The sequence below is a fragment of the Talpa occidentalis genome, unplaced genomic scaffold (assembly GCF_014898055.3).
Source record: "Talpa occidentalis isolate TD23 unplaced genomic scaffold, MPIMG_talOcc4v2.1 talOcc4.2, whole genome shotgun sequence".
Taxonomy (NCBI): Eukaryota; Metazoa; Chordata; class Mammalia; order Eulipotyphla; family Talpidae; genus Talpa; species Talpa occidentalis.
In genome coordinates this window covers 43,920,555-43,991,925 of record NW_023602073.1, presented here as the reverse complement: position 1 = coordinate 43,991,925, position 71,371 = coordinate 43,920,555, and the positions used below count along the sequence as shown (strand labels likewise).

Genomic DNA, 71,371 nt, shown 5'->3' with positions numbered 1-71,371 from the left:
CCATGCTCATGGATTGGAAGAATTAACATTATCAAAATGGCCATCCTACCAAAAGCAATCTACAGATTCAATGATATTCCAATAAAAATTTCAATGTCATTCTTCAAAGAAATAAAACAAATGTCAATGAAATTCATATGGAGCCACCAAAAACCCTGAATAGCCAAAACCCTCCTGAAAAAAAAAAGGGGGGAATGGAGGCATCACACTCCCAGATCTTAAACTCTTCTACAAAGCCATAATAACCAAAACTGCATGGTATTGGAATAAGAACAGACACACGGACCAATGGAACCAAATAGAAAACCCAGAAATAAACCCACAGATTTATGGTCAACTAATCTTTGACGATGGAGCAAAGAATATGCACTGGAACAAAGAAAGTTTGTTCAACAAATGGTGCTGGGAAAACTTGGTAGCTACATGCAAAAGAATGAAGCTTGACTACTACCTCACACCATGCACAAAAACCAACTCAAAATGGATTAAAGAACTAGACATAAGACCTGAAACCATAAAATACATAGAAGGAAATATAGGCAAAACACTACATGACATGCACCTCAAAGACAGCTTTACAGACACATCACCCAAAGCAGTGATAGTGAAGGCAAAGATCAACAGCTGGGACTACATCAAATTAAAGAGCTTCTGCACAGCAAAAGAGACAATAACCAAAACAAAGAGAAACCCCACCAACTGGGAGAAAATTTTTGCACACAACACTGATGATAAAGGACTGATCACAAAAATCTGCAAAGAGCTGATGAGACTCAACAAAACAAAGAAAATAATCCAGTCAAAAAATGGGCAGAAGAGCTAAAAAGAAACTTCTCCAAAGAGGAAATGCAAATGGCCAACAGGCATATGAAAAAATGTTCAACATCACTTGTCATCAGGGAAATGCAAATCAAAACTACCATGAGATACCATCTTACACCAGTGAGAATGGCACATATTAAAAAAACTAGCAACAACAAATGTTGGTGAGGATGTGGTGAAAAAGGAACTCTCCTGCATAACTGATGAGAGTGCAAACTGATCCAACCACTATGGAAAGCTGCCTGGAAGATCCTCAGTCTACTAAAAATGGAGCTACCATACAACACAGCAATTCCACTCCTGGGGATCTACCCAAGAGACGTAAAAACACTTGTTCAAAAAAATACCGGTACCCCTATGTTTATTGCAGCACTATTTATAATAGGTAAAACCTGGAAACAACCCAAATGCCCAAAAATAGATGACTGGATCAAGAAGATGTGGTACATATACACAATGGAATACTGTGCAGCAATCAAAAAAGATAAACTCATGCCATTCGCAGCAACGTGGATGGAGCTAAAAGGAACTATGCTCAGTGAAATAAGTGAGAAGGAAAAGAAAAATATCAGATGATATTTTATAGGAGGAATATAGGGGAACCAAATAAGACAGACGTCAGGGGGAAATAATAATAATACAAAACATAACAAAACAAAAACAAACACAATTATAAATCAGAGACATCCTGTAGGGGAGGAGGAGGGAGAGGGATCAGAGGGAGGGAGGGAGGAGCACAGGGGACTGTGGTGATGGTGCACCAGTGCATTGGTGAAGGAAATTGTACGGAGACTACACCTGGGGTTTGGAAGCAAACATTGTTTAAAAATGAACAATGTAAACCACATCTGGAATGCTTTCTATAATTCACCAGTTTGCAGAAAGTAAACATTCTTTGATTTGTTCATAATATACTGAAATTGCCTATAACACTGGTGCAGTAAAACAGCTAGTTCTGTATTGTTGCAGTAGGAAAGATTTTATAATATAAAGTTAACAGGAAATAAAATGCTCACACATTATCTGGTGAAACTTATTTCACAAAGAGAGCATTAAATAAATGGGAAAAGGGAAAATAAACCATGCAGAAGAGACAGCTTCTCTGTCTCCGCCTTTTTCCTATGAGCTCACTCATTGCCATACAAAACTTTGTTTTCTTCAGATTTTGGGGGGGGCTATATTAAAGAAATTAAGACTACACTATTTAAATAAAAATTTCCTGTTTCTGAAAAAAAATGAACAATATATATATATATAGTGATTTTTTAAAAATCACTTCAATCTGCAAGCGGAGGCCTTTGGAATGTAACAATAGGAAACATTCAATGATATTGTTTCAGGCTTGCAGGTAGCATTTGAGAAATTACTACTTGCAGTGTTTTGATTGAGTATCAAAGTTGAGTATTCCTAATTATCTGAAAACATAATTAAATACTACTCCTGCATGTGTGTGTGAGGTTGTATATATGTGTGTGTGTGAGGTTGTATATATTTTTTCATAGACTTCAACCCAAACAATAGGAAAATGCAGAAGAAACTACGAAAATCTGTCTTCTAATGAAACGGGCAAGGAACATACTTGAAAAAATATAAACTATAAAATACCCACTCTTCTCATGCCCTGATTATTTTCAGAAGTAGATATTTTTGTTTTAAAAACACTTTCTGTTTATATCCAATAGGTAATTAACATGAACCTAAATGAAATAATAGCATTTTTAACAACAGTTTTATTCCTAGTGTAGAAAATATTAGTAGCTACAACCCACATAACAATTATACTTGGGGTCCTCACTATTGGTCAGACTACAGGGAACCTGAAACCATCTCCGGGAACTCAGGGGGACAGTGTGACCAGGTCTCCGTGCAGGAGAGGAGCAGGCAAGGCAAAGACCCAAGTTCCAGGATTTGGTTCTGGGGTCTCAGCCCCTAAGGCAGTGTCAGGGGGGTGATCTGCCTCCCAGCAGTTTTATTTCCTCTTCTCACATCTGTGGCGGCCTCCTGCCCCTGCCCTGTGACTCCTCCTCGTTCTCACTCCCACTGCCTGGAGGTTTTCTAGAGAAGCAGAGCAGCATCACCAGCGCCCCAGTTATAAAGTCTGCACCCACCTCAGATGCGCCCCTGACCCCTAAGACTAGGATCATGAAGCCCCCGCCCCTCCTGCTGCTGCTCTTGGCGATCCTGGCGCTGACAGAGACCTGGGCGGGTGAGTGTGGGGTTGGGAGGGAAACAGCTGCTGCTGGAGGGAGGATCAAGAGGACCCCCAGGACCCCAGGAAGGCAGCCTCCTCTGCCAACCCGTTCTGACCCCTGGGCCCCGCTGTTCTCCAGATCCCTTTCTGTCCTTCCCAACCTCCCGTTTTCTTGGTACCCGAGGTCTACCCGCTGCCCGGTATAAATCTTATGAGCCCCTCGCCCCTCATCCTCTCCAGCCCTATCTCCCTGGGACCCCGAACCTGCACAGGGAGGAGGCTCAGCCCGGGTCTCCCCTCCCGCCCCCAGGTTCCCACTCCCTGAGGTTTTTCTTCACCACGATGTCCTGGCCCGGCCCCGGGGAGCCCCGCATGATCTCGGTGGGCTCCGTGGACGACACGCAGTTCGTGCGGTTCGACAGCGACTCCCCGGGCCAGAGGATGGAGCCGCTGGCGCCCTGGGCAGAGCAGGAGGGGCCGGAGTACTGGGAGGGGGAGACGCAGATTTCCAGGAACAACACCGCGTGGTACCGAAGCAGCCTGAACAACCTGCGCGGCTACTACAACCAGAGCGAGGCCGGTGAGCGGGGCGGGCCCGGGGCGCTCACGACCCCCACCCTCACGTGCCGGGTACCCCTCACCTTCCGGATCTGAGCTACACCCCGAGGCTGTAGAATCCGCTCGGACCCTCGACCGAGGGTAGAACCCGCAGGACTTTCATTTTCATTTTAGGTTTTTCCCGCCGGGGGCGGGAGCGGGCGGGGTGACGCGGGGTGACGGGGCGGGGACAGGCTCTCACACCCTCCAGGAGATGTACGGCTGCGACGTGGGGCCCGACGGGCGACTCCTCCGCGGGCACGAGCAGTATGCTTATGATGGCGCCGATTACCTGGCCCTCAACAAGGACCTGCGCTCCTGGACCGCTATGGACACTGCAGCTCAGATCTCCCGGCGCAAATTGGAGGCGGCCGGAGAGGCGGAGCGCGTCAGGAACTACCTGGAGGGCAGGTGCGTGGAGTGGCTGAGCAGGTACCTGGAGCACGGGAAGGAGACGCTGCAGCGCTCAGGTAAGAGGGGCCAGGAGGCTTCCAAGCCTCCAGACCTCTCCCTGTCAGAGGAAAATGGAGCAAGAGTCACACCATGACACCAGCTTTCTGGTGGGGGAGAGGAGGGAGTCTGCCCGGGTTCATATTCTGTACCTGAGAGATACGCGCCCACGGGGCCCCACTTTATCTGGACAGTTAAGGGGTCCAGTTTCTCCAAATGTGAAGAGACCCTTGTCAGGTTTGGGTGTTTGTGGATCTGGGGGTTCCTTGGTCCGACTATGGTGTGGGAAGAATTCACAGCCACCTCTTTAGCCGAAGAACAGCAAAGTTTTTCTAGAGACAAGTAAAAGATTCTCAGGGAAAGGCACCTGGGTGGGTAGAGACCTTTGGAAAAACAACTGCCAGGGAATTGTGGGGAGCTTTTGTCATATATGGGGTACAATAACTGCTCCCTCCATCCCTTCCTGGGGTGCACTGCACAGGTGCTCTTGGGATATTGGTTTATGCCCCAGGAGCAGGCTGGGGCAGGTTGGGCATGAGTTGCCTGGGTGTCAGCCAGCACCCCCTGCTCTTCCCTTGGGGGTGGGAGAGCATTTGGGTTTTTTCCAGGTATTGCTTTTCTTGTAGAGGGAAAATGTCTTATTATCCAGAAACTGTCCAATCTCAAGAAATTCCCCTCTCTGGGTGCTTCTTGCTTTCCTTGTGCTTTGTAGGTTGGGGAGTAAAGAGCGAGAACTACTTTTCCACCCTCTGGGCATGTCTTGGATGTCCATGGGATTGTTCACCTCTGGCAAGAGTCTTCTGGGGTCCTGGGTATAGTTGGGTGTTTAATTTTCTTAGGCATTGCCCTCACTGCCCTAAATATCTAATAAGACCATCCCTGAAATCACTCTTCACCTGGCCCTTTTGACCTGGCAGCCATCTTGGGAACTTCTGTGACTATTTTGGCTTTTTTTTTTTTTTAAAGATTTATTTATTTATTTATACAAGCACTGGGTGCAGTCAGAAGCACAGGAGGGTGAGAGAATTCACCAGAGCCAGAGGGGAGAGCAGAGCAGGCAGACTGACGAAGTACACTGCTGAGGGGAGCAGCGGGCAGCAGGAGAGGTCTGTCTCCATGTGGGACCCTCGCCCGGCGGCCGGGGATCGAACCGGCACTGCAGAGGCGGTGGGCAGCTTCTCAGCCCAGTGCTCAACTGCTGCGCCACCAGGAGAGGCCCGGAACCATCAGTTTCTCTCTCAAGTTCTTGTTTTTGGTCTAAGGTCATTTTTGGATCTGACTCCCGATTTTCATTCACCCTCCACTCAAGTCAGAAGCAAAAGTCTGTGTTCTCCTCCTAAGAGACCTGCATCCTCCTACCCTGGGCTCTCACCTGATTATCCCAGAGTCTCCAGACCAGGCTGGTTTTTGGGTTTTGTGCTTCCTCTCTCCAACCCAGTGTCCTGTCCCTTCTGCAGTTGGTCACATGACACTGCTTTAGTGTCCATGGTGGAAACACAAAGTGTTAATTTTTTGATGCTTCTCCCTCAGATCCCCCAAAGACATACGTGACCCACCACCCCACCTCTGACCAGGTGGTCACCCTGAAGTGCTGGGCCCTGGGCTTCTACCCTGCGGACATCACCCTGACCTGGCAGCAAGATGGGGAGGACCTGACCCCAGAGACAGAGCTGGTGGATACCAGGCCTGGGGGTGACGGAACCTTCCAGAAGTGGGCAGCTGTGGTGGTGCCTTCTGGAGAGGAGCAGAGTTACACATGCCATGTGCAGCATGAGGGGCTGCTGGAACCCCAAGTCCTGAGTTGGGGTGAGGAGAGGGACGTGGGCCTAGAGCCTCTTCTTAGAGGCATTAGGAGTCCTTCTGGAGACCTTCAGAGGCTCAGGTTAGAGGACTAGGGGTCAGTGTCTGACCTTCTTTTCCCTTCCAGTGCCCCCTACTCAGTCCACTGCCTCTACCATGTTCATCATTGGTGGCCTGTTTCTCCTTGGAGCTAAACTCGCTGGATTTACAGTGGCTGTAGCTGTGATGTGGAAGAAGCAGCATTCAGGTAGGGAAGGGAGTAGGGTGTCTTTCCACTGTCATTTTAAAGTTCCAGGTACAAATTACTCTCCAGGTTAGTGAGAAGTAACATCCACACACTAGATTGTATTGCCCAATCTAGAGTTGATTGCTAACCCTCTTTTGTAAAGCACTTATGGAAATGAATTACAAATTCTTCCCTTTGATATTTCTGGCGATGGGGACCTGATTCCCAGCAAATGTCTCTGCTAAGGACAGACTCTATCTAGAAGGCAGTTGGTCCAGTCCCCTCTCAAATCCTTTGCCTATATTTTCTGCTCCTGCCCTGAGTGTTCAGTCACAATTCTGGAAACTTCCCTGTGGTCCAGACTTGGGGATTCCTTTGGACTTCATGGCCTGATCCTCCCTGGTTTACACATGATGTTTCTTCCCACAGGTGGACAAGGAGGAAGTTACACTCAGGCAGCAGGTAAGTGTGAATCAGGGGACAAGTAAGTGTGAGCCCCTGGGGACAGTGTAGATGGAGCCCATGGGGGAGCCCTGTGGTCTTATCTCGTGGCTCTAACGAGGTTCTGTTTTGCTCTCCCCCGGGCATGGTAATGCCCAGGGATCCTAAAGGTGAGACCCTGGAGGCCTGCGGTGGGAGGGGCTGGGGCAGAGAGGATGGGACCAGGTTATGGGGAAGCTGTGAGGGGACATTCTGAGGATGCGGTGGACTATGGAGAATGTCAACACTTACATGATTCTCTGAATTTATTCATGGTTATTTACTTTCACAGTATGAGACAGCTGCCTTGTTGGGACTGAGTGCTGCAGGATTTCTTCTCATCTCCACTACATGACTTCAGTTTCCCCTAGTTTTCACTGCTGGAAAGGGCATCTGAATTTTCTGTTTCTATTAGCATAATGTGAGGAGGTGGGGAGACTGGCCCAGTCCTGCCCACCAGGCCCCTCCCCACACTGACCTGTTCTCTCCCGGATGACTTTCCTGCTCCAGCAGAGGCGAGACTGACTCCATCCCTGCCAGTGCTTTGTGTTTTCCTGAGAAATAATATTTACTTCCCTACTGAAAAAAGTAATAATCCGGATATGAAATTGTTTTTCTTGCCTTGTCATGTGGGAGTGATGGGTTATTTAGGAAAATGCCTAAAAACTGAGAATAAAGAGGGATCATGAGGACCAACCAGAACTATGGGTTTGCTGTGCTGAGTCTGTGCAGGTGGGGGCAGGAGAGGCTGTGAGGAGCCAAGGGGGATGGGGCTTGTGTCCACTCGGTGCTCAGTGCGTCATGGGCTTTGACGTGGTCACTCCTCAGGGGTCATCTCTCTGCTCCTTTGTCCTTGTCCCTCAGTAGCACCTGTCCCAGCAGGGCCTGTGATCACAGGGACTCAGACCCCACCTGGCCCTGTCCTGTCTCTGGGACTCTGGGAAGTGAGGGCTTTGTGTGGCCGGGTCAGCTAGACTTCAGTAAGATTTGGCCTTCAGCCCCTCTTTTGGGTATTCGTGATTTTTTCCTTAGATTCCATAACAAAACATAGTAACCAGAAGCAAAGGATCATTGTTTTTCGAAGAGAGGTATATTTACACTTGTGAGCATGGTGTGCAAGGGGGTAAGTGTAGTAGGGAGAGATGGAGGATGGGGTTGGGGGGGTGAGCAGCATCTGGGAGAAAGGGGGAGGTGACACCAATGTTGAATCACAACGTCCATGTGAGTGGATATTGGACTGTAACTGCCACACGATATCATGTGGCCAGAGGCTACATTAATAAAGATACTATCTCTGAAACAGGGGGAGGTCTTTAGTGGTCATTCTTTCAATGGAAATTGGTTGTGATAGAGATGTAACTTACTTTGAAGCAAAAAAAAAAAAAAAGAATAATTTCGGGCCTTGCGGAACATGTGCTCTGTGGGAAGAGACAGACTATACACTAGAAGCACAGTAATAAGGAAAGTGAGTTAGAGGGGGTGGAAAAATGCAGTGAGGAAGTTGATCCTGAGTGTGGGGGTTGAGATGGAAGGTGGCGGTTTTCGTTTGGGTGGCAAACATGGCCTCCCTGGGAAGGTGACCCATGAGGAAAGATTTAAAGAACTTGAGGAATTATCTACAAGATGTCTGAGGAAGATCTTTCCAGCAGGGGACCCTCAGTATAGGAGTGTGTGTGTGTGTGTGTGTGTGTGTGTGTGTGTGTGTGTGTGTAGAGAAAGGAGGCCTGTGTGGCAGGAGCACAGAGTAATGGAGATGAGATCAAAGCCCGATCTGGAGGATATGGAAACTTTGACCTTTGCTGAGTGAGGTGGGAGCTAAAAGGCAGTTCTGAACAGGGAGGCACATGGTGTGAGTCTTCTCTAAAAGGATCACTGGGGCATCCCTGGTGCCTGAATGGATTAAGCACAGCACTACAAAACTATCCACAGCCTCTGCAGCATGAGTTTGATCCCCGGCCAGCCAGGGAGCTACCCACATGGCGCAGCAGACCTCTCTTGTTTCGCCCACTGCTCCCCTCAGCAGTGTACTTCAGACAATCTGCCTGTTCTGTTCCCTACTCTGTCTCTGGCGAATCCTCTCATCCCCCGCACCTCTGGCCTGTACCCCACTTCTTGTATGAATAAATAAATCTTAAAAAAAAAATAAAAAATAAAAGGATCACTGGGCTCTGTGCTGAGAATAGAAGTGGGCTCGTGGTGAGGAAGGCACCAAAGAGCAGTAGGAAACCAGTGAGTGCGAGCAGAGGGAAGAGTGGACATAATGGGGCTTTGGATACATTCTGAAGATGATCTTTACAGCATTTCCTAACAAATGTACGATATAAGAGAAAGAGGGTTCAGGGAGGACACCCCAAATGTTGGACTATGAAAGTGGAAAGATGCAGTTTCTGTCAGTGGACATGGGACTCTCAAAGAAGCATATTTGAGGGGGAGGCATAACAGACATCAAGTTTAAAGACGGTGAAGCTGGGGGGTCCGTTAGAAATACAAGTGAGATGGCTGGATTGGCAGTTGGATAGATGAGTCTGGAGTTAAGAAGAAATGTCTGGGCCGGATGATGCCGTTGGGAGATGGGATATGATGCCGTTAAATGATATTTAAAACCTTCAGAATGAATGAAGTTGCCACAAGAGTGATGACTGTCAAAAGGACTAGAAGGGGAAGCAACAGGGACTGACCATTGGGCTCCCAATGCTGAGCACTCCCATCAGCCCCCACACCAGGAGCCGACTGCGCTGTTCTGGCTCATCACTGACCGGGAGGCAGGTAGACCAGGGAGTCCAAGACTCTAGTGTGCACAGGAATCACCAGGGATTTTCTTAAATCCCAGAAAGTGTGAAGCCTGAGATTCTGTGTTCATAGCATGCTGCTGGTGTGCGAGACTTGATCACACGTTTGGTAGCAAAGGCAATTCAGGCGTCTGGCGTGGCTGTGCATCAGCTCAGCTACAGACCTTATTAAATAGCTGAGCTCTTGGTTTTGTAGCCGATACTCTCAGCTGATGGTCTGGAGGTGCCTGGGTACTTCAAGAAGTTCTACAAGTCACACTGGTGCTCAGCTAGATTTGGAGCCATGGAGGACAGAGATCAGACAGTGCCCGGATGGGAAGGGATCTACACCTGTGTTGAAAACTGTTTATTTTTCTCCCTCAGAAAAAAAAGGGAAGAAGGGCTTCTATAGTCAGTTATGAGATGTGATGTTGGGACTTAGCTGGGTACAGTCAGGTGGAAGGTTTAGGAAGCGGTTCACAGTTCAGCATAACGAAAATCTCAAATTCCTGCTGTCCAAAATTGTTCCCAGATTGACTTCTTGGAACAAGCAATGGAATCCAAAATTTGTCTACAATATTGGAGTCTGATATTACATTGGGCAAAGTCACAGGATACAGTTGAGGTTACACAGCCAGGAACAGAACCCATAATCCACCACAGTCCAACTGGGTTAGTCCCACAAGGAACAGCTGCCCCAGCTGCTGGACACAGATGTCACCACAGACACCCCTGTGATCATGGTGGGCCCTGCAGCTCAGGCTTGATCACTATTGATATTGACAACTGGACACTGTCATTACCAATCACACTACCCTTGCCCAGGGCCTCCTGTACAGTCCCAGCCTCTCTGTGCCGCCACGTCCAGCAGGTGGTCACTGGCTTGTGGAGCCTTGAGCAGCGTCCACCTGCAAGACTGAGAAAATATGTTTCCTTCTCTTATGGAGGAAACATAACACTCTAACACTCTCTGCCTCCTCCCAAGACTCTTTATGCATAGAATTTTCTAATGTAGAAGAGAGCTCAGGTGCAGGGGATGAGGTTCGGTATAAGAACAACAATTTCAATGTTTGGAGCAAAGATGTGAGACTGGAACTTTCCCTGGTAACGAGTAGGCATGCAAGCTTGTCTGGGAGAACAAGTAATAAATGAATGACATTCTTCCCACTCATTCCCACAAATCATCACTGTGGAATGGTGAGAGGATCACTCAGATGTCATCTCCCTGCCTGTCTCTTACTAGGATCAGAACCCCCAGGTTCATAAAATGTCAACAGGGCTGATCTGTGTGCACACTGGTGTTCTAGGTCAGTATTTGTATTTCCTTGTACGTGGAAAAACACTCCCCGGTTTTTATGTGATTCCCTAAAGGACTAAAGAAACAAGGAAAATCCCACCGCCCTACTCTCCTCATTTAGTTATGGTGTCACTCAAAGTTGGGACCATGAACAGCTGGCAGCAGACCCAAGGATGTGATGTAAACACCTGTATTTTGCTCCTCTTTTGCTTGGGATGAGATGACATAGGGTTTTACTTGCTAACTTTGACCCAGTTTCTCTTTGTGTGATGGCAAGAGTTGTTCCAATCAATTCTCTGATACCCACTTCATGCCTGGAATTCAACTCAGTTCTGAAACCAACTTCCTGGAATTTTCATCAGGTCCCGTAAGTCCAGGGCTCCATCCCACAAGATTGCGCTCACTTCAGAGGTATGTCCTGTGGATCAGGTCCTCATGTCACCTCATGGGAGAAAATAAGCAGAAACCCAGTCTTGAATACAAAAAAACCTACAGAGGCCAAAGTCAGCCTAAACAGGGCAGTCCAGCTGTGACAATGACCCATAGGCAGCCTTGAAGACTCAGCATGCCGTACATTGCTGCTGCTAGAAGGATAAACAATGGGATGTTTGGGGCCTCCTTGGTGGCACAAGGGGTTAAACACAGTACTGTGAAGCTATCCACAGCCTCTGAAGCATGAGTTCGAACCTGGCAGGCCAGGGAGCTACCCACATTGTGCAGCAGAACTCTCCTGACTCGCCTGATGCTCCGCTCAGCAGTGTATTTCAGTCAGTCTGCCTGTTCTGCTCCCTGCTCTGTCTCTGGTGAATCCTCTCACCCCCACCACACACCTCTGGCCTGTACCCCAGTTCTTGTATGCATAAATAAATTTTTAAAAAATGGGATCTTTGACCAGAAGTGCATGTCCACAAAGACATTTTATTTTTTGGATTTATTTATTTTAATTTTGAGGTTACATTTTTGCTCTCCCAGATATGCACATGTTCCTCTCACCCACCGCCAAACCAGCTGTGCCCACACTCCGCCTGCCTCCCTTCCCCACTCCCTCTTCCTTCCTGTTCTCTCTGGGGACCATTGTATTATTTCACTCAGTTCAAGATGTATTCTTACTGTGTTTTGACTGTGTTTGACTTTTGGTTATTTTATATTATTTATACAGATGAATGAAACCATCCGATATCTGCACAAAGAACCTATTTTAAACCTATTTATGACCCAATTCTTGCATTTCTCACAGGTAATTGCATCTGCTCACCGAGATAATCTAAATGTATACAACACACCCACCTAGCTCTTACCTAAGGATGTTAGAAAATTATCAGACACTGGCTACGAAAACAAATACTTTGCTGTAGAACAAGGAAGGTGATGTTTTTATTGTACACGGCCTGGCTCGCAGTGGCTTATAAGTTACACTGGGAACTCAGGAGAGTGGGAGCTGCTGGCCCTGCTCCCGAGGCAGCCTGGCTTTGACACTGAAAATAAGCTCCTTTATGAACCCTTTTTCATAGTGACAATCCTCTCAGTCAACACTTGCACACCATTCAGTTTGTCTACAAATTGAGGGGGCACCCAAGCTTGATAGTTTGCTATTGTAATTCACAGAACGCAGGAAAATGCTTTGCTTGAGTGAACAGGTGGAGGGGGACAGTGGAGGTCTGGAAGGATCCTGGATGCAAGAGCCTCTGTCACCATGGTTAGTGTGCATGTCCCTCCAATTCTGAAGCTCTCTGAGCCCCATGATCTAAAAGTCATTTTTTTGTTTTTTGGGTTTTTTTGTTTTGCAAAGACTGAACATACTTTTTTTTTTATTGAGATGTGATTGACATGTGGCATAGTATTCGATTCACGTGTACAAAATTATGAATTGACATCTATGTATTACAACATGATCACTGCCACAGGTCTGATTAACACCCATCAGCACAAACAGGTACAATTTTTTTCTGGTGATGACAATATTTAAGATTCATTTTCTTAGTATCTTTCAAATACACATTATAGTAACTATAGTCACTCTGCTGTGCATAACATCTCTGAACACTTCTGTGTTTACCTGGGAGTACCTTCTCCCCACCTTTGTCCATTCTACCGCCACTAACCCCTTCCACCTCCCCAACCCCATACCTCTGCCAACTACATGGTTTAAAAGTTTTATTGGAAGTTTTAATATGTGAGCATGCTTAATTGAATCATTGGACATTGGTGACTGAGCTCAACCCCAGCACCTCTCCCAGAGGTTGGGGAATGAATCTGAATGTTCCAGCCCTCTAACCCTGTGTCCTGCAACTTAACTGAATTCATTGATTAGTTCTAACAGTTTGGGGGAAGACACCCTTAGTGTTTCTATACATAGTGTGCCATCTGCAAATAGTGGCAGTTTTACTTCTTCCTTTCTATTTGGATGCCTTTTTTTTTCTTGCCTAATTCCCTGATTAGCACTTTCTAGACTAAGTTGAATAAGGATGGAGTGAGTGGGCATTTTGTATTGTTCTATTGTTCCTGATTTTAGAAGAAAAACTTTTAATTTCTCATCTTTCAGTATTATGCTAGTGGTGGGCTTCTCATGTCTGGCCTTTATTACAGAGGTATGTCCCCTGTGTACCCAGTCAGTTAATAGTTTTGGTCGGAAGTGGATGTTGAATTGTGTCAGATCCCTTTTCTGTATCATTTATGATAACCATATGATTTTCAGCCTTCATGGATTTAATGCTGATTTAATGCCTTTCTAACTCCCCAAATGGCGACATTAAATGCAGAAGCTCTGCTCAATGACCCATACCAATAAATTCAGCCTGACTCATCTTAGTGTCCCTTCCACCATTACCCTCTCTTGTCCCCATTCCCACACATGTTCCCTGGATTGCTGTCTATAAGTGAGAACAGTCAAGTCATTGTCTCAGAGTGTGGCACCCTTCATGTGTCACACTCTCTCTCACTTCAACAGGTCTGAGCCCAGTCCAGTTTTAGAGCAAAGAGGGATGGCAGGGTGAAAAACGATAGAAGCAAGCAGAAAATGACTCAGCAAGCAGAATAATCATTAAGGTCAAATATAAATACTGCAGGAACTTAGCAGGGAAAGTTGCTTTTATTTTGAGGACATTTGACAATTTCAGAAAACCATAGCACTGATTTTCTCAGGCTCAGTCCTGATAAATTTCAAGTTCACTCACCATAGACCACCTTTTGGTCTATGTTTCAGCCAACTGAGTTGTAGTAGATAAGAGGGGATGCCCAGATCTTGATCACGTGGCGGGTCTAATAGGAGATACCCCTGTTTCCTCATAGAAAAGGCTGCAATGTGACTGAAAAAAATTTTGAAAGCAGTTTTACATCCTTTCAGGAAAAATCCCTTGTGATTGGATGTTTCATAGCTGCCAAAAAAAAAAAAAAAAAAAAAAAAACTGTCTTTAAGACGTTGAAGCTGCCTTCTCCCGGTCTTGGTCTGAAGCTTCGCAACTTGAAAGTTTGGCAAGTCCATTCGTCCCTGAGCCCCAGGGTCCCAGGTGAGGTCCTTTTTGCCAGAGAGCTTTGTCCTTGTGCCTTCTCTGGGGCCCCATCCTCCTGATCTGCCAGGAGGATCCTAGCAGAGAGATAAGGTCCCAGGCACAGGAACCTGATACTAAACACATATCCTCCCACTTTGCTCCTTTCTTACACGCTGTCAAATATTAAACCAAATGGTTCCACAGGATTAATTGATGTGTAGGCAGCAGGCATATGTAGATGGGGATCCCCACCCTCCAGTTGCTTATTTTGGAGGGAAAGAGGTCCCATCTGTGCCTCAGGGCAATGATTCTCAGTGCCTTCCACCCCTTAAGAAGACTTGGTTCTGCAGACACACAGTCAGGAGAGGGGGTTGCCTGGTCTCTACCCCCACACCCTCAAACCAGCTTCTTTTTCTGGGGCTTAATGTTTCTAGTTTCTGCAGGCTAGCCCCATGAACCAGTTGTTCACCAATGCTCCCCGGGGCCAGTGTGGCAGCCAGCATCTCTTTCCTCATAGGAACTCCTGGAGGGACCCAACTACAGACGCCATCATGGAGGGGGTGGCAGGCGGGACTCTGCATCCCCAGAGGAGGGAGGATGGGAGCCAAAGTCATGCACCTCATCCACTCCATGATTCTGCTTTAACTATTGCCCTCTCCTGTTAATCACCAGGTGATGGGGACCAACCCCAATGAATGGCTCACAGCTTCCTGAAATATGACCCTACATGTCCCTACAGAGCAGCACTTAAGGACTTTAAGTCTGGGGTCAACTTTGGGCTGTAGAGGATCCTTGGGCTAGGGTGTAGGTGTTAGGCCTGGCCTGCCCGTAATGCTCAGGTGCCAAGACAGAGTGACAAATGTGAACTGTCACTGATGTGACTGATATGGTCACTGTCATTTCCTCACACAGCAAAGCACTGTTGCATGTGGGGAGGACTAGTAATATGCGGGTGGCTCTGGGGAGCTGCCTTCTCTTCCAGCATTTCCCTGATGATGAGGTCTGCCCCCCCACCCCATGACATCGTGCGAGGATGTAGGTATAGGGGTCATTCCCCTCTACCCCAAATCCACATTTAAATGTTATTTTACTGGGAAGAAAAAGGCAGGACATATGCTAGGAAGTTCACTTTGTTTTCTCTCCCATGAGGTACAGTTAGGTGGACACACGGAAGGGGTGACCAGCTCAGCATAAAGAAAATCTGCACAATTATCCCCGGATGGACTTCTCACTTCTTCATAAATACTAGGATCCAAGTTTTTCTAGAAATTTAATAAAGAAATTAATATATTGATACATATGAAATGTGCATGTGTGTATATAATACTATACAATATACTACTGTACGTGTACATGTGATGTGCATGTCTAGGATCCTGTACATGTATATGTATGTGTAGAAAAAGGGTGGGGTGTGGCCATGTGGAGGGGGGTATTTATTTCAGGGAGAGCCACAGAACACACCTGAGTCAGCACACACAGGAACAGAACCCCCTCCCACACCAGGTCAGGGTTCACCCGCCCCTCCTCTGGGCACCCTGTCCCTGCTCACACCACTGCCACCCCCACGGCTGCACACTGGCCCCTGCAGCTCAGAGGCTGTCCCTGTGGCCCCAAGACACGAGGTGTTGTCACTGCTGCCCTTGCCACTTTTGCCACATCTTTCTGCTCTGCTTAGTCTCTGTGTCCCCACATCCTCTGTCAGAGTCCTGCTCGTGGTCACCTGTCTGGGGAGCCTCAGGTCATGTCACCTGAAGAATGTTGGGGAAAGAAAGCAGGTTTTCCTCTGTGTGGAAGGTGGGGTCTCTGCCTCCTGCAAGCATGGAATTCCCCGACTGGGGGCAGAGGTTGGGGGGAGCATATTTTTTAAATGACAAATTTCAAGTTGGTTTCTTGACTTTGAACATTGTGATGACCAGTGACACTTTGCGCCTCCATTTCTCTTATTTAAATGTGCCTACAAGTTACCTCATGCCTGTTCTTCCACTGTATCCACACGGAGGGCTGGTGGGGCAGGAATCCGTCCCTTCACATCACAGCCCTCAGCCCACGAGGATGTATGTGCTCTCAAGGCGCCTCCTCTGCGTGGACCGAATGAGAGGAGAGGCTGCATTCACTCCGATTCTGTGTTGGAAAGAGATGTTTAGGGACCTTGAGTGGGAGATGTTTGTTTTGAGTAATATAATGTGTAAAAGGTCCCTTCCTCTCAACATCCTGAGTATTTTCTGAAAGTTGTTTCTCTTAACATCCCTTTACCCTGCAGTGGGCTATTCGTATGCTAAATGCAACAATAATATCTTTGAAAACAGCTTCATTCCTTCTGTGGTAAATATTGGTAGCTGTAACCCACAGAAACAAAATTATGCCTTCAGCCTGCGCTAATTTATAAGGCTGCAGAGATGCTGAGATGAAAATGTTTGAGACTCCTGACACTCCTGACCCAGCCCCTTGCCTGGACTCAGGGGGACAGTGTGACAAAGGTCTCCGTGCAGGAGAGGAGGGGGCAGGGCGAAGTCCCCTGTCTCCTGGTGGGGTTGTCAGGGTCTCAGCCCCAAGCAAGGTGTGTCTGGCTTGGGCAACATTTTGTTAGGGATTCCCCACCTCCTCTTAGTTTTGCTTCTTCTGACAACCTGTGCAGGGTCCTCAAGCCTGATACAGGTGACACATCCCCAGTCTCACTCCCCATTGCCTGGAGGGCCTCTAGAAAAACCAATCAGCATCACCGCCTCCAGTACAAAAAGCTGAGTCTTCCTGCCAGGACTCAGATTCTCTCCAGACCCCCAGCATGGGAGCCCTGAAGCCCCCAACCCTCTTTATGCTGCTCTGGAGGGCCCTGGCCCTGACCAAGACATGGGCAGGTGAGTGCTGGAGTCTGATCCTTGGAGAAAGGAGCTAGGGGACCACTCAGCTGGGGCACAGGACACCAGGAAAGGCTCCAGTTTCTGCCACTGCAGACCCTATGGTCCCCTCCTCTGCTCTGCTTTTCCTGGCCCCTTTCTGACCCTCCCAGCATCCTGCCCATCTTCCAGTCTCCCTAGGTCTCAGCCCTCCTTGTCCTGCTGCCCCTCTTCAATCTCAAGAGCACCCTAGTCCCTTTCTCCTTTCTTGCTCAATCTCTCTGGAACCTGGAACCTGAGTGGTGAGGAGGGTCAGCCCGGGTCTCCCTCCCGCCCCCAGGCTCCCACTCCCTGAGATATTTCTCCACCGTGATGTCCGGGCCCGGCCCGGGGAGCCCCGCTTCATCGCCGTGGTCTCCGTGGAGGACACGCAGTTCACGCGGTTCCACAGAGACGCGGCGGGGCGGAGGATGGTGCCGCGGGAGCCGTGGGTAGAGGAGGAGGGGCCGGAGCACTGGGCGCCGGAAACCCAGATCACCAGGGACATCCGAGCGTGGTACCGAGACAACCTGCACCCCCTGCGCGGCTACTACCCCAGCGAGGCCCGTGAGCTACTCTGGCCAGGGCCAGGCCAGGAACCCCATCCCCAAAGTCCAGAGTCTCCCCCGAGTCTCCAGGTCCCTGCGTCACCCCAGACTAAGGGACCTGCCGGGCCCCTCGACCCCAAAAGAGCCCGTGGGACAGTCTCCTGCTTTCAGTTTCAGTTTAGGTTTATACCGCGGGAGGTTGGGATTCTCCGGTGACCGCGGGGCTGACTGCTGGGGTGCGGGACAGGCTCTCACACCGTCCAGGGGATGTCTGGCTGCGATGTGGGCCCGACGGGCGCCTCCTCCGGAGGTAAGTCAGTCCGCCTACGAAGGCGCCGAACACCAGACCCTGAATGGGGACCTGCGCTCCTGGACCGCGGCGGACACGGCCTCGCAGATCTCCCGGCGGCGGGAGTGGGAGGCCTTCCGAGAGGCTGTGCGCTTCGGGAACTAGCTGGAGGGCAAGTGCGTGTAGTGGCTGCGCAGAGACCTGGAGAAAGGGAAGGAGGCACAGCTCACAGGTGAGGGGCTGCAAGGCCGCCTGACCTCCCCTCTGCTTGCTGATGATTCGAATGCAGCCAGATTCCACTCTATTTTGTGATGTGCATGTTTTAGAATAATTGGAATGGACCAATAATATTATATCAGAATCTATTAGGTTTTAAAAAGTCATATATTTCAGAAACTCCTATTAATTTATATATACATATATACACATGCTGGAAAGGTATAAGCATTTGTTTCCATGAAGTTTTAAATACCCAAATGACCTGATTTGTTTTAATATCTTAGAATGATGATTATCGGGTAGTTTTGTTACAGGCTTAACAAATACATGCAGTTTGATAAACAATTTATTACCCAGAGTGATGAAGATTTTAAGTATAAAAAATTTCTCTGGCAAGACTCAATATTACTGACTGGGTAAGATCTCTCTCTCTCTCTCTCTCTCTCTCTCTCTCTCTCTCTCTCTCACCTTTAGATTTTTAGATCTTTAGATCATTTAAATAGACTACCAAAAAGCTCATCACAGTCACAGAATGTTTTTTTCCCTTCAGGCACATGGAAGAAATTAAAACTTAGTTTCACAGAAGTATATTACTGATATAAAAAGTTAATCTTAAAGTTCCTATAACATGTTCCTTATTTTTACTCATCACTTATTAGCTTTGAGATGGTGCGAGGGTAGGGGAGCCTAAATGTCTTGGCTGCTGGAATGGCACCTGTGTATTTACAAATGTAATTGCAGGACACAGCTCAGGCTAGGGTTCAACAACAACAGGGTTTGTTTACAAAAGGGAGAGAGAAGTTGGGAGAGAGGAAAGAGTTAGAGACAGAGCCAGAGGCAGTGGCAATTGTTCAGCTTCAATTTGAAGCAGAGATCAAATGCAAAGGTGTCAAAGTCAAAGGTTATGAAATCAAAGATCTCCAAGGTCTCTCAAGAGGTGGCACCACAGCAGTCAACAAGAGCAAATCTGAAGCATGGGCAGAGCAGCACCTCACACCCAACTGGTCAGGATCAAAGGCAACAGCACCAGGGAGTGGTGCCAGATTTGTCAGTCAGGGACCAGGGCAATAGCTCTTAGAGATACTAACAGCAAACAGCCACTGGAGTCATTTAGCAGGTGATGTTGGAGCAGAGGCAGAGGTGAGGTCCGGGAGGAGTTGCCAGAGCACAGGCATCATGGTTCCAGCTCTGTGAAGGTCTTCCCAGGAGAGAGTCCACAGAAATCTGACCTAATGCCATGAAGCTGGCTGAAGCCTAATTTAAATACTCTTCAAGGTGCCTGCCTTTCAATCCTGACTGGTCCATTTTTCAGTTGACTGGCACCTGTGGGAGCTCCAGGTTGGTCCTTTTGCAATCCCACCTATTTGATTTTTACCAGTTGAACTGCACCAGTGTTCAACCTGACCTGTACCAGGCTTGGGCTTTGGCTTTAAAACTGAGCACCAGGCCCCGGGGATGGGGTTGGGGGGCTGGGAATATGGTCAGGTAGGGGAACTCCAAGCCCAGCTGTTTGATTGGTGCTGGTCAAGTTCCAATCAAATTGGTCTACTCTTAAGCCCATGTTCAATCCCACAGTGGTTTCCTGTATTATTTTCTGCCCCACTGTGTTCCCCCAGGCTGGCAAATAATCAACCCAAGGATCAGAGAGATTGACATTAAATATAAAAACTTCTGAAAGCAAGTATTTTCTCTAATGTCTGTTTTCAGAGATGATAATAATTGTCTGATATATTTTGGTGCTCCTTCATTTGGTGAGTATATATTGATGAGTGTTATGTCTTCTTGATGTATTGTCCCCTTAATCATAATGTAGTGACTGTCTAAATCTCCATCTTTTTCAGTTTGAGGTCATTTTTATCTGATACAAGTATAGCTGTTCCTGCCTTCTTTTTTTGGTCCATTTGCTTGTAGGATTGTTTTCCAACCTTTTATTCTCAATCTGTGATTATCTTTGAAGTTAAATATGTTTCCTACAGACAGCAAAAGGTTGGGTTCTGTTTTTTAATCCAGCCTGCTACTCTGTGAAAACAAAAGACACACTTTTAAAACAGAGACACAGAGATCTCTTAATTTTTCATTTAAACTTTTGGTCACATGTACTCACTTCAGTAAATAATTATTAAAACTCTAAAAACTTTTATTAACTAGGTCTCCAAACAGTAACTCTTTTGGAAAAGGCTCTGTTTCTCAAACATGTATTTACTTTTAACTGATCTCCATCAACTGATCTCCATCAGTTCTTTAAATCTGAGGTTCTAGATTTAGCACACAACAAAGCCACACCTCTGTCACAGTTCTCTTCTCCTATCAATTTATTGTAAAACAACATAAAACATGTAGAAAGCGTGGCAAACAACACAGCTTGGAAAACAACAATCCAAAGGAAAGAAGACCGCAGGATTTCACTTTTTTAAAAGAGAAAGGACTCCCAGTTATATAGAATGCGTTCCAAAGGACTCTCCACTGGTACTGAACTTCAGTTCCCCATTGTAGTCTGAGCATAGGGAGAGAAAACAGAACGGAGTGGGCTGAGGTTAAGTAGAATCAGGCAGGCAGAGGGGACTGCCTCTGAGCTTCCCCAGGCCAGAGCCCATCCCTGGTAGAAACTCACCGTATTATGCTTGGCAGTCCCACTTGACTGCCCCAGAAGAGACAATTAAATTAAACCCTTTGGTATCGAAGGTACTTAACTTACCTGGCCAGTCAGACAGACAGACTAGGTTCAAGCTGGTACTACTCCAAAACTCCCCCATGCAAAGGTGGAGGGGATGGTAGAGGGGTGGCCAGTGGAGGCACAGTCAGCCCGTCTCCCAGTCCTCCCAGACAAAGAAGCTGCAGCAGCTGCTAAAAGTGAGTGGCAGCTCTGTCACCCACCAGTCTGGCCCCTGAGCTCCAAGTGAAGGGAATCCTGAATGAGCCCCCACATTTGTAAACATTCAAGCCAAGTGTAGGGTCAGGTAAAAGTATCAGGCTTTTCTGCCCTCCCGCCATTAGGACAGATGATGGATCCTTGCGGTCCTGAATGCATGCCTGATGGCGGGCACCTGGAGGAGGGTGTGGGCATAGGTAGATGGGATTCACCTGAGCTAAGACTGGGCTTTTTAAGGGCGGTGTCACAGGGACGCCAGCAGAAGCAGAGAAAGCAGAGAGCAGAAGCAGAACGAATGGAAGAACCCTGAGAGAAGCAAAGAGAACACCAGAGAATGCCGAAAAACCCAGAAAGAGTGAAGACTTGCTGGGGGCTGGGAGGCTGGCAGGCTGGCAGGCCTGCACCCCTGGCAGCCCCCCAGCCTGCCATGTACTGGGTAAAGCCCGATAAAAGCCTGAAAAGCCACTGAGGGCTCCAGGACTCTCTCCTTTACCCCGGTCTGCTGGATCAGAAAACCTGCTCCGTGTCCCGTCCTGCCATTACACCAGGTCTTTTGTTTGCATCCAGAAAGCCAAACTGAATCAGAATTGTCTTTGCATCAAGGAGTTTTATTCAAGATGGCCATCAAGGGAGTTGGTGTGATAGGCATCCCAAAGTAACTGACTCCCTGAAGTTCAGCGTGCTGGGACTTTCATAAGGGGCAGAGAAATGTGAGGGAAGTCAGGTATAGTGGCAGGAAGGCAAGGTGCAGGATCTCTATGATCTGAGCAGACGGGCAAAGGAGGAGTCCTGGAGCCCTTGGTGACTTCTGCAGGCTTTCATTGGGATTTACCAGGTACATGGCAGGCAGGGGTGCCGGGGGCCTGGAGGCTGGTAGGCCTCTCAGCCCCCAGTGAATCTTCACTCTTTCTGGGTTCTCTGGCGTTCTCGCGTGGCCTCTGCTTCTCTGCTGGTGCTGCTCTCCTTTTAGTGTTCTCTTTTGCTCTGCTGGTGTCCCTGTGACTCCGCCCTTATAAGCCCAGTCGCTTAGCCCAGGTGTAAGGGCAGGAATGGTCACAGTGCAGGTTTTCTGATCCAGCAGACCGGGTAAAGGAGGAGTCAGAGTCCTCAGTGGTTTTTTTGCAGGTCTTTTATGGGGGTTCAGCGGGTACGTGGCAGGCAGGGGTGCTGGGAGGCTGGCAGTCCTCCCAGCCCCCAGCAAATCTTCACTCTATCTGGGCTCTCTGCTTCTCTCTCTGCTTCTCTGCTTCTGCTTCGGGCTTCTTCTCTTTCGGCTTCTACTGGCGTCCCCGTGACACCGCCCTTAAAAGCACAGTCTTAGCCCAGGTATACCCACTTCAGGTGCCCGCCATCAGGCATGCATTCAGGATCACAGGGTTCCCTCACCTATCCTGATGGCGGGAGGGCAGAAAAGCCTGATTTTTTTTACCTTACCCTACACCAGGTATACCCACTTATGTATGCCCACACCCCACTCCAAGTGCCCACCATCAGGCATGCATTCAGGACCGCCAGGTTCCATCGTCAATCCTAATGTCAGGAGGGCAGAAAAGCCTGATGCTTTACTTACCCTACATCAGGACTTCACATTTCCAGGTCCAAGGAGGTGCCTGACATCTCAGTGACAGGAGTCACTGTGTGACTTCCCCGCAGGGGGTTTTCTCAGCAGGTGTTTGTTTCCGATGCCACTGTCATTTGAGACACAGAGAATATTAGGGATGTAACATCTTCAGTTTTCCAAGTTTCCAGGATGCAGGTGAACCAGTTTATGATTACTCGTAAAGAGGGAATAGGAGTGTAATGTAGTGAGTTAGCAGTTAATCCCAGAGAGAGAATGCAATTTCGTAAGTAAACCATTAATCCTGGAGAAGGAAAACAAAAGGGTAGTTAGAGTTTAATTCTACTTATTTCTCATTTTTAACCTAGGGCAACATAGCACCATCCATTTTCTGGTGGGGAGAGAGAGGAGTGCATCAGGGTTTTGACTAGAAAGTGACTTACCCAAAAGGCCCTACTATTTCTGCACAGTTAAGGATCTCAGTCTTTCCTGAGGTAGAGGTGAGACCATCCCTTATAACACCCTTCACTGGATCCCTTCCACCTGGCAGCCAAATTGTTTTTTTTTTTTTTTTTTTTTTAAGATTTATTTCTTTATACAAGAACCAGGGTACAGTCAGAAGCACAGGAGGGTGAGAGAATTTACCAGAGCCAGAGCGGGGAACAGAACAGACAGACCAACAAAATACACTGCTGAGGGGAGCAGTGGGCACGGCAGAGGAGGTCTGTGTGCCATGTGGGACCCTCACAGGTGGCTGGTGATTGAACTGGCGCTGCAGAGGCTGCAGGCAGCTTCACAGCCCAGCGCTCAACCATTGCGCCACCAGGGGAGGCCTCTGGCAGCCAAATTGTGAGCCATGCCTTCTCTCTCAAGGTCTTCCTTCAGTCTGAGAACATTTTGAAGAACTGACTCCTGCTTTTCTGAGTCATTCACCCTCCTCTGAGAAAAAGTTTGAGTTCTCCTTAAAAACCTGCATCCACTGGCTTCCCCGGTAGCGCAACGGTTGAGCGCTGGGTTGCAAAGCTGCCCGCAGCCTCTACAGCGCCGGTTTGATCCCTGGCTGCTCCCGGGCCAACGGAGGAGGGTCCCACCTGGCGCGCAGACCTCTCCTGCTGCCCGCTGCTCACCCCAGCAGTGTACTTCGGTCCTTCTGCCCGCTCTGCTCCCCCTCTGGCTCTGGTGAATTCTCTCACCCTCCCGCGCTTCTGACTGTACCCAGTGCTTGTATAAATAAATAAATAATAAAATCTTTAAAAAAAAAAAGAAGAAGAAACCTGCATCCTCATATCTCAGGCTTCATCCTGATTCTAGAACCTCCTAAGAAATAGATTATCCCAGATTCCCTGGACCAGACTGGTATCTGGGTTTGTGCTCCCTTTCCAAACCCCTTGTAATGCCCATTCTGAGTATGGTCATAAGAGGCTGCTTCACTTTCCATGGAGGAAACAAAGTGTGATTGTCTATTTCTTTCCCCTTTCAGAACCTCCAAACACACACGTGACCCACCACCCCACCTCTGACCAGAAGGGTCACTCTTAGGTGTTGGGCCCTGGGCTTCTACCCTGCGGAGATCATCCTGACCTGGCAGTGTGATGGTAAGGACCTGACCCAGGACACGGAGCTGGTGGAGACGAGACCTGGGGGATTTGGAACCTTCCAGAAGTGGGCAGCTGTGGTGGTGCATTCTGGGGAGGAACAGAGATACACGTACCTTTTGCAACACCAGGGGCTGCTGAAGCCCCAAGTCCTGAGATGGGGTAAGGTGGAGCCCTTCTGGAGACCTTCAGAGGGCAGAATGGAAGCCTGGGACTCACGACTGCGCCTTCCCTCCTCTTCTAGCGCCACCTCCTCAGCCCACTACTCCTATGTACTTCACCAAGAGCATCACTGTCAGCCTGGTTCTCCTTGGAGCTGTGCTCACTGCCGCTGTGATGACTGCAGCTGTGATGTGGAGGAAGAAGTGCTCAGGCAGTGAAGGGATGTGGTTTAGTTTTCTTGACCCATGGGAGGAATTCAAGCCCAGGTGGAAATTTGACCTGAATCCTTACAAGGAAGTACCATCACAGACATGTGCTCACCCATTTTGGAGCCCTATGTGTTAACTCTTACTCATTATAAAGCAAATGTGAAAATGAAGGACAAGTTTACCATCTTAATGAACCTTGGGATGAGGACCTTAAACCCAGCAATTACCTGCTAAGCACGGACGTCCAAGAGATCGGTCAAATCTTTGCACATGTACTGTGCTCATGTGTCCTGATCCCACCCTGGGACTGTAGTCACAGTTCTGCAAACTTTCTGCAGTCCAGGATTAGGGGCTCTTTTAGATCTTCATGGCCCTGATTCCTCTCTGATATCTCAAAGAGGGCTCTTATCGTACGAGTAGAAAAAGATGGTACTACACTGAAGCTGTAGAAGTGGGAGAAGGGCCTGGTCCCTGAGATCTTAGTATAGTCTAGATGGAGCCCATGGGGTGAAATCACCCACCCCATTTCTCCTTATTTAGGACCTCCAAAAGATGAAAGATTTGTTTCCATACATTTTGTCTAGCTGGGTGGACAGTTTGTTGAACACATTGCTTATGTGAAGAACAGAGAATGGTTTGGAGAAGAAGCATAGAGAAGAAGCTGGCTGTCTCCACTGGAGGATATAGAAAACCTAGAACCACAAGAAGCTCTCCCAATGGTAGACTCTAACTGGGACCCCAATAATGGAGGTATGCAAAAGTTAGAGTACTATCAGAAGTACTTATTAGTAGCATAAAGCAGAAGATATCTAAACAGAAAAGTTTTGTTCAGGTACTAGAGATTCAGCAAAAGGCTGATGAGGATCTTTCTGGGTTTTTTGAAAGAATTATGCACATATATGAACCCTAATGCTCCAGAGAAAGCTAGAATGGTTAACATGACATTCATTGTGTAGAGTACTCCATGTATGAGGAGGAAGCTAAGATAGATGATGCTACACAAATGAGTCCTTCCCTAACTTCATAGTTGAAGAAACTAGGAAAAGAACAACAAAATCACCCCAAAACCAGTAGAAGGCAGGAATAATAAAATTTAGAGCAGAAAGAAATGAAATAGAAAACAAAAAGACACTCCTAAAGAATAGTGAAACCAAGAGTTGGTTCTTTGAAAAAATAAACAAAATCAACAAGTTATTAGCCATGCTGATGAAGAAAAGAGAAAACAAAAATAATAGAATCAGAAATGAAAGATGGAAACAAAGACAGCACACAAAAAAATTATACAGCAGTGTCCCTAATGAAAACAGATGCTAAATAAACGAACACAGATGTTTCAATAAAATATTAGCAAACCAAATCCAACAGTACATTAGAAGGATTATACATCATGATCAAGTGGAGTTTGTATCAGGGACACATGGATGGCTTAACATCTGAACATCAATTAATGTAATTCACCACATCAACGAAAAGAAGAATGAAAACCATATGATCATATAATGGATGCTGAGAAAGCTTTTGATAAAATTCAATATCCAACATTCAAACTCTCAAAAAACTGGGGATAAATGGAACATCCATATGTAACAAGCCCACAGCTAACATCATTCTCAATGTTGAAAAGCTGAAAGCCTTTCCACTAAGATCTGGTGTAAGACAAGGATGTCCACTCTCACCACTGCTTTTGACATAGTATTAGAAGTCCTAGCCAGAGCAATTAGGCAAGAGAAAGTAGTAAAAGGAATCCAAATTGGAAGAGAAGTAAAACTATCATTATTTGCAGATGGCATGATAATGTACATAGCCTGAAATAATTCATGGAAAAATTAACTGAAATACTAAGCCCGTTGTGGACCTATTGCTGATCTTATATTGAATTATCCTTATTATATTTGAACACAGAAAGTGGTGTTTTCTGTAGAACTTTCAGGGCCCAACCTCTACCATCACCTTCCCTCACTCTTCCTCCATCTTCCCCCCGACCCCCATCATGAGAGCAACATCAGGAGGAATTTTTAAAATTAGACTTCACTGCCAGGGCAGGTAGTGAGGCGCCCATCACTAGGAGGACCCAACCCTCACTCTAGATGATTCCAGTGGATGTGACCACACTGAGGCCTCAGCCTCCTCAGCTCAGAGAACCTTCCTCACTGCAGCTGCCACAGCAAGGGGGGCACTAGGGGTATCAGAGCCCTGGGTCCCCTGCTGTATGGCCTGGGCTGTGCTTCTGAGTCTGACTTCCCACAGTCATTAGCTACGCTGGGATCATTGTATCTGACAACCTCCAGGGTGTGAACACTGAACACTGTACAAATACTTGTCTTGTTTCCATTGTTGGCTTTTATTCCCTTCTTGTTTGCATTATAAAAACTCGGGTCAACACTTTCTCCCGCCCTCCTTCTTTTTTTTGGATGCACAGCATTGATATAACAACAAAAATAAAAGAACTTTTATAGTGAAAACAAAAACAAAAAAACTGATCTCCAAACTGATCTCCAAAAAAACTGATCCTGGTATCGAACATAGTAATAATACCTACTATTTTTTTTTTGTTCTCTTCCAGAGTGAGCATGAAAATAAGAAGATACATCCAGAACACTATAGTGGGGAGGGAGGTGGGGGAACCAGCCTGTGTTTATCTGAGATCCTCTCCCTGCTGCACATCTAGGGTTACCCTGGAGAGATGGGAGAGCCCAGAATGAGAAAGAAACAATAATTTCACCCTCTCTAATGTTACACCTTCCTCCAGGAGCTAAGGCTGACCCTGCCCCATTTCTCCCTCCCTTCCTGGACTGTAGACAAAAGCTCAGCTCAGTAACTGTGGTGACCTGGGCTAATCCTGCCCCTGGGCCAGGCCAGCAGGGCCTCCCTCCCCTATGGGACTCCCTCCAGCTCTGGTCTAGAGAGAAAGTAGCTGCACCCACGGAGGCAGTGACCCCTGGGAAACAGAGGAGCTGCCAGGCTGGAGCTCCCTGACTCTGAGGCTTGTGGAAATTTTACAGAGACCCCAAAGGAGATGAGCTTGAAGTGAACATTGGGGGCTGGGGGAGGGAGCTATCAGGGTTGGAGGTGCTGCCACATCCAAGCAGGGGACCTGTAGGCAGGTCATCTCCAGCTCCTTTCAGCTCGATCTAACCATGAGATATTGGGCACTGTGGTGATGGTACAAGGGTACATTGGTGAAGGAAACTCTATAGGGACTACTCCTGAAGGGGGGAAGCAAATATTGTTTGAAAATGAACAATGATGTAAAATATGTATATAACTAAAAAAAAAAAAAACATAATCTAATCATGAGATATTTCTCATCCAGTGTTTCTTTTTTTTAATAAACATTTTTTTAAGATTTATTTTTATTTATTTATTTATACAAGCACTGGGTACAGTCAGAAGCGCGGGAGGGTGAGAGAATTCACCAGAGCCAGAGCGGGGAGCAGAGCAGGCAGAAGGACCGAAGTACACTGCTGAGGGGAGCAGCGGGCGGCAGGAGAGGTCTGCGCGCCATGTGGGACCCTCCTCCAGTGGCCGGGGAACAGCTGGGGATCGAACCGGCACTGCAGAGGCTGTGGGCAGCTTTGCAACCCAGTGCTCAACCGCTGCGCCACCAGGGAGGCCCCACATCCAGTGTTTCTTCCAGTCCCCCTCAAAAACTGCTTCTTCACAGAACGTTTCTCACTGAGTTGTTGTATTGACATTCTTTACTCATGGGATTTGCATTCAGTTATTCTGAGACTTGATGTGTAATTATCCTCCCATTGTCTTACATTAGCTGAACCTTTGTCTAAACTCTAGGAAGGGAGGGGAGAAATGGAAGAGTGCCTACCTTTTAGAGTAGGGTTTAATGTTAGAGTGCATGGAGTTCTTGTTTCTTTCCCATTTGGGAGTTGTCCTATCTCTCCAGGTAACCCCCAAGTGCTCTGTCTCTCCTGTCTCTCTCTCTCTCTCTCTGTCTCCCTCCCTCCCTCCTTCCTTCCCTCTCTCCCTATAACTAAACCCTGCCATTGTCATTTCCTGCTGAATGTCTGCTTTTGGGTCTTGTCTAGCAGTTTGTAAGCCTGCTGGTAAGGACCCACCAACCAGGTTGTTTCCACCTCCTGCCCCAATTTTGCTTGGCTTCACACCTAATGCTGATTTTATTTCACTTATAGGTAGTTCTGATTTATAATGATCTCCTGAGAAATGTCAAGCTGCATATGCTGTGACCTCCTTAGTGTCCACTCTAGAAATTGCTCCTTGCCTGAGGGTCACTTGTTACATTGACTGAAGTTTGCCATTGGCAAAAGGAAAAAGAACAAACAGTAAATGTGAATTTGCAGTGCTGTGCAATCTGGGAATGCTTTGTAAGCAAAGAGGATTCTAGAACTCTGCCAGACAGCCTACCAAAAGTGGAAAACAAGTGACTACTTTATTAGGGACCTCACTGCTTCCTGAAGAATTAGAAATGGGGCCTCCTTCGTGGCCTAGGGGTTAGGTCTCAGTGCTATCATCACTGAGACAGCCCACCATGATGTCCTGATTTCAATCCCTGACAGCACAGTGACGTCTTCTGTCTGAACCCCTGCTCCCCATAGCAGTTTATTTCAGTTCCATCTGTTCTGCTTGCAACTGTGCCTCCATTGAATCCTCTACCCACCCTCTCAATTCTGGCCTACACCCCAGTTCTTCAATGCATAAATAAATAACTAAAATCTTAAAAAAAAAAAAAGGAATTGGCAATAATTAAAACACAGGGGTACTGTACAGCAGTACCTTAAAAGCAAATCACCCTAAAAGCTAGGGAAGACCAAACAGCTAAGGAAGCATCTTAACACAAGCAACATTCAATGTATTTTCTCTCTCATGCTAACTTGAGACTTGAACTTTCAGAACACAGCTACTGAAAAGGAGAAACAGCGGTTGCCCAGAAAAGGGGGATTTTTCTTTCTCACAGAAAACTGTGCATCAGATTAAACCCACACCCAACACTTCCCTTAAGATCACAGCTTCCTTTTTTGCAGCGCATTCATAGCTTAATGTACTGGGCCACAGAGAAAATGGATGCTTGGGGAAAACAATATTTTCAGACAATTTCTTTTATGGTGGCACAGAAGAGGTGGTCCATGTGTTTAATTGGCCCTAACCATAACCCAGGAAACCTTTCCACAGCAAAAAGGACCCTGACCTGCAGGGCCCTTTGAGTTTGGAAAAGGGGTTGTATCCAAATGCCTCCCAAGTTTACCAGCACATACTTGTTATGTCATGTGTGTTTTCTTGTGGGGTAGAAGCCTCCCCATGCAGAAGGACAATGGCTCAGTCACTGGCAGGTCACTGCTGGACCGATCCAGCGTGGGGATTCTCACTGACCTGCACTGTGACTACAGAGCCACTAAAGGACACCTCACAAAGGAAATTTGTAAAATCTAACGTTTACTACAACAGACAGTGACTGATAAAATGTAAATATAACTTTGTATTTTCCAGATGCTGTAATAGGCACTAAGGGAAGCAATAAGGGGGAAGGGCTCAGATCACAATAGGAAGGTAGATACTCTGCAACTCCTCCTTAGGGGAAATATCAGTGAAAGATGCAAGAGGTTCCCTGATGTTGGCAGAAGGTGCAATTACTCTCATGAACGCATGAATAAGGTTATTATAACCATAAGGCAGAATACTGTGAGGACATTATGAACACTCTGGGAACGCCTCAGTGTGTTGTAGGCAAGAGAGCAAAGCCATCTGATAGGCTTGAATCACAGCAGCTGCCCTGTTCTGTGAAGCAGCCACTGCAGGAATCTGTTATCTGTGGAAAATCAGTCTTCCACCTCCCCTGTGACCAAGGAGCCAGCTGAATACTCTAGCAATGAGCCTTTGCATCTCTATGGTATTTTCTTTCAAAATCTGAAAAATGATCAAATCCCAGCATTTTCCATGGGAAAATCGATGCTTTCTACATAGGGAAGGCATCGACATTTCTCTAGGTTAAGATAAATTCAGAAAATCAAAAGATCTAAACCTATTGATAAAAACCGGAAGCCTCCTGCCCAAAATTCAACACAGTCTTACATCAGTGAGCCATTGGCCTGCCCTCGTCTGCATGTTTGCTCCTCTGTACAGGGTATATAAAGTGATCTCAAAGTTGATTGCTGGAGCAGTTCTCACAGCGTAAAACCTGATGGACTGTTCCTGGGTTTGAATCCTCACTTTGATCACCTAACAAATTCCTTGTCTAACTATCACTAAGGTTTTATCTCAGTCAATAATGTCTGTCTCCCCATCTCACAGTCTGGCCCCATCTTCTCCAGCCATAATGGACTCAGTGTCCTGCTCAGACTTGAGCCATCACTGTGGAAGTGCAGGCCCCTGTGTTGTCCACCAAGGTGCTGGCAGCAAAGCCAGGCTTGCTGAAGCCAGGGGGAAGGAAACAGTGTGGACACCCATGAGGGATGGGAGGCCTGGGGCAGAAACCATAACTCAGGGTGGGTGGGGAGTGGACTATGACCTGCCTTCTCTCTACTGGCTCTGCTCCCTGTGCTGGGCTCTGCTAACCCTCACCCCCAAGGCACTCTCCCAAGCTGCTGCCTTTGCCCAGGAGTAGCTCTCGTGGAGCCCCTTCCTGACTTGTGCAAAGTGGGGAGGAGAAAGAGGAAGAAGTCAGAAAGGGGTGAGGTGAATAGAGGGACAAGAGTGAGGTGAGGGGAAGTGTGTGGCCATCCCACAAAAATGCAAAAACAGGCTCTTGCACAGCCTGTGTTGCTTTCACCAAATAAATCCATTTAAATCCTCATACAACATCATTTCTTCCAGAATCTTCCAGGACCCAGGTCTCAGTGAGATTTGGGGTTCTCTAGAGAATTAGGAAGGGGGGGTTGAGACATCTTGGACCAACTGCTCCAGACACCACAGGATCTTGGGAGAGCCCTAGGGAATACTCACTATAAAAAACAAATATCAAAGAATTCTGACTGGTGTCTCTGGAAGCGGGGAACACAATCACTACTGAAGGTGTGGCAGCAGCATCAGTCCCCAGGGAGAGCTGAAGGTGGTTGTGAGTAGGTAAATGAGGCCTGGAAGAAGCTCCAGAGAGGTGGGCAGAGCCAGCCTGGGCCTTTGCATGGCTGCGCATCCCCATCCACCACTGCCCTGTAAATGCCTCATCCTCACCAGAGTCTGCTGACCGCTCCTTTAGGGACAGTCCATGATTCATTCTCTCCTTCAGCCTTGGTCCTGGGTCTACCTGAGTGACCCAGAAAGATTCCAGACTCACCACAGACCTATTTCACTCTCTGTCCCTGATGGGCATCTTAGAACAGGGAACTGCTTTCAAAGAAGTGGTTATTCATTGGAATCCAGGGGAGGAAGGAGAACAAGACAGGGAGAGGGAAGCAGCTAAGGGAGTCAGAAGGGAGCAGAGGGGACAGGGAAGAGTAAGGCGGGCTCCTGAGGGGACAAATGTGACTTAATCATAAGAACCAACCTGGCAGCTCCCCTTAGCTCCCCCCTCTCCAGCCCAGGTCTCAAATAAGGAATCCAGAAAGGGGCTAGAGGAGGGATGAGGCCCCATTTTTCCTGATACCTTGGAGTGGGGAAAACGGCAGTAATCCTTCTTTTTTTTTTCTATAATAAATTTTATTTTTATATTCCCCATACAATTGCAACCCCCTTATTTTGACCCCAATCCCTCCTCTCCCGCCCTCTGTAATCCTTCTTAGAGTTAACTTTATAGATGCTAAGCTAGACTAAATGTCATTATCTCCTTTGAGTTTGGTCACCCAATGAAAATGTAAAATAACACTGTGTCTATTCCCAAGTATAGGATTCAGAAAACAATCTGACTCTGCTCTGTTCCCAGCCTTTATTTTCCCTTATAAAATTATTCAATCTAATGTGTTTTATTTATTTTTAATATTTTTTTACATCGTTCTTCTTTTTTTTACAATGTATGCTTTCTCATCTCCGTTTATAGTTGCCATGAAATTCCCATCACCTACTCACCCGTGTACCGTCACCATAGTCCCTTGTGCTCTTCCCACCCGTTTTGATCCTACTCCCTTCTCCCCCCTTGCAGAATGTTTCTGGTTTATAGTTGTTTGTTGACTTTGATTTTCACTTTATTATAATAACCTTTTTTTCCCCTGATCCCTTATTTGGATCCTCTACATTCCTCCTACAAGTGAAACCATTTGGTATTTTTCTTCTTCTTTCTGGCTTATTTCACTGAGCATGATCCCTTCCAGTTTCATCCATTTTCCTGCAAATGACATGAGTTTATCTTTTTTGATAGCTGAATAATATTTCATTGTGTATATGTACCACATCTTCTTGATCCCCACCCTTTTCTGACCTCTCCTCTACCCCCTCTGGATGTCTCAATTCTATAGTTAGCTTTCAAGGTTTGGGTTCAATGTTTGCATTTTTCTAAACCTGTTTGGCTTCTCTCTATTCATATTGAAGTAATACCAGGTATTTATCTTTCTCCTTCTGGCGTACTTCATTTAGTATAATCCCTTCCAGCTCCATCCATGTTGTCACAACTGGCTTTAGTTAATTTTTTTTGAACACTGAATAATATTCCATTATGAATATATACTACACTTTCGTGACCTACATCTATTTTGGGGCACTTAGGTTGTTTCCATAGCTTGGCTATTGTAAATAGTGCTGCAATAAACATGACGATGCAAATTTCCTATTTTATTAGTGTTTTTATGTCCTTGTGATAGATACCCAGGAGTAGAATTGCTGGGCTGTGTGACAGATCCATTTTTAATCTTTTGGGAAACCTCCTTACTGTTTTCCATAGTGACTGAACTGGTCTGCCTTCCCACCAACAGTGTAAGAGGGTTCCTTTTTCTTCACATGCTCACCAACACTTTTTGTTTCTGGGCTGTTCTCACTGGAGTGAGAGGGTATCTTATTGTGGTTTGATTTGACTACAATGATAAATGATGATGAACATCTTTCATTTGCCTATTGTCCATCTGTATATCTTCTTTGAAGAAATGCCTGTTCAGTTCTTTACTCCATGTTTGAGCCTGTTCTTTTCTTTTTGTTTTTTTTTTTTTTTTTTTGAGTTGTGTAAGTTCTTTGTAGAACTTTCATACCAGCCCCTTGTTGGATGTATTGTGTACAAATATTTTCTGCCATTAAGCAGAGTGCTTCTTCATTTTTGTTATGTTTTCTTGCTTTTTAGCTTGCTGTGGTGCCAATTATTTATATTCTTATTCTTTTCCTTGCTCCCCGGAAGAAATCCACAATCATAGAAGCTTACATTGTGGAGTGATTTTCCTATGTTTGTCTTCTATGCACTTTATGCTTTCATGTCTTACTTCAAAGTCTAATCCATATAGAGTTCATTTTGTGTTTTGTGAGAGATAAGGTCTGCTTTCATTCCTTTGCCTGTGGCTAATTTTCCCAATACCATTTATTGAAGAGGTTTTTTTGCCCCAGTGTATATTCTTAGCTCCTTTGTCACATATTAACTGTCCACATATGTGTTGGTTTATTTCTACGATCTCAGTTCTATTTCAATGACCTGTATGTCTGTTTTTGTTCCAGTACCATGCTGCTTCAATTATTATGGCTTTTTAGTATATTTGTAGTTTGGATGTGTGATACACCATTTTTCCTCTTTTTGATCAGGATATATTTGGCTCTTATGGTCTTTTATGATACCAAGTGAATTTCAGTAATGTTTGTTCCATGTCTTTGAAGAATGCCGCTGGAATTTTTATACTGATTGCAATGAATATATATATTACATTGGGTAGGATGGTCATTTTGTCAGTGTTCATTCTTCCATGAGCAGAGACATATTTTCCTTTCTTTTCTATTTGTTTAATAATGACTTATAATTTTCTTTCTATATATCCTTCACTTCCTTTGTTAAAATTATACTTCGGTATTTAATTCTTTTTGATGCAATTATAAATGGAATTGTCTTACTTTCTCCCTCTACTATTTCACTGTGGAATATAGAAAGTCGACTGACTTTTGTATATTGATTTTGTAACTTGGCACTTTACTGAACTGGTTTAATGATTTAATTAGCTTTTCAGTGGCATTTTAGGCTATCTTATGAATATTGTCATGTCATCTGCAAATAATGTGCAGAAAAAATAGCTTTACTTCTTCTTTCCAAATTTGGATTCCTTTTATATCTTTCTCTTGCCTGATTGCTCTAGCTAGGATTTCCAACACTATGTTGAATAGTAATGGTGAGAGTGCCTATCCGTATCTTGTACCACATCTTTATATGTGTGTGTGTGTGTATTTATTACATCATCCTTCATTTATTCATGTTTGTACAATGTATGATTTCATCGTGAATTTCCCACCACCAATTCACACATGCACCATCACCATAGTCCCTTGTGCTCTTCCACTCCTGTCCTGATCCTTCTCCCTCCTCTTCCCCTACAGAATATTTCTGGTCTATGGTTTCCTGTTTATTTTGAATTTTACTTTTTATAGTTATTTTTTTTTTTGCCTGATCCCTCTATATCCCTCCTATAAGTGAAATCATCTAATATTTTTCTTTTTCTTTCTGGGTTATTTCACTGAGCATAAGCACTTCCAGCTCCATCCATGTTGCTGCAAATGGCATGAGTTTATCCTTTTTGATCGCTGAGTAATACTCCATTGTGTATATATACCACATCTTTTTGATCCAGTCATCTAGTTTTGGGTATTTGGGTTGTTTCCACAGCTGACCTATTGTAAATAGTGCTGTAATAAACATAGGAGTGAAAGTGTCCTTTTGAATTAATGTTTTTGTGTCCTTTGGATAGATATCTAGGATAGGAATTGCTGGATCATATGGAATCTCCATTTATATTAGTTTATGGAACTTCACACAGCTTTCCATAGTGGTTGGGCTAAGTTTGCATTCCCACCAGCAATGCAGGAGAGTTCCTTTTTCTCCACATCCTCACCAACATTTGCTGTTAGTTTTTTTGATATGCACCTTTCTCACTGGTGTAAGGTGGTACCTCATTGTGGTTTTAATTTGCATTTCCCTGATTGCAAGTGATATTGAACAATTTTTTTATATGCCAGTTCGCCATTTGCATTTCTTCTTTGGAAAAGTTTCTTTTAACTCTTCTGCCCATTTTTGATGGGCTGTTTACTTTGTTTTTGTTGAGTCTCATTAGCTCTTTGTAGATCTTTGTGATCAGTACCTTATCATTAGTGTTGTGTGCAAAAATTGTCTCCCAATCAGTGGGGTGTCCCTTTTGCTGTGCATATACTCTTTGATTTGATGTAGTCCCAGCTGTTTATCATTTCCTTCACTTCCTTTGCTTTAGGTGATGTGTCTTTAAAGATATTACTGAGAAGTATGTCATGTAGTGTTTGCCTATATTTTCTTCTATACATTTTATGGTTTCAGGTTTTATGTCTAACTCTTTAATCCATTTTGAGTTTGTTTTTGTGCTTGTTGTGAGGTAGTAGTCTAGCTTCATTCTTTCACAAGTAGCAGTCTAGTTTTCTCAATGCCATTATTGAACAGATTGTCTATGTTCCATTGCATATTCTTTGCTCTTTTGTCAAAGATGAATTGTCCATCTTTGAGTCTGTGGGTTAATTGCCAAGTTTTTGATTCAATTCCATTGGTCTGTTTTTTTCCAGTACCATGCATTTTTAATATTATGGCTCTGTAATATAGCTTGAAGTCTGGGAGTGTGATACCTCCATTCCCCTTCTTTTTAGTCAGGAGAGCTTTGGCTATTTGAGGGTTTTTTTTTTTTTGTGGCTCTTTATGAATTTCATCAATATTTGCTCTATTGCTTTGAGCAATGTCACTGAAATTTTTGTTGGAATAGCACTGAATCTATAAATTGCTTCTGGTAGGATGGCCATTTTGATAATGTTAAGTCTTCCAATACATAAGCAGATGTCTTTCCATTTCTTTGTGTCTTCTATTTCTTTTAACAATGTTTTATAATTTTCTTGATGGAAGTCCTTCTCCTCCTTTATTAAATTTATTCCCAAGTATTTGATTTTTTTTGTTTCATTAATAAAAGAGATGGTTTTCTTGATTTCTTCTTCTTCAGTTTGATCGTTTGCATATAGGAAAGCTACCGATTTTTGTGTGTTGATTTTGTATCCTAAATTAATGTTTTTTGTCCTTTGGATAGATTCTTAGGAGTGGAATTGCTGGGTTATGGTTATGGTTATATGGTAGCTCCATTTTTAGTATTTTGAGGAATCTCCACACAGCTTTCCATAGTTTTTTGGACACTTTACATTCCCACCAGCAGTGTAAGACAGTTCCTTTCTCCACATCCTTGTAAAAATTTGTTGTTTCCTATTTTTTATCACCATGTCACTGGTGTGAGGTGGTATCTCATTATGGTTTTGATTTGCATTTCCCTGATTACAAGTGATGTTGAACATTTTCACGTGAAGATAATTTTAATACACATTTACCTTTGAGTCACACAGTATTTTGTGGGGACAGATATAGAAAACTAACAGCATCCTAGATATGCTCTGTCCAATATGGCACCTAATAGTCATATGTGGACTTTTGTTTTAAAATAAATAAAATTTTAAAATTCAACAGCTCTGCTCACAAGTACATCTCAAGTGCTCAACAGCCACATGGTTAGATGCACCATATTGGTCAATGCACATATAGAACAACTCCTTCTCCGGGAATATTCTCTTCATGCTTTGGGGGCATCAAGTCAAATGCATTATTAGACACATGAAAAATGGAAGAGCCAATATTATTTCTCTTAAAGACTAGGTCAGATCTCTCTCTTTGGTGAGACACTATATTAAGCTGGTGTAAAACAAACCAAAACAGGTTATAAGTGGGTCTGATGCCTCAGGTTCAAACTATTCCCATCCCAAAGTGAAACATCTGACCCTCTACTGCCTTCTCAGACAGAGGACACTGACATCAAATTTCTCAGGGGTAAGTTCTCTTTTATAAGAGCCCGGGGCAAAGCTCTAAGATAAGCTTTAGGAGTCAGGGAGTCCAACCCAGGGAGAAGCATTCTGGGAAATCAAGCAGAGGCAAAGGTAGAGGACACTTGGGATACTCTCCTAGTTTGCTGGGAAAAGCATTTCTCAATTTGTGGTCTATGTGATCCTTGAAATCAAGAAGAAACTTTCCTGGGGTCCATGGGTCAAAACTGTTTCCATAACATCACATAGATATCCCTTTGCATGGAATGCATGACATCAAAACTATTTTCAAAATGTTAGTCATCACTTGTTTCTTCACTATTTCACCATTTGCACCTGTTACAGCATCTCAAATCAAAAGAGTGGGCCCTTTTCCCTCTAGGGATAGAATTCATCAGAGAGTGCAAGTGGTAGTTGAACCAGGGAAGGATTTATTAGAGAGACACGTGCATGAGGCAGCCAGTTTGGGAAAGCAGACTATGACCTAGTTCTCCCAAGGGAGTTAGGAGGAACTATTTAAAGGGTAAGTCCCTGAGGTAGAGAGGAGGAAGACAGCGTCCTAGCTTGTTCTGGGTTGGGCTACTCCAGGCCTGCACACATGGTTACAGTCCAGCTGTGTCTGTGGACACTCAGCTTTCTCCCTCCAGGAAATGGTAAAATAATCATTAGGATCTAATATCTACCAGGGTGCTTCACGTTAGTGTAGTGAGCTGAATTGCTTGTACAGGGCTCGCCATTCCATGATTTAGTCCACCTGTTCAAACAGGACTGGGACAACTCATCTACTGCCCACAATTACTGTTATCTTCATCTTCTCACACTGAGGTGAAGCTAGTAAGAATGGAGATTATTGTAACAAATGAGTAGTAGTGAAACCGGATCCCTATGACACAAGCCACAGGACAAAACAGGCTTTTCCCCACAGCCTGAGTGGCGGGGGTGTGCCAGCTTTGTTAGGACTGCTGGTTCCAGCACACACAGGCTGTGGGCCAGTCAGCACAGGCAGCTCTGAAAGCAGCAAGCAGAGAAGGAAGTTTCCCAGTCCGCTGCCCCAGTGTGCTGCCTGCTGCCCCAGCAGGCCCAGACCACTCTTGACAGAGGCAGCAGGCAGCCATGGTTCCCTGGTCCTGCCATCCCAGGGCGAGCAGCCCTGGGACTTTGGCACCAGAAACAACCCTGAACCCTGTGGTCAGTGGCCCAGGGACACTTGGAGGAGCACTGGGCCCCACTGGGCCAATTCTGGTGTTTCTGATCCCTGAAGCCGCTAGTAGAGGGGCCCACAAATTCCAGATCAACATGGCAGGCTCCTAGCAGCGCCCTCCCTGCAGCGGCAGGGCCCATTATCCCAGTGCTGTTGCAGGCTCCTAGCCCCTTGCACTGTCACACCCGGCCCACTGAACAGGCACTGGGTACAGTGTGCCTCACACACCGATTTGGCCCACTCCAGCCACAAGCCTGCCCTTGGGTAGGTAGAGTCTGTGCCAGTGCCTGGCTTTTTTCCTTTTAAATTTGGCGCTCAGATCATAAATGGACTAATCAGGCAATTGACCAACCAGGTCTGAGCTCAGTTTCACTTATGGCAGTGACTTAATTAAATAAACCTCTTGTTGTTGGGTCCTGAGCCTGAATGGTCGGGCAATTGTGCACACAGGTGAGAACCCACTGACAGTGACCTGTCCCCACCTTGGCACTGCCCTTGGCACTGTTTTGGTACTGTTGTTAGTATCATTCTAGTAGTTATTTTTCACCACTACTTAACTTACTTAGGAAAAAAAACGCCCAAGTCAGTTTCAGTTCAAAATGTCCTGGTTGATCAGCAATCAAGAAAGATAAACTCATGCCATTTGCAGCAACAAGGATGGAGCTGGAAGGGATAATGCTCAGCGAAATAAGGTGTCCCCATGCCAGAGCAGAGAACAGGGCGGAGCCCCAGGTCCCAGGGGTGGTTCTCAGTCTCAGTCCTGAGTGGGATGTCTGGGGTGGGGAAGGCTACTCCTGGGGATTCCCCATCTCCCAGCCATTTCACTCCTCCTATGTCGAACCAGTGTGGGGTCCTCCTGCCTGGATACCAGCTACTCATCCTAGCTCTCACTTCCTGTTACCTGGAGGGTTTCTGGAGAAGCCAATCAGCACCACCGAGTCTCCACCGACCACTGGACTCATATTCTCCCCAGACACGGAGGATGCGGGTCATGATGCCCCCAACCCTCCCGCTGCTGCTCTTGGCGGGAATCCTGGCCCTGACAGAGACCTGGGCCGGTGAGTGCAGGGAAGGGGGTGGGGCGGGGGGGGGGGAGGGAAGGGAAAGGGATTCCCTGAAACGCGAATCTCCAACTTAGCCAGCCCCACTGTCTTCCCTGCGCCAGCTCGGTCAGGTCCCTTTCGACCTTCTCAGCCTCCCGCCATCCTCTAGACCTCTTGCCCCCTAGAGGCTCAGCCCTTCTGGACCTGAGGCCGCTTTTCAACCTCAGAAGCCCCTCGCCCCCCCAACCCCATCTCCCAGGGACCTGGGACCCAACAGGGAGGAGGGTCAGCCCGGGTCTCCCCTCCCGCCCGCAGGCTCCCACTCCCTGAGGATTTTCTCCACCGCGATGTCCCGGCCCCTCGGGGGCCCCGCTTCATCTCGGTGGGCTACGTGGACGACACGCAGTTCCTGCGGTTCGACAGCGACTCCCCGGGCCAGAGGGCGGAGCCGCGGGCGCCCTGGGTGGAAAAGGTGGCGCGGAAGGATCAGGACGAGGAGACTCGAATCCAAAGAAAAAACACACAGACCTTCCGAAAGGGCCTGGACACCCTGCGCGGCCTCTACAACCAGAGCGAGGCCGGTGAGCGACGCGGGCCCGGGGCCAGGTCACCGCCCGTCTCTTCGGACGGGGGGCGGGGGCGCCGCCCGCAGCCTCGGGGCCGAGGTCTCTCTCCAGACCACTGGGCTTGCCCGCCCTCGGCTAGGGAGAGCCCGCGGGCCTGAAGCCCGTGAAGTTTCATTCATAGTTTAGTTTTATGCCGGGGTGGGCGGGGTGATCCCGGGCTGACCATGGGGCGGGCCTCAGGGTCTCACACCATCCAGAACTTGTGGAGCTGCGAAGTGGGAGCGGACAGGCGCTTCCTCCGCGGGTACAGTCGGTTCGCCTACGACGGCGCCGATTACCTGGCCCTCAACGAGGACCTGCGCTCCTGGACCGCTGCGGACCAGAAGGCCCAGATCACCCAGCGCGAGTGGGAGGCCAGCGGTTTGACCGAGCGCTTCAAGAACCAGCTGGAGGGCAGGTGCCTGCAGTGGCTGCTCAGATTCCTGGAGATGGGGAAGGAGGTGCTGCAGCGCACGGGTGAGAGGGGCCAGGAGCTCTCCAGATCTCCCCCAGGCTGTCATCCCACAGGGAGTAGGGAATAATGGCCAGAAAACCGCCCCCTTCTGGTCCGAGAGGGAGGAGTCCTCTGGGGTGTCCTGTTCTGTACTAGTGAGACTCCCCCAGAGGCCATGCCTTTCCTGAAGGGCAGATAAGGAATCCAGTCTCTCCTCAGATGGACAGGAGACCATCCCTGAAAGCATCTTTCCCAAGATCTTTTGGACCCCGCAGCCATCTTGAAACAATTTTGAATCTGAGGCATTCATCCTCCACCCACATCAGAGCAGAAGTCTATGTTCTCCTCCTAAGAGCTCTGCATTGTCCCAACAAGAGTTCTCACCGTGGTTCTAAAACTTTCAGCGGATAAGCATTTATCCCAGATTCCCCAGACAAGGCTGGTGTGTGGGTTTTGTGCTTCCTTTTTCCAAACCAGTTGTCCTGTCCGTGCTGAGGATAATCACATGAGTCTGCTTCAGTGTCCACAGAGGAAACACAAAGTGTGAATTTTCCAAATCTTTCCCTCAGATCCCCCTAAAACACAGCTAACTCACCACCCCACCTCTGAAAATGAGGTCACCCTGAGGTGCTGGGCACTGAGCTTCTACCCTGCAGACATCACCCTGACCTGGCAGCGAGATGGGGAGGACCTGACCCAAGACACAGAGGTGGTGGAGACCAGGCCTGGGGGTGATGGAACCTTCCAGAAGTGGGCAGCTCTGGTGGTGTCTTCTGGAGAGGAGCAGAGATACACATGCCATGTGCATCATGAGGGGCTGCTAGAGCCCCGAGTCCTGAGATGGGGTAAGGAGGGGGGATGTGGCACTCAGCGTTTGCTCAGGGACATCAGGAGCCCTTCTGGAGACCTTCAGAGTGTCAGGATGAGGCCTGGGGCTCAGGGTCTCACCTTCCTTTCCCTTCCAGGGCCACCTCCTCAGCCCACAGTACCCACCAGGATCATCATTGCTGGCCTGGTTCTCCTTGGAGCTGTGCTCACTGGAGCTGCAGTGGCTGCAGCTATGATGTGGAGGAAGAAGCGCTCAGGTATGGAAGGGGGAGGTCTTGTCCACTGGGGGCTTTCAGGCCACAGATAGAACTTGCCCTACCTGGTTAATGGAAAGTATCATCCACACATAAGTATTGCCAGTCTGGAGCTGATTGCTCACACTCTTTTGTAAAACACTTATGAAAATGAATCATAAATTGTTCACCTGATGATTCTGATGATGGGGCCCTGATTCCAGCTAATGTCAGAAGGGAAGGTCCCTACTGAGAAAAGATTCCAGGAGTCTGTTGGTCCTGTCCCCCCTCACCTCCTCTCTTCATATTTCTTGGTCCTTCCCTGGATCTTCAGGCACAGTTCTGAAAATTTCCCTGTGGTCCAAGACTAGGGGATTTCTTTAGAACTTCATGGGCTGACTCCTCCCTGGTGTCCCATGATATTTCTTCCCACAGGAGGACAAGAAGGAAGCTACACTCAGGCTGCAAGTAAATGTGGATCAGGGGTTTGGTCCCTGAGCCCCTTGAGACAGTGTAGATGGAGCCCATGGGGAGTCACTGGCATCAATTCCTTCTGTGGTCCCACCTCTCTATGGTTCTGACCAGGTTCCGTTTTGTTCTCCCCCCACATCAATAGTGCCCAGGCCTCTGATATATCTCTCAGCCCCTAAAGGCGAGACCCTGGAGGCCTGCGGTGGGAGGGACTGGGGCAGAGAGGATGGGACCAGGTTATGGGGAAGCTGTGAGGGGGACATTCTGAGGATGTGGTGGACTATCAAGAAGGTCATTTATTTGATTCATGGTTATTCTCTTTCACAGTGTGAGACAGCTGCCTGTGGGGACTGACTGATGCAGGATTTCTCCTTGTTTCCACTGTGTGACTTCAAGTTCCATTGTTTTCTCTTGCTGCAAAGACCATCTGCATGTGTCTGTGTTCCAATTAGCATAATGCCCATCAGGCCCCCTCCCCATACTGACCTTTCTAATCTGGATGGTTTTACTCTTCCAGCAGAGGTGGGGGAGAGCTGACTGTATCCCTGTCTTTACTTTGCATTTTTCTAAGGAATAATATGTGCTCCCTTGTTGAAAATAATAATCAAGATATAAAATTATTTTTTCTATTTTTGTCATGGGGGTTGCTGGGTTAATAAAAATATTCCTAAAATTTGGAAGGAGGCATATGGGAGACCTGAAGACCTTCTATAATCTCTTGTTTGCTGTGCTGAGTCTGTGCAGGTGGCGGCAGGAGAGACTGTGAGGGGCACAAGGGGATGGGGTCTGTGTCCAGTCAGTCGTCAGTGCATTCTGGGCTTTGATGTGGTCACTCCTAGGCTGATCATCACTTTGCTCCTGTCCTCATTCTTCAGTAGCACTTGTCCACTGGGACCTGTGATCGTAGGGACTCATGCATCACCTGAGTCCAGGATGTGGGTGGAGGGCTTCCTCTGGCTAGGTTAGCCTAGACTCAGGGCATAGTGTGGTCCATAGTCCTCATACTCTATGTGTTTCTTTGGCTCAGTTGCTTTTTGACTGTTCTTTTCCATGTTCATAGATCATATCTAATGTCCTCTGGGTGTCCCTGTCTCTGACAACAGCAGGTGGCACCTGTCATTGTCCCCACAAGACCCAGGGCAAGACCCTACATACTGGAATCTGTAGAGATGATTTTCAAAAACATCAAGTTTTTCACTTCCTGTAGGAGTGTTTTCTGGATTATTGTTTTCATCTTTTCCACATCTTTTTTAAAGAACCAATTATGGGATCTGTGGGGAGAAGGATCAGGAAGATAAGGGCTTAATTTGAGAGCCTTTGCAGTATCTCCTAAAGACACCTTTATATCCTGTAGAGGGAGGGAGATAAGAGTTGAATGGCAGCCAAACACATGACTGTGGGGTCACAGAACTCCAGGGCTGTTGGACACTCAACAAGGCACACCTGTTATGTGGAAGTCGGTGTCCTGGGGAAGAGAGCCTGATACTCTTTCCAGAGTTATCCCAGGGGATATGGGGATTTGTGGATTAATAAGAAATAGGGCATTGGTCTTGTTCCCATTTCTGATACAGAACCCCTAAAACTCTTGGGATTTCCTAAGTGATAAGAGCACTAAGAACATCTTTTGTTTTAATATTTGGCTTTTGACCCTGGTTCCTGACACAGGGCTCCTGAACCCCCTGTGGTTTCCTGAGGTGTAGGGGCTTCTTTTGTTCTAATGAGGTGAGTCTGGATGGGTTCTCTGATGGCTCCTGCAGGAGGGCTGTAAAGATTAGTAGAAGTGCTGGATGTTCAGCACTGCTCCCTCCCTTCCCCACACTCTCTTGAGAAGGGAGAAGCTCTGAACACAGGATTAATGATCCATCACGCCCATGTGACAAAGCCTCCATGGAAAATCCAGTTGCATTGGGTTCAGAGAACTTCCAGTCCAGTAAGCACATCCACCTATCAGATCAGGTACCACAGCCCCACGGGGATAGAGGCCATTTGCTCTAGACCCCTCTATGCTTCACCCCATGTAGCTCTTCATTTGGCTGTAATTTTTATCATGCTCTTTTATAAACTGGTAAACATAAATGTTTCCCTGAGTTCTTTGAGCAACTCCAGAAATTTGACCCAAGTTGAGGAGGGTTTGGTTTATTGGTCAGGAGCACAGGTACAATCCAAACTTGTATTTGGCACTTGAAGTGAGGAGCTGTCTCCTGGGACTGAGACCCTAAACTGTTGGATCTGGAATTAACTCCATTAGGTAGTGTCAGGATTGAGTTAATTCTGGACACCAATTGGCGTCTCAGGGAACTGCTTGCTGTGGGAAAAATCCCACATGTTTGGTTGCCAGAAGTGTCAGAGTGAAGTGTTCTGGGTAATAGACACAGAGACGGAGAGCTGAGTAACTTTACCAATACACGTCTTTTTGAACCCTCTGGGTCTGCAGGAGCTCATCCTTTTCTCGTAATAGTTAGCTCTTATGCTGGGAGATGCTGCAGGAATCTCCCCACTGTGGTACAAACACAACTCAGGAGCTTATAAAAATTAGTCAGTACAAACCTGTTGGAACATGAATAGCACACCTGGGATTGAAAATTGAGGGTGCTTGATCAAGGGGCCAGAATGTCAGAATGGCTAAGGAATCATTGATTGGACAGGAGCACTATCACAGGACATGGGCCTATCATGGGCCACAAGGCCTGGGCCAATTCCACCACTGGGACCCATGTAGAATGGAAAAAATGAGCCAAAACTCTTGACAAGCAGACATGACTTAGCTGCCCTGGCTGATGGCAGAGGGCAGGACAAAGATGGTGAAAAAAAATATGTATTACCTGAGGCCAGAAGAGCACCAGAGAACTACGTTCCACAAGAGGACTCAGAGGACACACCTGTCACCAGGACCCCAGGTGACCAGGACCCCGAGTGACCTGCCTTAACCTTTGGGGTGTTTTCCTTTCCCGGCCAGGGATGATGGTGGGAAATGTGGTCCCACAGTGGGCTCATCCACATCCATGGGGAGGAAGCGACCCTGAGGAGACAGAGGCCAAGGGCCTAACTTGGCAAATACCATTAGCCACATGACCAGAGCAACCCAGGGCGGCAGCCGGAGGAGCTGTGGCCCTGGAGAAGGCTGTGGAGAAGGTAACAGGGCTGCTCTCCTCGCCCTTCCCCGTAGGGTGAAGATGTTCTTGCTGCCCAGTTAATTGTGTCCCTGGACTTTAATTAGACGAGTCCCGAACAACAAATACAGAGTACGGATCTCATTTACTTGAAAAGGATAAATGTATTGAGAATTACCAGAAAATCATGCAAACCAAATAAATATTCATAATGTAATACTTTTGACTGAGATAATTACTCAAGACAATGATGAAATTCTTAAACAACTTCTGCAGGAATGCTGGGCTTCCTCATGTATATATATAGGAAAAATTCATTCAGCAGAAACACTTAAAACATCCCTGGAACCAAACAAGCCATCTATTACCATCTATTCACAATACCCACTAAAGACAGAAGCCAGAAAGGCAAACCTCTGTTACAATTTTATTTGGGAAAGGGACTCCTTATGCCCAGTATGTCTTAAAAAAAAAAAAAAAGAAAAGAAAGAAAGAAAAGAAAAAACCAGGGCTTCCCCTGGTGGTGCAGTGGTTGAGCGCTGGGCTGGGAAGCTCGGCGCTGGTTCCATCCCTGGCCTCCAGCGAGGGTCTCACATGGCGCGCAGACCTCTCCTGCCGTGCCCGCTGCTCCCCTCAGCAGTGTATTTCATCAAGTCTGCCTGTTCTGTTTCCCGCTCTTCCTATGGTGAATTCTCTCACCCTCCCGCGCTTCTGACTGCACCCAGTGCTTGTATAAATAAAAAAATCTTTAAAAAAATTTTTTAAAAAAGAAAAAACCAAATGGGAAAGGATGGAGAATGTGTAAGGCTAAGGACAGTGACTGCCGTGGACACGCCACCCCACCCTTGTTTCCTAATGCACTTGCATCACTGTCTTTTACTCCAGCTGGAGACATCACCCATTTTTTAGTAGTCTACCTGTTGAGTGCTTACTTTAGCACACCTCCCTCTCCCAGCCCCCACTCCCTGAGGATTTTCCACACCTCGAGGTCCCAGCCCCGGCCTCGGGGAGCCCAGCTTCATCGCCGTGGGCTACATGAACAACACGCAGTTCCGGGGTTCGACAGCGACTCCCTGGGCCAGAGGATGGAGCCGCGGGCGCCCTGGGTGGGGCAGGTGGGGCAGGAGGACCTGGACGAGGAGACTCAGAACCAAAGGGACAACGCACAGTGGTTCCAAGCGCTCCTGGAGGACCTGCGCGGCCGCTACAACCAGAGCGAGGACTGGGAGAGAAGTGAACCCGGGGCCAAGTCACCACCCTCACCCCCACGCACCGGCGGGGTCGCCCGGAGTCTCGGGTCCGAGGGCGATCTCGACACTACTGGACTGGCCCGACCCTAGGCCTACGAAGAGCCCGCGGGACCTACCTGTGAAGTTCCCTTCAGTTTAGGTTTATTCGGGGCGGGAGTTCGGGGTGCAGGCGGGGTGATCACCAGCTGACAATGGGGCGGGGCGCAGGGTCTCTCACCCTCCAGAACAAGCATGGCTGTGACGTGGGGTCAGACCGGCGCCTCCTCGGCTATGGCGCCGATTACCTGGCCCTGAGCGAGGACCTGCGCTGCTGGACCACCGCGGACTCTGCCGCTCAGATCACCCGGATCGAGTGAGAGGCGGCCGGGAAGGCTTAGAGCTTCAGGAACTTCTTGGAGGGCAGGTGCGTGGAGGGGCTGCGCAGAGACCTGGAGAACGGGAAGGAGGTGCAGCAGCGCACTGATGAGAGGGGCCAGGAGCTCTCCAGATCTCCCCCAGGCTGTCATCCCACAGGGAATATGGACTAATGGTGAGAAAACCGCCCCCTTCTGGTCCGAGAGGGAGGAGTCCTCTGGGGTGTCCTGTTCTGTACTAGTGAGACTCCCCCAGAGGCCATGCCTTTCCTGAAGGGCAGTTAAGGAATCCAGTCTCTCCTCAGATGGACAGGAGACCATCCCTGAAAGCACCTTTCCCAGGATCTTTTTGACCCCGCAGCCATCTTGAAACCCTCAATTTCTCTCTCAAGGTCTTGCTTTTCGTCTGAGAACAATTTTGGATCTGAATCTGAGTCATTCACCCTCCGCTTACATCAGGAGAGAAGTCTGTGTTCTCTTCCTCAGAGAACTGCATTCTCCCATCAAGGGTTCTCATTCTGATTCTAAAACTTTCAGTAGATAATCAATTATCCCAGATCCCCAGACAAGACTGGTTTCTGGTGTTGTGCTTCCTTTTTCCAAACCACTTATCCTGCTCATTATGAGAATGGTCATATGAGGCTGCTTCAGTGTCCATGGAGGAAACACAAAGTGTGAATTTTCTGAATCTGCCCCTCAGATCCTCCCAAAACACAGGTAACCCACTATCCCGTCTCTGAACATGAGGTCACCCTGAGGTGCTGGGCCCTGGGCTTCTACCCTGCGGACATCACCCTGACCTGGCAGCGAGATGGGGAGGACCTGACCCAGGACACAGAGCTGGTGGAGACCAGGCCCAGGGGGAATGGAACCTTCCAGAAGTGGGCGGCTGTGGTGATGCCTTCTGGAGAGGAGCAAAGATACACGTGCCACATGCAGCATGAGAGGCTGCTGGAGCCCCGAGTCCTGAGATGGGGTGAGGAGGGGGGCGTGGGCACTGAGCTTCTGCTCACGGGAATCAGGAGCCCTTCTGGAGACCTTCAGGGGGTAAAGATGAGGCCTGGGTAACAGGGTCTCACCTTCCCTTCCCTTCCCTTCCAGTGCCCCCTCCTTAGTCCATCATCCCCACCGCAGGCATCATTGCTGGCCTGGTTCTCCTTTTAGCTGTGCTCACTGGAGCTGCGGTGGCTGCAGCTGTGATATAAAGGAAGAAGCACTCAGGTAGGGAAGGGAGTGGGGGATCTTGTCAACTGGAGGCTTTCATGTCCCAGGGAGAACTTGCCCTACCTGGTTAATGGGAAGTACCATCCACGCATAAGTATTGCCAGTCTGGTGCTGATTGCTCACACTCTTTTATAAAGCACTTATGAAAATGAATCACAAATCATTTACCTTGATAATTCTGGTGATGGGGGCCTGATCCCAGCAAATATTCAAAGGGAAGTTCCCGGCTGAGGACAGACTCCAGGGGGCTGTTGGTCCAGTCCCCCCTTATCTCCTCTCTTCTTATTTCTTGGTCCTGCCCTGGGTCTTCAGGTACAGTTCTGGAAACTTCCCTGTGGTCCAGGACTAGGGGATTACTTTAAGATTTCATGGGCTGACTCCTCCCTGTTTCCCATATTTCTTCCCACAGGAGGACAAGGAGGAAGCTACACTCAGGCTGCTGGTAAGTGTGGATCAGGGGTTTGGTCCCTGAGCCCTTGGGGACAGTGTAGATGGAGCCCATGGGGGAGTCACCCTCATCAGTCCCTCCTGTGGTCTCATCTCTGTGGCTCTGACCAGGTTCTGTTTTGTTCTCCCCCAGGCTGTGTCTGTCAGCCCCTAAAGGTGAGAGACCTTGGGGTCTTGTCTTGCAGTTTGTAAGCCTGCTGGTAAGGACCCACCACCAGGTTGTTTCCACCTCCTGCCCCAATTTTGCTTAGCTTCATACCTAATGCTGACTTTATTTCACTTATAGGTAGTTCTGATTTATAAAGATCTCCTGAGAAATATCAAGCTGGATATTCTGTGACCTCCTTAGTGTCCACTCTCAAAATTGCTCCTTGCCTGAGGTTCAGTGGTCACATTGTCTGGAGCCTGCCTCTTTTCAAAAGGAAAAAGAGCAAACATGTACGCAAGCAGTAGATGTACATTTATAGTGCTGTGTGATCTGGGAATGCTTTGTAAGCAGAGAGGATTTTAGAACTCTGCCAGACTGCCTACCAAAAGTGGAAAACAAGTGACTACTTTATTAGGGCCCTTACTGCTTCCTAAAGAATTGGCAATAAGGCCTCCCTGGTGGCCTATGGATTAAGACTCAGTGCTATCATCATTGAGACAGCCCACCGTGATGTCCTGTTTTCAGCCCCTGCAGCACAGAGACCTCTCCTGTCTCAAGCCCTGTTCACCAGAGCAGTGTATTTCAGTAGATCCATCTGTTCTGCTTGCAACTGTGCCTCCAGTGAATCCTCTAATCCCCCTCCCCCCCAATTCTGGCCTATACCCCAGTTCTTCAATGCATAAATAAATAACTAAAATCTTTAAAAATAAGAATTGGGGACTCCTCAATGGCGCAGCGGGTTGAGTGCAGCGCTGTGAAGCTGTCTGCAGCCTCTGCAGTGCCGGTTCGATTCCCAGCCAACCAGGGAGATACCCACATGGCGCAGCAGACCTCTACTCTCTCACCTACTGCTCTCCTCAGCAGTGTATTTCAGTAAGTCTGTCTGTTATGCTCCCCACTCTGTCTCTGGTGAATTCTCTCACCCTCACATGTCTCTGGCCTATACCCCAGTTCTTGTATAAAAATAAATAAATCTTTAAAAAAAATTTTAATTAAAAAAAGAAGAATTGGCAATAATTAAAACACAGGGGCACTGCAAGGCAGTCACCTTAAAAGCAAATCACCTTAAAAGTTGGGGAAGACCCAGAAAGGAAAAAAAAAAATACCAGATGGTCTCACTCATAGCAGGAATTTAGAAAATAAGGGACCAGGAAAAAGACTAATTATAATAAAGAAAAAATCAAAATCAACAAGCAATTATAAACCAAAGACACCCTATGGGACGTGGGGGGAGGAGAGGAGGGATTAGGGTCAAAATAAGGGGGGGGCAAAACTGTATGGGGAATATAACCAAAATGAAAATGCATACATTGTGCAAAAATGAAAAATGATGTTAAGAATTATACAAAATAAAATATAATTTTAAAAAAGTTAGAGAAGACCAAAACAGCTAAGGAAGCATCTTAACACAAGCAACAATGACCTCATTCAATGTATTGTCTCTCTCATGTTAACTGGAGACTTTAATTTTCACAACACAGCTACTGAAAAGGAGAAATACAAGTTGCCCAGAAAAGGGGAATTTTTCATTGTCACAGGAAACCATGGATCAGACTAAACCCACACTCAACACTTCCCTTAAGATCACAGCTTCCTTTTTTTTTGTTTAAAGATTTATTTATTCATGCTGTAGGGCCAGTATGGCCACTGAGCAGGTTATCTTTGATCCGGCAGACCTGGAGGTAAAGGAGAGTCCTGGAGCCCTCGGTGGCCTTCTCAGGCTTTTATTGAGCTGTTACATATAGAGCAGGCAGCAAGCAGAGGTATCTGGGGGCCAGGAGGCAAGTCTTCACTCTGAGTTTCTCTGGCTTTCTCTTCTCCCCTTCTTTTTCCTGCTTCTGCTCCTCTTGGTGACTATCTCTATACTCCTCCTATGGCCCACAGAAGTAAATAAGACCGCTGACAACAATGTAACAAGTACAAGTGCCCCATAAGGCAGGGCAATCCTAATGGTGGGAGGGCAGAAAAGCCTCAAAAACCATTTACCCTACACATGCATACAAGAACCCGGGTACAGGCCAGATTTGCAGGATGGTGAGAGGATTCACCAGAGACAGAGTGGGGAGCAGAACAGGCAGACTGACGAAGTACGCCGCTGAGGGGAGCAGCAGGCGAGACAGGAGAGGTCTGCCACGCCATGTGGGTATCTCTGCACCTGACTGGAATTGAACCCACTCTGCAGAGGCTGTGGATAGCTTCACAGCACAGTGCTCAACAGCCTGCGGCATCAGGGAGGCCCCCACAGTTTCCTTTTTTGCAGTATTCATAGTTTGACTCAATAGGTCCCAGAGAAAATGGCCTCTTGGGGAAAACAGTATTTTCAGACAACTTACTTTATGGTGGCACAAAAGAGGTGGTCCATGTGTTTAATTGGACCTAACCATAATCCAGGAAACCTTTCCAAGGCAAAAAGGACCCTGACTTGCAGGGCCCTTTGAGTTTGGAAAAAGGATTGTATCCAAATGCCTCCCAAGGTTACCAACTTGTACTTATTATGTCCTGCATGTTCTCTCACTAGGTAGAAGCCTCCCTATGCAGAAGGACAATGGCTCAGTCACTAGGCAGGTCACTGCTGGACCTATCCAGCGTGGGGAGTCTCGCTGACCTGCACTGTGACTACAGAGTCACTAAAGGACACATCACAAAGGAAATTTGTAAAATCTGACCATTTACTACGACAGACCGTGACTGATAAAATGTAAATTTAACGACATTTTCCAGTTGCTGTAGTAGGCACTAAGGGAAACAATAAGGGGTGAAGGGCTAGATCATAATAGGAAGGTAGATATGATCTGCCACACCTCCTTAGAGGAAATATTGATTAGTTGAAAGATGTGAAATGTTCCCTGATGTTGGCAGAAGGTGCAATACTCTCATGAATGCATGAATAAGATTATTATGACCACAAGGAATACTGTGAGGACATTATGAACACTCTGGGACCTCCTCAGTGTGTTGTAGGCAAGCGAGCAAAGCCATCTGATAGGCTTGAATCACAGCAGCTGCCCTGTTCTGTGAAGCAGCCACTGCAGGAATCCGGTGTCTATGGGAAAATTAACCTTCCACCTCCACTGTGACCAAGGAGCCAGCAAAGGACAAGCATGAGCCTTGGCATCGCTATGATGTTTTCTTTCAAAATCTGAAAAGTGATCAAATCCCAGCATTTCCCAGAGGAAAATCGATGCTCTCTACATACAGAAGGCATCGACATTTCTCTAGGTTAAGATAAATTCAGAAAATCAAAAGATCTAAACCTATTGATGAAAACCAGAAGCCTCCTGCCCAAAATTCAACACAGTCTTACATTAGTGAGTCATTGGCCTGCCCTCGTCTGCACATTTGCTCCTCTGCACAGGGTGTATAAACTGATCTCAAAGTTGATTGCTGGAGCAGTTCTCACAGCGTAAAACCTGATGGACTGTTCCTGGGTTTGAGTCCTCACTTTGGTCACCTAACAAATTCCTTGTCTAACTATCACTAAGGTTTTATTTCAGTCAATAATGTCTGTCTCCCCATCTCACAGTCTCACCCCATCTTCTCCAGCCACAGTGGACTCAGTGTCCTGCAGAGACTTGAGCCATCACTGTGGAAGTGCAGGCCCCTGTGTTGTCCACCAAGGTGCTGGCAGCAAAGCCAGGCTTGCTGAAGCCAGGGGGAAGGAAAGAGTGTGGACACCCCATGAGGGGCGGGAGGCCTGGGGCAGAAACCATAACTCAGGGTGGGTGGGGAGTGGACTATGACCTGCCTTCTCTCTACTGGCTCTGCTCCCTGTGCTGGGCTTAACCTCCACCCCAAGGCCCTCTCCCAAGCTGCTGCCTTAGCCCAGAAGTAGTTCTCATGGGGCCCCTTACTGACTTGGGCAGAGGAGGGAGGAGAAAGAGAGAGAAGTCAGAAATGGTGAAGTGAATGGAGGGAACAGAATGAGGTGAGGGGAAGTGTGTGGCCATCCCACAAAAATGCAAAAACAGACTCTTGCACACCCTGTGTGGCTTTCACCAAATGGGTCCATTCATTACCTCCCACAACATTATTTCTTCCACATTATTCCAGGGCCAAGGTCTCAGCAAGATTCAGGGTTCTCAGAATTAGGAAGGGAGGGCCTCCCCGGTGGCGCAGCGGTTGAGCGCTGGGTTGCTAAGCAGCCCGCAGCCTCTGCAGCGCTGGTTTGATCCCCAGTCACCAGGTGAGGGTCCCACATGGTGCGCAGACTTCTCCTGACAGCCGCTGCTCCCCTCAGCAGTGTACTTCGTCAGTCTGCCTGTTCTGCTCCCTGCTCTGGCTCTGGTGAATTCTCTCACCCTCCCGCGCTTCTGACTGTACCCAGTGTTTGTATAAATAAATAAATAAATCTTAAAAAAAAAAAGAATTAGGAAGGAAGCTGAGACCTCTTGAACCTACTCCAGACACCACAAGATCTTGGGAGATCCCTACATTCCCCACCCACTGTAAAAACAGACATGAAAAAACTCTGATTGGTTTCTGGAACACAATCGCTACTGGAGGTGTGGCAGCATCAGCAGTCCCCAGGGAGAGATGAAGGAGCTTGTGAGAAGGTAAGTGAGGCCTGGGGGAGGTGGACAGGACCAGCCTGGGTCTTTGCATGGCTGGGCATCCCCACCCACCACTGCCCTGTAAATGCCGCATCCTCACCAGTCTGTAGGTGTTTCCTCTGACCGCTCCTCTAGGGACAGTCCATGATTCAGTCTCTCCTGCAGCCTTGGTCCTGGGCCAGCTTGAGTACCCCAGAGAGATTCCAGGCTCACCCCAGACCCAATTCACTCTCTATGCCTTGATGGGCATTTTAATACAGAGAATTTTCCTCAAGGCAGTTGTTATTCAGTGGTATGGAGGGGAGGAAGGAGACAAAGACAGGGAGAGGAAAGCAGCTAAGGGAGTCAGAGGGAGCAGAAGGGGAGGGAGAAGAGTGAGGTGGGCTCCTGAGGGGACAAATGTGACTTCATCAACTTCCATAAGAACCAACCTGGCAGCTCCCCTGTGCTCCCCCCTCTCCAGCCCAGGTCTCAGATAGAGAATCCAGAAAGGGGCCCCAGTTTTCCTGACATCTTGGAGTAGGGAAAACCAAAGCAATCCTTGCTAGCATTAACTTTATAGAGGCTAAGCTAGACTAAATCTCATTATCTCCTTAGAATTTGGTCATCCAATGGAAATGTAAAATAACACCGTTTTCTATCCCCACACAGAGTATCCAGGGAAAAAGTCTGATTGTGCTCTTGTTATAGGGCAGCCCCGATACAAAACGGGGTGCCTGACTGTGGGTCCTCACCCGCACGCTTAAAAGGACTTAGCAATACTCTACTGCAGGCACACGCGAAAGGTTAATAAAAGGTTTATTTACAAGGGAAGGGGAAATGAGGAAATGTACAGCTCAGGGAGAAAAGTGGGAGACAAAGTTTTAAATGCGTCCTACCTGATCCGCCGATCTGGAATCCCAAATGGCACTCTGAGAGCTGGCCGCAAGCCAGGAGCTGTGAAGCCAGGAGGCGAGCGACAGCGAGCCCCCAAGTCCCACGTGTCTGGTTTTTATACCAACCCTGGCTGCTTAACTCCACCCTCAGGTCCCAGCCACCCTCCCTTTAGTGGTGACGGGATTAGTCTTTCCCAATGTCCTGATGGCTTTGGTCTGGAGTGGGGGTGGAGTCCACAAAGCCTGCATGGAATAAGCTCAGGACATGCTTTCCCCCAACACTCTCTCCCCACTCTTTCCTGACCTCTCCCCGTCCCCCTCTGGAGGTCACAGTTCTATGGTCAGCTTCAAGGGTTAGGTTCAATGTTTGTCTTTGTCTAAACCTGTTTGGCTTTTCTCTACTCCACATGTTAGTAACACCATCAGGAATTTGTCTTTCTCCTTCTGGCTTACTTCACTTAGTATAATCCCTTCCAGTTCCATCCATGCTGTCACAACTGGCTTCAGTTTATCATTTTGAACACGGAATAATATTCTATTCTGTACATATACTACATTTTTATTGATCCACATCTGTTTTGGGGCATTTAGGCTGTTTCCATACGTGACTATTGTAAATAAGCTGCAACAAACATGAGGATGCAAGTTCCCTCTTTTATTAATTTATTTATGTCCTTTTGATAGATACATAGGAGTGGAATTGCTGGGTTGTGTGGCTGATCCATTTTTAATCTTTTTGGAATCTCCTTACTGTTTTCCTTGGTGACTGAACTTGTCTACATTCCCACCAACAGTGTAAGTGGGTTCCTTTTTCTCCACATGCTCACCAGTACTTTTTGTTTCTGGGCCGTTCTCCCTGGAGTGAGGTGGTTTCTTATTGAGGTCTTGATTTGTGTTTCTGGATGATAAATGATGATGAACATCTTTTATTTGCCTATTGTCCATCTGTATATCTTCTTTGAAGAAATGCCGATTCTGTTATTTCCTTTTTTTTTTTTTAAGTTGTATAAGCTCTTTGTAGAACTTTCATAGCAGCCCCTTTTTTTTTTTTTTTTTTTTATAGAGGCATGTTTATTTATTTATTTATTTGTTTGTTTGTTTTGTTTATACATGCACTGGGTACAGTCAGAAGCGCGGGAGGGTGAGAGAATTCACCAGAGCCAGAGCGGGGAGCAGAGCAGGCAGAAGGACCGAAGTACACTGCTGAGGGGAGCAGCGGGCGGCAGGAGAGGTCTGCGCGCCATGTGGGACCCTCCTCCAGTGGCCGGGGAGCAGCCGGGGATCGAACCGGCACCGCGGAGGCTGTGGGCAGGTTCACAACCCAGGGCTCAACCACTGCGCCACCGGGGAGGCCCGCAGCCCCTTTTTGGATGTATGGTATAAAAATATTTTCTGTCATTAAGCAGAGTTCTTCTTCATTTTTGTTATGTTTTCTTGCTTTTTTAGTTTGATGTAGTGCCAATTATTTATACTCTCATTCCTTTCCTTGTTTCTAGGAACAAATCCACAAAGACAGCATTGAAGCTTACATTGTGGAGTGATTTGCCTATGTTTGTCTTCAGTGTATTTTACACTTCCATATCTTACTTCCAAGTCTTCTATCCATATAGAGTTCATTTTGTGTATGGTGTGAGATAGAGGTCTCATTTCATTCCTTTGCTGGTGGCCATCCAGTTTTCCCAGTACTATTTATTAAAGAGGTTTTCTTGGTCCAGTGTATATTCTTAGCTTCTTGTCACATATTAACTGTCCAAATATGTGTTGGTTTATTTCTGGAATCTCAGTTCTATTCCAATGACCTGTAAGTCTGCTTTTGTTCTAGTACCATGCTGTTTTAATTATTGTGGCTTTTTAGTATATTTGCAGCCTGGATGTGTGATACACCATTTTCCTCTTTTTTGTCAGGATAAATCTGGCTCTTGTGGGTCTTTAGGGGTACCAAATGAATTCCAGTAATGTTTGTCCCATTGTCTTTGAAGAATGCCACTGTTATAGTATCTCAACCCAAAAGAGTGGGCCCTTTGCCTTCTAGGGATTCACCAGAGAGTGCATGTGGTAGCTGAACCAGGGAAGGATTTATTAGAGAGACACATGCATGAGGGAGCCACTTTGGGAAAGCAGACTATGACCTAGTTCTCCCAAGGGAGTTAAGAGGAGCTATTTAAAGGAAAAGTCCCCAAAGTAGAGAAGAGGAAGGCAGCGTCCTACCTTGTTGGGCTACCACAGGCCTGCATGCATGGTTACATTCCAGCTGTGCGTGTGGGTGCTCAGCTTTCTCCCTCCAGGAAATGGTGACATAATCATTAGTTAGGATCTAAATCTACCAGGGTGCTTCACGTTAGTGTAGTGGGCCGAATTGCTTGTACAGGGCTTGCCATTCCATGATTTAGTCCACCTGTTCAAACAGGATTGGGACAACTCATCCTACTACCCACAATTTCTTTTATCTTGGCTATCTCACACTGAGGTGGAGCTAGTAAGAATGGAGATTATTGTAACAACCGAGTAGTTACAACTGAGTAGAGAAACCAGATTCCCATGGCACCAGCCATAAGGCAAAACAGTCTTTTCCCCACAGCCTGAATGGTGGGGTGTGCTGGCTGTGTTGGTGCTGCTGGTTCCTGTGGGCCAGTCAGCACAGGCAGCTTAAAAGCAGCAAGCAGAGAAGGAAGTTTCCCAGCCTGCGGCCCCAGTATGCTGCCTGTGGGCCAGCAGGCCCAGAGCACTCATGGCAGAGGTAGCAGGCGGCCATGGCTCCCTGGTCCTGCCATCCCAGAGCAAGCAGCTGTGGGACTCTGGCACCAGAGACAACCTTGAACCCTGTGGTCAGTGGCACAGGGGTGCCAGAGACCAGCTCCGGTGAACAGGGTTGAGATAGGAATCCGAAAGAACCTATAAATAAAGAAATGACAGACACAGCATAGAGTTTTAAGAGAAGCAGGACCCAGGGGACGCAAGGCCTCTCACTCTGGCCTCAAGTGTCCCGAGTGCCCAGTGCAACTCATTTTTATTGCTATGAACCACCTCCTCCCCTCCTTGTTAGTTACTAGACAATGAATCATTCTCTTAGTAGTTATCCTAGTCCGGGCACATATTCACTGCCAAGGTTCTGCGTTATCAGGTATATGCTACTCCCTTTCTAATCTTGCCGGTTTCTCAGGCTTAGCTTTGCTGACACAAGAAAGGACATCTTGGTCTAGACATGGGCCAGTCTTCCAGCCCATGCTGATCAGTCTTCCATTCATGACCGAGACATTCTCCTTGTCTCAGCACTTCACGCATTAGGGGTCTCCAACACAGGGGCACTTGGAGGAGCACAGGGCCCCACGGGGCAGTTCTGGGGCTACTGATCCCTGAAGCTCTAGCAGAGGCATCCACAGAGTGCCAGATCAACATGGCAGTCTCCTAGCAGAGACCACCCTGCAGCAGCTCAGCTCAGACCATTATCCCAGTGCTGTTGCAGGCTCCTCACCCTTGCACTGTCACACCCAACTCACTGAAGGGGTGCTGGGTACAGAGTGCTGCAGGCTCCAATTTGGCCCACTCCAGCCCATAAGCCTGCCTTTGGGTAAGTCGAATGTATGCAAGCACCTGGCTTTTTCCCTTTTAAATCTGGTACTCAGATCATAAATGGACTAATCAGACAATGAAACAACCAGGTTTGAGCTCAGTTTCACTACTGGTGTAACTTTATAAATAAACCTCTTGTTGTTGGACCCTGAGCCTGAATGGTCGGGCAATTGTGCACACAGGTGAGAACCCACTGACACTGTTGTTAGTATCATTAGAACCCATTGGTACTGTTGTTAGTATCATTCTAGTAGTTATTCTTCACCACTACTTAACTCATAGGAAAAAAATGCCCAAGTCAGTTTCAGTTCAAAATATCCTGGTTGATCAGCAATCAAGAAAGATAAACTCATGCCATTCATAGCAACAAGGATGGAGCTGGAAGGGATTATGCTCAGCGAAATAAGTCAGGAGGAAAAAGAAAAATATCAGATGGTTTCACTTATAGGAGGAACATAGGGAAACGATACAAGAGATCATGGAAAAAAAGACAAAACTAGCAGGCAAACTATAAATTGGTCACATTCGGCAGGGAATGGGGAAAGGGGAGGGAGCAAAACAGGGGAGGGTAGACCACAAGAGTCTATGACAGTTCACGGATGTCTTGGTGGTGATAATTTTATTGGGACAGCACCTCAGAGAAGAAATCAAATATTGTACAAAAATGAACAACAATATAAAAAATATATAAATAAAAAATAAATAAATAAAACTTAAAAAAAAAGTCCTGGTTAAAGCATTAAAAATTACCTTCCTTATCTCATTCTCAAATACATAAATGTAATAATATCTGATATGACATTAACATACATAAATAGCAATTTCTCCACATTCCAAAGTACAAGCTCTAAGGAAAATATTTATTTAGTTAGTTTTATATTTCAAAAAATATTATATGACATAAATTGGCCTTTTTTTAGGCAATGCCATCTTTACTTGAAGGACTTGGTAAGTTGGCAGACATTTTCTTGAAAATGAATGTGAGTGTGTTCCTTTAAGTAAGTCAACTGACAGTAATTTGCCTTGATAAAATATAAAATCCCAGAGAAAAACAGAATTATGGAAAATTGTGTCCACTTCACTATGATATGTTCATCACTATAAATTTGACAACGTACAGTAATGAATAACTACTTTTGGGATCTGTGGTAAAAAAATATATGATTGATAATTTGATTCCACTGCAATTGACACTGAAGATCATATAACCTAATGAAACAAAGCATTACTTTTAAAAATCATAAAACATACAAGACAATCATTAGGCAAAAGAAGCCTATAGCATTAATATGACAGAATGTAAATTGTTTGTTTTAACTTTGCAAATAACCCATGAGAAACTACCACATTAATAGTTTTATTTTAGTATCAAAGTTGATATTCATAATTATCTGGAAAAGTTATTAAAATACTACTTCAATATATTTGTGTGAGGTGATTTTTTTTCATAGACTTCAACCAAAACAATTGATTAAATAAAGGGGAAAATATGAAGATTCAAGGTCCTATAATAGACAGACAAGAAAGACATTTTAAAAAATGTAAACTATAAAAAATCCACTCTTTACCCTGATTATTTTCAGAAATATGTTTTTCATAAAATCACTTTGTGTTAACATGCAATAGGCTATTAATATTATTCTTTTTTGAGCATTTTTAGTTTATTTTATGTATTTTTTACATCATTTTTCATTTTTGCACAATGTATGCATTTTCATCCTGGTTATAGTCCCCATACAATTCCCACCCCCCCTTGTTTTGATCCTACTCCCTCTCCCACCCCAGAGTATCTCTAGTTTATAGTTGCTCATTGATTTTGATTTTCACTTTATTATAATTAGTCTTTTTCCTGGTCCCTTACTTAGGTTTTCAAATTCCTGCATAGAAACATTAATTCAAAAGGGCACCTGCACCCCTATGTTTATAACAGCACTATTTACAATAGCTAAGCTATGGAAACAACCCAAATGCCCAAAAATAAATGACTGGATCAAGAAGATGTGGTATATTACTCAGCAATCAAAAAGATAAACTCATACAATTCACATCAACATGGATGGAGCTGGAAGGGATCATGCTCAGCGAAATAAGCCAGAAAGAAAAAGAAAAATAATATTATTCTTAATTTAATAATAACATCGTCAAAAAAGGTTTTATTCCTAACATGGTAAATATTGACCGCTATAACCCATATAAAATAAAATAATACTTGTGGTCCTCACTAATTTATAAGACTGTACATAGATCCTGAAAAGGAAATGAGACTTATTGGCTCAGTCCCTGGGACTGGATCAGGGAGACAGTGAGAGGAAGGTGTTGGTGTCCCAGAAGAGGAAACAGGGCGGAGTTCCTGAGTCCCAGAGTCCCAGGTGTGGTTCTCAGTGTCTCAGTCCTGAGTGGGATGTCTAGGGTGGGGAAGGTTACTCTTGGGCATTCCCCATCTCCCTGCCACTGCATTTCTCCCTCTCACAACCAGTGTGGGGTCCTCCTACCTGGATACTAGCTACTCATCCTAGCTCTCACTTTCTGTTGCCTGGAGGGTTTCTGGAGAAGCCAATCAACACCACCGAGTCTCCACCGACCACTGGACCCATATTCTCCCCAGACACGGAGGGTGCAGGTCATGAGACCCCCAACACTCCTGTTGCTGCTCTCAGGGGTGACCCTGGCCCGGACTGAGACCTGCGGTGGTGAGGGGGTGGGGGAGAGAGGGAGGAGGAGAGGGGAGGGATTCCGGGAAACCCAAGACTCCAACTTAGCCCCGTGGTCGCCCCTCAGCCAGGCCTGGCCTAGTCCCTTCCTGTGCCTACCAGGCCCCGCCATGCTCTCGCCCCCTTGAGTATCAGCCCTTCTGAATCTGACGCCCCTTTTCCATCTCAGGATCCCGCCCCTCCCGCCCCGTCTCCCCAGCCCGGGTCTCCCCTGCGCCCCCAGGCTCCCACTCCCTGAGGTGTTTCTCCACCGCGATGGCCCGGCCCGGCCCCGGGGAGCCCCGCTTCATCGCCGTGGGGTACGTGGACGACACGCAGTTCGGGCGGTTCGACAGCGACTCTCCGGGCCAGAGTGCGGAGCCGCGGGCGCCCTGGGCGGGGCAGGTGGGGCAGGAGGACCTGGAGGAGGAGAGGAGACGCGGAACCAAAGGAACAACTCACAATTGTTCCGAAAGGGCCTGGACACCCTGCGCGGCCTCTACAACCAGAGCGAGGCCGGTGAGCGACTCCGGTTCGAGGCCAGGTCACCGCCCCGTCTCCACGGACCGGAAGGGGGCGCGGGGGGGGGGGGTCGCCCGCAGTCTCGGGTCTAGGTCTCTCTCCAGACCGCTCGACTCGCCCGCCCTCGGCCTAAGGAGAGCCCGCGGGACTGAAACCCGTTAAGTTTCCTTCTCAGTTTAGTTTTATTCCCGGGACGGGGGCGGGGTGCGGGCGGGGTGATCCCGGGCAGACCGCGGTGAGGTTTGGGGTGTGGGCGGGGCCATCCAGAACTTGTGCGTCTGAGAAGTGGGGCCCAACGGGCGCCTCCTCCGCGGGTACAGTCGGTTCGCCTACAACGGCGCCGATTACCTGGCCGGTTCCTGCGCTCCTGGACCGCGGCGGATGCGAAGGCCCAGATCACCCGGCGCGAGTGGGAGGCCAGCGGGGAGGCTCGGCACTTCAGGAAATTCCTGGAGGGCAGGTGCATGGTGTGGCTGCTCAGATTCCTGGAGATGGGGAAGGAGGTGCTGCAGCGCACAGGTAAGAGGGGCCAATAACTCTCCAGATCTCCCCCAGGCTGTCATCCCACAGGGACTAGGAAATAATGGTGAGAAAACCTCCCCCTTCTGGTCCGAGAAGGAGGAGTCCTCTGGGGTGTCCTGTTCAGTACTAGTGAGACTCCCCCAGAGGCCATGCTTTTCCTGAAGGGCAGTTAAGGAATCCAGTCTCTCCTCAGATGGACAGGAGACCATCCCTGAAAGCACCTTTCACGGGCTCTTTTTGACCCCGCAGCCATCTTGAAACCCTCAATTTCTCTACTAGGTGTTGCTTTTCGTCTGAGAACAATTTTGAATCTGATTCTGAGGCAGTCCCTTCTGCCCACATCAGGAGCAGAAGTCTGTGCTCTCCTCCTCAGAGACCTGCATTCTCCCAACAAGGACTCTCACCCTTATTCTTTTCTTTTTTAAGATTTATTTATTTATACATACAAGAATTTATACATACAGGCCAAAGTTGTGGGGGGGTGAAAGGATTACCAGAGACAGAGTGGGGAGCAGAATAGGCAGACTGACGAAATACACCGCTGCCGGGAGCAGCGGGCGTGGCAGGAGAGATCTGCCAAACCGGCGCTGCAGTGGCTATGGACAGCCTCACAGAGCTGCGGTCAACCACCTGCACCACCAGGGGAGGCCCTCACCCTTATTCTACAACTCTCAACAGAGGGCCTCCCCGGTGGCGTCGTGGGCAGAGTGCAGCGCTGTGAAGCTGTCCGCAGCCTCTGCAGCCTCTGCGGGGTGGGCCGGCCCCCTGCCTGCCAGGAAGATACCCACATGGCCTGGCAGACCTCTCCTGTCTTGCCCGCTGCTCCCTCAGCATGTTTTTGGTCAGTCTGCCTGTTCTGCTCCCTGCTCTGTCTCTGGTGAATTCTCTCAACCTCCTGCACCTCTGGCCTGTACCCCAGTTCTTGAATAAATAAATAAATCTTTAAAAAAAAAAAAAACTTTCAACAGATAAGGAACTATCCCAGATTCCCCAGACAAGGCTGGTTTCCGGATTTTGTCCTTCGTTTTTCCAAACCACTGTCCAGTCCATGCTGAGGATGTTCACATGAGGCTACTTCAGTGTCAATGGAGGAAATACAATGTGTGAATTTTTTTAATCTTCCCCTCAGATTCTCCCAAAACACAGGTAACCCACCACCCCATCTCTGAACATGAGGTCACCCTGAAGTGCTGGGCCATGGGCTTCAACCCCGCAGACATCAACCTGACCTGGCAGTGAGAGGAGGAGGACCTGATTCAAGACACAGAGCTGGTGGAAACCAGGCCTGGGGGCAATGGAACCTTCCAGAAATGGGTGGCCATGGTGGTGCCTTCTGGAGAGGAGCAGAGATACACATGCCATGTGTAGCATGAGGGGCTACTGGAACCCTGAGTCCTAAGATGGGGTAAGAAGGGGGACGTGGTCACAGAGGCTCTGTTCAGGGGAATCAGGAGCCCTTCTGGAGACCTTCAGAGAGTCAGGATGAGGCCTAGGTAACAGGATCTCACCTTCCCTGCCCTTCCAGTGCCTCCTCCTCAGCCCACCATCCCCTCCACGAGCATCACTGCTGGACTGGTTCTCCTTGGGGCTGTGCTCACTGGAGCTGCAGTGGAGCAGCTGTGATGTGGAGGAAGAAGCGCTCAGGTAGGGAAGAGTGGCAGGGGTGAGGGGGGTCTTGTCCACTGGGGGCTTTCAAGTCCCAGGGAGAACTTGCCCTACCATTAATATGTTGCCCAATCTGGAGCTGATTGCTAACACGTTTGTGTAAAACACATATGAATATGAATCACAAATTGTTCACCTTGATATTTCTGGTGATGGGGAGCTGATTCCCAGAAAATATCAGAGGGGAAGATCGTGGCTGAGGACAGATTCCAGGAGGGGTTGGTCGAGTCTCTCCTCATCTCCTTACTTCACATTTCCTGGTTCTGCCCTGGGTCTTCAGTTACAGTTCTGGAAATTTCCCTGGACTTTCCTAAATTCCTTTAGGACTTCATGGGCTGACTCCTCCCTGGACTTACATGATCCTTCATCCCACAGGTGGACAGGAGGAAGATACACTCAGGCTACAGGTAAGTGTGGATCAGGGGTTTGGTCCCTGAGCCCTGGAGACAGTGTAGATGGAGCCCATGGGGGAGTCACCTTCATCAGTCCTTCCTGTGGTCTCATCTCTCATGGCTCTGACCAGGTTCTGTTTTGTTCTCCCCCCAGGCAGCAACAGTGCCCAGGGCTCTGATGTGTCTCTCAGCCCCTAAAGGTGAGACCCTGGAGGCCTGTGGTGGGAGGGGCTGGGGCAGAGAGAATGGGACCAGGTTATGGGGAAGCTGTAAGTAAGACATTCTGAGAATGAGGGGGACTGTTGAGAATGTTAACACTTATGTGATTCCCAAACTTTGTTCCTGATCATTTTCCTTCACAGTGTGAGACAGCTGCCTTGTGGGGGCTGAGTGATGCAGGGTTTCTTCTTGTTCCCACTTTGTGACTTTAAGTTCTACTCGTTTCCCTTGTTGCAAAGGGCAACTGCATGTGTCTGTATTCCTAATAGCATAATGCCTACCAGGCCCCCTCCCCATACTGACTGTCTTCTCTCCTTGATGGCATCCCTGTTCCAGCAGAGGTGGGGCTGAGCTGACTATAGCCTGTCTTTACTTTGTGTCTGTTTCCTTATTGAAAATAATAATCTAGATATGGAATTATTTTTTTCTATTTTTGTCATGGGGTTGATGGTTTAATAAAAATATTCCTAAAATTTGCAAGGAGGCAAATGGGAGATCCAAAGCCCTTCCAGAATCTCTTATTTGCTTTGCTTAGTCTGTGCAGATGGGGACAGGAGAGGCTGTGAGGTGCCAAGGGGGCGGGGCCTGTGTCCAGTCTGTGCTCAGTACATCGTGGGCTTTGACGTGGTCACTCCTCAGGGGTCATCTCTCTGCTCTTTTGTCCTTGTCCTTCAGAGGCACCTGAAGGGCTTTGATACTGACACAGGGCTTTTCTAGTAAGGGCTAGCTCTTATGCTGGGAGATGCTGCAGAAATCTCCCCCCTGTGATAAAAACACAGCGCAGGAGCTTTGCAAGAATTAGCCAGCACAAACCTGTTGGGCATGAATAGCACACCTGGGATTGAAAATTGAGGGTGCTTGATCAAGGGGCCAGAATGTGAGAATGGCTAAGGAAATGTTCATTCGTTTGGGAGCACTGTCCCAGGATATGGATTTATCATGGATACCAAGCGTCAATCCCACCACTAAGACCTATGTAGACTGGAAAACATGAGCCCCAACTCATGACAAGTTGACATGACTTAGCTGCCCTGCACATGGGAGAAGATGGGACAGTGTGGTTGAAAGAAAGAAGATATTTCATGAGGCCAGAAGAGCACCAGAGGACTACGTTCCACAAGAGGACTCAGAGGACACGCCAGGTGTGCTGGTGAGGGTGACCTGCCTCACTGAGAACTTTGGGGTGTTTTCCTTTCCCGGCCAGGAATGATGGAGGGAAAGGTGGTCCCACAGTTGGCTCATTCATATCCATAGGGTGGGGGCGGCCCTGAGGAGACAGAGGCCAAGGACTTAACTGGAAAATGCCAGAGGCCACAATGACCAGAGAAAGCCAGCTCGGCAGCTGGAGGAGCTGTGGGCCCAGAGGAGGCTGTGGAGAAGGTAATAGGGCTGCTCTCCTCTCCCTTCCCCGTGGATTGAAGACATTCTTGCTGCCCAGTGAATCGTGTCCCTGGACTTTAATAGGTAGAGACCCACTCAACAAATACAGGACACATATCTCTTTACTGAAAAAGGATAAATGGATTGAGAACTACTAGAACCTCATACAAACAAAATAAATATTCATAACGTAATACTTTTGACTCAGATAATTACTCAAGAAAATGATGAACTCTTAAACAACTGCAGGAACTCTAGGCTTCCACATCCACAGATACAGGAAAAATTCATTCAGCAGACAAAATTAAAATGTCCCTGGATTCCGAAAAACTATTACCATATATTCACAATATCCACTGAAGATAAAAGCCATAGAAGGCAAACTTCTTACAATCCAATTTAAGAAAGGAACTCATTATGCCCTGTACTGGTAACCAAAAAAAAAAAAAAAAAAGGAAGAAGAAAACAAGAAAAGAACAAATGAGAAAGGATGGAGACTATGTAAGGCCTAAAGACCGTGAACACTGGCCACACCACCCCACCCTTGGTTCCTAATGCACTTGCATTGCTGTCTTTTGCTCCATCTCAAGACCTCACCCATTTTCAGTAATCTACCTGTGGAGTGCTTCCTTTCGCACACCAGCTCACCCCAATGGGCAATATATGCTTCCCTTCACTGGGAATCATTCCAGTTCAAGTGAACTAAACCCCAGGGACACATGAAAATCCCCACTTCTCTTAAATTCTAAAAATCAACCTCTATGACTTTAAATTTCCTCATAATTCACCAAAATCCATATGCAGAAGTAGAACAACTTCTATGCTCCAAACCTCTAGCAGATTCTCAACAAGATATTCTCTATCTTCTCCAGTAACTGGCATTGGAGGAACATAGAGTTCTACAGAGAAACTGCAATTTTGTCCAAAATTGGTCAAATACCGAGGGCACATACTTTTATTTTTTTTTTATTTTTTTTTTATTTTTTTTTTTATAGAGGCATGTTTTATTTATTTATTTGTTTGTTTGTTTGTTTTGTTTATACATGCACTGGGTACAGTCAGAAGCGCGGGAGGGTGAGAGAATTCACCAGAGCCAGAGCGGGGAGCAGAGCAGGCAGAAGGACCGAAGTACACTGCTGAGGGGAGCAGCAGGTGGCAGGAGAGGTCTGCGCGCCATGTGGGACCCTCCTCTGGTGGCCTGGGAGCAGCCGGGGATCTAACCGACGCTGCAGAGGCCGCGGGCAGCTTCACAACCCAGCGCTCAACCACTGCGCCACCGGGGAGGCCCAAGGGCACATACTTTTAGAAGAAGGACTTTTAATAGACCCAAGTGGAGACAAAGAGGTCCTAAGTTTTCCAACATCTAAAACCAAGAGAAAATAGAGGAGATTGGGGAATGGGAGGCTACTGTTGAAATTGGATCTCATCAATTTTCAACATTAGTGGAACCCTTAGATGTGTCCTGACAGAGGAACAACTAGAGCATCTACATTGGACCCAATTCATACACACTGAGAGACTTAAACGAGACTTGAACCTGGCACTAGCACCAGGTCTTTACACACATGAATTCCTCTTTTTCCTGTTCATTCCCAGACATAAGGGGTTACTTCAGGGGTCTTACAATATGGGGATTGTCACAGACCTCTAGGGTACTACAGTCAGCAAACAGATTCAATGGCAAGGACTATATGTCTTAGGGCTATGAGGAAACCATATCTTAGGGCTACTGAGGAAAAGAGTATTAATTAAGACCTTATTTGCCTGTGGTCCTCATTCAGTTGAAGCTCTGTTAGAGTCACATCATAGCCAACCCTACTCTGTCAGCTGATGAACCTATTATGAAATCCCCTGATAGGACTTCACTCAGATGCAGCAAGCTGAACCCAGCTACTCTACTTCCAGATGAAATGGACTCAACAGAACTCAATCATGACTACATAAAGCTAACTGATTCACTCTGGACTCCTAGGAATGATTTGCATGAAAACCCTGCACCAGTAAGAGGCACAACCTCTGAACCAGTGGGTGGCACTCGTGGTCAACTTAAGGTAGAAGGTGGAGCTTTTCCAAATCCACCCCGTGAGTGGGGCTGGCTCTTGAGCAGTTTCTCTGTCTTCATTAGCTACCTGGGTTGGCGACTTGTAGAGGGAAAGAGGGGTAGAGCTGAGGTTCTTGGGCAATTGAAGTGGAGGTTTCTGGCAATTTAGTCGCTGGTGAAGAGGGGTGTCTGGAGAAGCCTGCAGTTTGCCATTTAAGGCTCCGCTTTGGACCTTGCTTTCAGCTCAGCAGGTGCTATCTGGGCCCAGAAAGAAGCATCTGGCCCTCTGTTAAAGTGTGTATTCTCTCTCTTTCTCTGTCTCTCTCTCCCTCCTTCCCTCTCTCCCTATAAATAAATCCTGCTATTGTCATTTCCTCCTGAATGTCTGCTTTCGTGTCCTGTCTGCAGTTTGTAAGCCTGCTGGTGAGGACCCATCAACCAGGTTGTTTCCACCTCCTGCCCCAATTTTGCTTAACTTCACACCTAATGCTGACTTTATTTTATTTGCAGGTAGTTCTTATTTATAATGATCTCCTGGGAAATATCAAGCTGCATATGCTGTGACTTCCTTAGTGTCCACTTTCAAAATTGCTCCTTGCCTGAGGCTTACTCAGAGTCACGGCAGAATGTGTTACATTGACCTGAGCCTGCCATTTGGTAAAAGAAAAAAGAGCAAACATCTACACAAACAGTAGATGTGCATTTGCAGTGCTGGGTGATCTCGGAATGCTTTGAAAGCAGATAGGATTCTAGAACTCTACCAGACAGCCCTCAAAAGTGGAAAACAAGTGACTGCTTTGTTAGACACCTTACTGCTCCCTAAACAATTGGTAATAGGGCCTCCCTGGTGGCCTAGGAGCTAAGTCTCAGTGCTATCACCATCAAGAAAGCCCACCATGATGGCCAGAATTCAATCCCTGACCGACGCAGCAGACCTCTCCTGTCTAAACCGCTGCTCCCCATAGCAGTGTATTTTAGTAGATCCTCATGTTCTGCTTCCACTGTGTCTCCAGTGAATCCTCACACCCTGCTCCCCCTCACCTCTGGCCTGCACCCTGTTCTCCAATTAATAAAGAAAGAAAATCGTGAGAAAAAAATCAGCAATAATTAAAACACAGGGGCACTCCAAAACAGACAACTTAAAAGCAATCTAGCAGCGAGGGAAGCTAAAGAAGCATCTTAACAAGCAACAATGGCGTCATTCAAGTATTTTCTCTCTCATGCCAACTTGAGACTTTAATTTTCAGAACACAGGTACTGAAAAGGAAAAAAAGAGGTTGCCCCAGAAAAGGAATTTTTCGTTATCACTGGAATTATGGATCAGACTAAACCAATACCCAACACTTCCCTTAAGAGCGAGGTTTCCCTTTTTACAGCACATTCATAGCTTAGTCCACTGGGCCCCAGAGAAAATGGTCTTTTAGGGAAAATAATATTGTTAGACAACTGATTTTATGGTGGCACGAAAGGGGTAGTCCACGTGTTTACTTGGTCCTAACCAGAACCCAGGAAACATTTCCACAGCAAAAAAGACCCTTAGCTGCAGGGCCCTTGGAAGTCTGGGTACTTGTGACCAAATAGCAGAATACTGTGAGGGCATTATGAACACTCTGGGACCTCCTCCCTGGTGTTGTAGGCAAGATATCAAAGCCATCTGATAGGCTTGAATCACAGCAGCTGCCCTGTTCTGTGAAGCAGCCACCGTAGGAATCTGGTGTCCGTGGGAAAGTCAACCTTCCATCTCTCCTGTGACCAAGGAGCCAGCTAAGGACAAGCAATGAGCCTTTGCATCTCTATGGTGCTTTCTTTCAAAATCAGAAAAAATGATCAAATCCCAGCATTTTCCCTGGGAAAAATTGATGCTCTCTGTGTGCATTTCTCTAGGTTAATTATAGAAAATCAAAAGATCTGAACCTATTGATTCAAACTAGAAGCCTCCTGCCAAGAACTATTACAGTCTTACATTAGTGACTCATGGACCCTGTCCTTGTCTGCACGTTTGCTCCTCTGTCTGTCTCCCCATCGCACCAGTCTGGCCTCATCTTCTCCAGCCACAGTGGACTCAGTGTCCTGCTCAGACTTGAGCCATCGCTGCAGAAGAGCAGGCCCCTCTGTTGTCCACCAAGGTGTGGGCAGCAAAGCCAGGCTTGCTGAAACCAGGGGGATGGAAACAGTGTGAAGACCCATCAGGGATGGGAGGCAGAAACCATTACTCAGTGTTGATGGGTAGTGGACTATGACCCACCCTCTCCTCTGCTGGCTCTGCACCCTGTGCTGGGCTCTGCTGCATTTCCCCACCCCCCACACCTTTAGCCTCTCTCCTAAGCTGCTGCCTTTTCCCAGAAGTAGCTCTCATGGGGCCCCATACTCGCTTGTGAAAAGGGGGAAAGAGAAAGACAGAGAAGTCATAGAGAGGTGAGGTGAATGGAGGGACCAGAGTGAGGTGAGGGGAAGTGTGTGACAATCCCACAAAAGTGCAAAAGCAGGCTCTTCCACAGCCTGTGTGGCTTTCACCAAATGGGTCCATTTGGATCTACCCACAACATAATTTCTTCCAGAATCTTCCAGGGACAAGCCAGATTTAGAGTTCTCTGGAGAAGGAGGAAGGGGGTTGAAACCTCTTGAACCACCTACTCCGGACACCTCAGGATCTTCGGTGATCCCTACATTCCCTACCCACTGTAGAAACACAAACATCACTTCTTTGGAAGTGGGAAACACAATCGCTACTGGAGGTGTGGCAGCACCATCAGTCCCCAGGGAGAGCTGAAGGAGTTTGTGAGAGGTGAGTGAGGCCTGGAAGAAGCTCCGGGAGGTGGGCAGGGCCAACCTGGGCTTTTGCATGGCTGGGCATCCCCCTCCACCACTGCCCTGTAAATGCCACATCCTCACCAGAGCCTGTAGGTGTTTCCTCTGACCGCTCCTCTAGGGACAGTCCATGATTCAGTCTCTCCTGCAGCCTTGGTCCTGGGTGACCCAGAAAGATTTCAGGCTCACCACAGACCCAGACTCTTTGCCTAGTGGGGTTCTTAGAACGGAGAAATGCTTTCAAACAAGTGTTTGTTCTTGGTATGGAGAGGAGGAAGGAGACGAAAACAGCGAGAAGCTAGTAGCTAAGGGAGTCCGAGGGAGCAGAAGGGGAGGGAGAAGAGTGAGGTGGGCTCCTCAGCGGACAAATGTGACTTCATCAACTTCCATAAGAACCAACCCGGCAGCTCCCCTGTGCTCCCCCCTCTCCAGCCCAGGTGTCAAATAGGGCATCCTGAAAGGGGCAGGAGAAGGGATGAAGCCCCATTTTTCCTGACACTTTGGAGTGAGGAAAACTGCAGTAATCCTAACTAGTGTTAACTTACAGATGTTAGGCTAGACTAAATGTCATTTTCTCCTTAGAATGTGGTCACTAAATGGAAATGTAAAATAACACTGTGTCTATCCCCAGGTATCATCGGATACAGAAAAAAGTCTGATTGTGCTCTCTCCCCACCCTTTCCTTCCCCCCTCTGGATGTCAAAGTTCTATAGTCACCTTTCAAAGTTTGGGTTCAATGTTTGTCTTTATCTAAACCTGTTTGGTTTCTCTCTATTCACATGTAAGTAACATTAGGTATTTATCTTTCTCTTTCTGGCTTACTTCACTTAGTATAATCCCTTTCAGAGCCATCCATGTTGCCGCAAATGGCATTAGTTTATCTTTTTCATCACTGAGTAGTATTCCATTATGTGTGTATATACTACATGTTCTTGATCCACATTTGTTTTGGGACACTTGGGTTGTTTCCATAGCCTGGTTGTTGTAAATAGTGCTGCAATAAACACGGGGATGTAAATTTTCTTTTGAATCAATATTTTTATATCCTTTGATAGACACCTAGAAGTGGAATTGCTGGGTTGTATGGCAGATCCATTTTTAATCTTGTGGGAACCCCCATACTGCTTTCCATCATAGCTGGACCAGTCTACACTCCTACCAACAGTATAAGAGGGTTCCTTTTTCTGCACATGCTCACCAGCACTCTTTGTTTCTGTTCTTTTTGGCATGGGCCAGTCTCACTGTAGTGATGTGGTATCTTATTATAGTTTAGATTTGTATTTCCTGGATGATAAATGATGATGAACATTTTTCATTTGCCTATTGTCCATCTGCATATTTTCTTTGAAGAAATGCCTATTTAGCTCTTTATCTCATTTTTATTCAGTTATTTGTTGTGTGTGGGTTTTTTTTTTTTTTAAGATTTATTTATTTA

At 47.1% G+C, this 71,371-nt stretch overlaps 1 protein-coding gene and 2 pseudogenes across 2 annotated transcripts; all 3 read left to right on the top strand.

Annotated features, from left to right (window-relative positions):
• Window positions 1–2,685: 2,685 nt before the first annotated feature.
• On the top strand, window positions 2,686–7,938 carry LOC119252145 (HLA class I histocompatibility antigen, B alpha chain-like). 2 transcript variants are annotated; one of them, XM_054698587.1, is made up of 8 exons: window positions 2,686–3,028; window positions 3,324–3,593; window positions 3,805–4,080; window positions 5,370–5,459; window positions 5,591–5,866; window positions 5,988–6,107; window positions 6,516–6,548; window positions 6,859–7,938. In XM_054698587.1, exons 1-8 carry the CDS (start codon window positions 2,965–2,967, stop codon window positions 6,861–6,863), a joined length of 1,134 nt encoding a protein of 377 aa, XP_054554562.1. In that variant the 5' UTR covers window positions 2,686–2,964; the 3' UTR covers window positions 6,864–7,938. The 2 variants fall into 2 exon arrangements, with proteins under 2 accessions (XP_054554562.1, XP_037375263.1); XM_037519366.2 differs by lacking the exon at window positions 5,370–5,459.
• Window positions 7,939–16,904: 8,966 nt separating this feature from the next.
• On the top strand, window positions 16,905–39,787 carry LOC119251293 (class I histocompatibility antigen, Gogo-OKO alpha chain-like; annotated as a pseudogene).
• Window positions 39,788–39,896: 109 nt separating this feature from the next.
• LOC119252142 (patr class I histocompatibility antigen, A-126 alpha chain-like) lies at window positions 39,897–69,898 on the top strand (annotated as a pseudogene).
• The last annotated feature ends 1,473 nt before the right edge of the window (window positions 69,899–71,371 follow it).

What these genes read in the sequence shown, in the direction of transcription:
- LOC119252145 (XM_054698587.1), top strand. Translation starts at nt 2,965, where the DNA reads ATGAAGCCCCCGCCCCTCCTGCTGCTGCTCTTGGCGATCCTGGCGCTG. An exon ending in ACCCCAAGTCCTGAGTTGGG is followed by an intron (nt 5,867 to 5,987) that starts GTGAGGAGAGGG and finishes TTTCCCTTCCAG; the next exon opens with TGCCCCCTACTCAGTCCACT. An exon ending in GTGGAAGAAGCAGCATTCAG is followed by an intron (nt 6,108 to 6,515) that starts GTAGGGAAGGGA and finishes TTCTTCCCACAG; the next exon opens with GTGGACAAGGAGGAAGTTAC.